General features: G+C 42.9%; 2 protein-coding genes across 3 annotated transcripts; both read right to left on the bottom strand.

The window, feature by feature from the left end:
- Nucleotides 1-12542: 12542 nt before the first annotated feature.
- On the bottom strand, nucleotides 12543-31361 carry Phyh (phytanoyl-CoA 2-hydroxylase). The gene is made up of 9 exons (XM_051205835.1): nucleotides 31266-31361; nucleotides 27855-27913; nucleotides 25856-25966; nucleotides 24052-24220; nucleotides 23231-23312; nucleotides 22412-22593; nucleotides 17446-17595; nucleotides 15216-15350; nucleotides 12543-12929 (listed from the first exon to the last, which is right to left on the bottom strand). Exons 1-9 carry the CDS (start codon nucleotides 31338-31340, stop codon nucleotides 12876-12878), a joined length of 1017 nt encoding a protein of 338 aa, XP_051061792.1. The 5' UTR covers nucleotides 31341-31361; the 3' UTR covers nucleotides 12543-12875.
- Nucleotides 31362-38384: 7023 nt separating this feature from the next.
- Sephs1 (selenophosphate synthetase 1) lies at nucleotides 38385-64018 on the bottom strand. Of its 2 annotated transcripts, none has more exons than XM_051205779.1 (9): nucleotides 63873-64018; nucleotides 61171-61444; nucleotides 57538-57641; nucleotides 55200-55307; nucleotides 53866-54020; nucleotides 51094-51184; nucleotides 48711-48810; nucleotides 42048-42260; nucleotides 38385-40301 (listed from the first exon to the last, which is right to left on the bottom strand). In XM_051205779.1, exons 2-9 carry the CDS (start codon nucleotides 61361-61363, stop codon nucleotides 40087-40089), a joined length of 1179 nt encoding a protein of 392 aa, XP_051061736.1. In that variant the 5' UTR covers nucleotides 61364-61444; nucleotides 63873-64018; the 3' UTR covers nucleotides 38385-40086. The 2 variants fall into 2 exon arrangements, with proteins under 2 accessions (XP_051061736.1, XP_051061737.1); XM_051205780.1 differs by lacking the exon at nucleotides 63873-64018 and adding an exon at nucleotides 63181-63398.
- Nucleotides 64019-65273: the final 1255 nt, after the last annotated feature.

Genomic DNA, 65273 nt, shown 5'->3' with positions numbered 1-65273 from the left:
GGCTTAGAGAGTAACCCCATGCTGCTCTCTTAGAGCCAGGCTGGGAGAAAATGGTCAGAGATTAGGAGTCCCTGAGCAAAGTACTAGAGCCCTCTAAGGAGAATTAAATGTGAACCTCACATTTCTAAGCTGTTGGCCTTAGATATGTATCAGCTATGCTGAGTTGGTTCAAGAAATGGTCCTTAAGAGCTGGAGAGATGACTCAGTGGTTAAGAGCATTGGCTGCTCTTCCAGAGGACCCAAGTTCAATTCCCAGCACCTGCATGGCAGCTCACAACTATCTGTAACTCAAGTTTCAGGATATCCGACTCTCTCTTTAAAAAGAAATAAAGAAAGAAAAGGAATGAAGGAAGAGAAAGAAAGAAAGAAAGAAGAAAAGGAAGGAAGGAAGGAAGGAAGGAAGGAAAGGGTCCCCAGCTGCTTCCTGTGATCTCCCAGTTCCCTCAGAACTTTCTATCCCAAACCATTGGCACCCAGCTTGCCACACTCTTCAGTCTTCATTCTCTCTGTGCCAGGACCGCCCACCAAGCAGGGTGCACAGTTGTCAGCCGTGTGTGTGTGTGTGTGTGTGTGTGTGTGTGTGTGTGAGAGAGAGAGAGAGAGAGAGAGAGAGAGAGAGAGAGAGAGAGAAACTTCTCTTTATGCCCAAGCAATGTCTACCTTTTAGTCTGTCCATAAACTCCTATGGTCTGGGACCAGGTGGGTACCTTCGAGTCCTCAGGTCTGGGGCAATGCTTTCCATTCTGATAGGGCTCCATGGAGTCTTTCTGAAGGAAGATGTACATCACATTCATCCCTAATATAGGAACTAGCTCAAACTAGTTATTTCATAAATATTTATTGAGTCAATCAAGGAAAACATCCTTGCATGAGAATGTGAAAATAAAACATCCAGCTGGGCCTGGTGGCACACCCCTTTAATCCCAGCACTCAGGGGGCACAGGCAGGCAGATCTCTGTGAGTTAAGATCAGCCTGGTCTACAAAGTGAGTTCCAGACAGCCAGGGCTGTTGCACAGGGCTGTCTTGAAAAACAAAAAAGGAAAAGAAAAATAAAAACACCCATGAGCTCATTTCTAACATGTGTCCTCTGTTCTCAAAGGGCTGTGGAAAGCTTGATATGACATTCAAGTTTCAAGCTTCACCTTCTCAGCCTTCACTTCCCTCTGGGTTCCTCATGCCACGCCTGGCTCTTTGTCTCTATACAGGGTGTGTGTGTGTGTGTGTGTGTGTGTGTGTGTGTGTGTGTGTGTGTGCGCGCGCGCGTGTGTGTGCGTGCACGTACATGTCTGTATAGACAGGTATGTGTAATGCCTGCAGAATTCAGAATAGGACATCAGATTCTTAGAACCAGTGTTACAGACATTCAGAGGTTTTGTTTGTTTTTTAGTTTTGTTGAACTTCAGTCCTCGAGGTTGAGCAGCAAGTGTTCTTAATAACGGAGCCATCTCCACAGCCCCCATTGTGACAAGCTGGATGGAATTTATGGGCCATATAATTCACCCATTTAAAGTGCACAACACAACAGTTTTCAGCCTATTCACAAAAGGGGCAACCTTCACCACAATCAACTTCACTTTGGTTCTTTAAAAGGAACCCCTATACCATTAGTGGACATTTCTCCATTTTCCTCAACCCAAAGGTAGCCTCTTGTTCATGCTCTGTGACTATAGATTTGCCCTGTCAAGACATTTCCACTGAATAGACTCATACAACATGTGATATTCTGTGCCTGGCTGTTTTCACTTGACAAAATGTTTTCCAGGTTTACTCATGGTGTGACATGAATTAGAACTTCATGTCTTTTCATTGATGACTAATACTGAATAGGGTAGGCTATGTTTATTCATTAGTTTAATACATTATCTCTACCATTTGCTCACTCTGAATAGTGCTACTGTGAATTTTGTGTATGGGTGTTTGTACTGGCACATGCTTTCATTTCTCTTGGGGGTGTCTGGATCCCAGGACAACTTTATGGTTAGTATTTTGAAGAACTCTCATCTCTAAAGTTTTCATTTATTCATCTGCCTTACTCATCTGTCCCTTTTGGTGCTTTGAGGTCTCTTTCAGGGGAATTTCCACCTGGCTCATGCCTAACATACCACCTGGCACAGCCTGGCTGCCTCATAAGTGTTTATTGAATCAGTCAGTGAAAATACCGTAGCCTAAGAGCATAAAATGGAACATTCATGTGTTTATCTCAATGGGCTGTTCATGAGAAGGAACTCATACAGGGGTCTGAGAGTTCTGCATCCATATGTCCCTGCGGATAAGGTTTTTCTCAAACAGCAGGAGTGGATTTTGGGGGTGGTACTTAAGAAGGACTGCACAAGGGGTCCATCAGGATGCCCTTAACATGCCCCAGTTTAGTCAAACTTTAAGCAATCTCTTTTTGCCTCAAGGCCCCCAATTTGCCTTTTGATGGAGCATTCACTTTAGAAAATAAAGTGAGTTCCAGGCCTCCCCATGGACAGCTGAAGGGCTCAGACCCTCACCCTGTATGCATGTATGATGCCCCTCAACCAAAGAATGGGTAGTGGAACCCGGATGTATTCTTGGTGCACAAAAGGACCTTTCGGACACATCCCCCATGGAGGGATACTCCCTTAACCTAGAGACAGGAGAGAAGTCCTAGTCCCTACTTCAAATAACTTGACAGATCTACATGACCCCACCTGGATGGCATTGCCCCACATGTGGAATTGGGGTGGGGGAATGGGAGGGGAGGGTGGTCAGGGTGCATGTGAGGGGGCAGAGAGGGTAAGAGGGAGGGAGAGGGAACTGGGATCGACATGTAAAATAAAAAATAAATAAAAAAAGAAAAGAAAAAGAAAATGTGGTACATTTATACAATGGTAAAAAAACAAGGACATCTTGAAATTTGCAGGCAAATGGATAGAACTAGAAAGAAAACATCCTGAGTGAGGTAACCCAGACCCAGAAAGTCTTGTCTGTTCTTTTGTTATTTTATTTTTGTTGTTGTTTTGTTTTATTTTTTGAGACAGGGTTTCTTTGTAGCTTTTGGAGCCTATGCTGAAACTCACTATGTTGACCAGGCTGGCCTCAAATTCAGAGATCCACCTGCCTCTGCTTCCTGAGCACTGGGATTAAAGGTGTGTGTCACCACACCCAGCCTCATTTTACTTCTTCCTCGATGGTCTAATTTTGACTTCCATTTAAAGTGGTGAAGTAGGTGTTGCATCTCAAGAGGAATTTGTAATACTTGGAACCAGGGAGTTTCCAGAATTGAGCTCTGTCTGGAAAGAGATGACCATCTTTCTTCCATTCTCCAGCTGTAGGAGCTATGGTAAGGAAGCATCTTGAATACATGTGGGAACACCTGATTATTAGACTCAAAATGTAATAAAGAGAGGTTGCAATTTTTTAAAAATCAGTTTATTTGAAGCCCTCCTGGAACTGACTGTGTTGATACATGATTCCAGTGTATAATCCATCATTTTAGGGAAGTCACAGAGGCAAGAGCCTGAAACAGCTAGTCACATCCACAGTCAAGCTTGAGAGGCTTAAACTACACATTTGTTTTCTCAGTTCTTGAGGTAAGAAGTCTGAGTTTGAAGTGTTGGCTGGTTCCTTGTGAGGTTTCTGTTGTGGTTTCAATGTGTGATCCCTGTAGGTCCCCAGCTAATGGTAATTTTGGGGGGGGGGCATTTGAGAAGTAGAGCCTCTGTCAGTCAGTGTTCTATTGCTGTGAAAAGACACCATGACCAAGTAGATCCAGATAGTTCCTCATTGAAATTGATTGTCTTCCAGGTGACTCTAGGTTGTGTCAATCAAACTAGGTTGACAATCAAACTAATCATCACTATAAGCACAGTTATTCAAATATCAAGATACTTCCATGCCTGGCATGATAGCACAGACCTGTGATTCCAGCCATTCATGGGAAGTAAAGATAGAAGGATCCTAAATTAGGGTCAACTTAACAAGACTCTGTCTCCTAGACTGATTTCCAAAATATATAAAGGACTTAAGAAGCTAGTTACCAAAACACCGAATAATCCAATTAAAAAGTGGAGTACAGAACTAAATAGAGAATTCTTAATAGAGGAATCTAAAATAGCTGAAATACATTTAAGAAAGTGCTCAACATCCTTAGCCAGCAGGGGAATGCAAACCAAAACAACTCTGAGATACCATCTTACTCCTGTCAGAATGGCTAAAATCAAAACCACCAAAGACAGTTTATGCAGGAAAGGATGTGGAGAAAGGGGAACACTCCTCCACTGATGGTGGGAGTGTAAACTCATACAGCAGCTTTGGATATCAGTATGGCGGTTCTGCAGGAAAATGGGAATCAGTCTACCACAAGATCCAGCAATTCCACTCTTAGGCATATACCCAAATGATGCGCATTCATACAACAAAGATATCTGTTCAATTATGTTCATAGCAGCATTATTTGTAATAGCCAGAACCTGAAAGCAACCTAAATGCCCCTCAACTGAGGAATGGATGGAGAAAATGTGGTACATTTACACAATGGAGTACTACTTAGCAGAAAAAACAATGGAATCATGAAATTCTCAGACAAATGGATGGAACTAGAAGAAACCATACTGAATGAGGTAACCCAGTCATAAAAGGACAAACATGGTATGTACTAACTCATATATGGATTTTAGACATAGAGCAAAGACTTACCAGCCTACAATCCACACCACCAGAAAAGCTAGGAAACAAGAAGGACCCTAAGAGAGACATACATGGTGCCCCAGAGAAGGAGAAAGGGACAAGATCTCCTGAGCACATTGGGAGCATGAGGGGAGGGGAGAGGGAGTTGGGAGAAAGAGAAGGGGAGTAGAGGAGGGCATGAGGGAGCAAGAAAATTGAGTCAGAGAAAGAATAGAGGAGAGCAAGAGAAGAGAAGAGATACCATAATAGAGGGAACCATTAGGTATAAAGAGGGAAATGTCCAGAGATCTACAAGGATGACTCCAACTAACAATCTAAGAAATAGTGGAGAGGCTAACTTATATGCCCTTCCCTGATAATGAGATTGATGACTACCTTATATGCCATCCTAGAGCCTTCATCCAGTAGCTGATGGAAGCAGAAGCAGACACCTGCAGATAAACACTGAGCTGAACTCTTGGAATCCAGTTGCAGAGAGGGAGGAGTGATGAGCAAAGCAGTCAAGACCAGGCTGGAGAAACCCACAGAGACTGCTGACCTGAACAAGCAGGAGCTCATGGACCAGTTTGATAGCTGGGAAACCAGCATAGGATGGGCCCAGACCTCCTGAACATGGATGTTAGTTAGGAGAACTGAGCAGTCTATGGGGCCTCTGGTAGTGGATCAGTATTTATTCCTAGTATAAGAATGGACTTTGGGAGCCCATTCCACAAAGAGGGATACTTTCTCAACCTATACACATTGGGGAGTGCCTAGGTCCTGCTCCAAATGATATGAGACTTTGAAGATTCCCCCATAGAAGGCCTCACCCTCCCTGGTAAGCAGATAGGGGATGGGATGGGGGTTGGGAGGAGGATTGGGAAGGAGGGGAGGGTAAGGGAACTGGGATTGACATGTAAAACAAGCTTGTTGCAAATTTAAATTTAAAAAAATATGACTTTGTCTCAAAGTATTTTTTTAAAAGGGCCGAGAAGATAGCCCTGCAGTGGCATATCCGTTAGCATGCATACAATCCTATGACCAATGCATACTACCTCTACCTTCAGTCCTTTTAGTTCATCAATAGCTACTTGCCTGAGCCCTGTCACAGTGCCCTCAACTGCTGTCTCTCAGGCCTCACTTCACTATAGCTCATCCTGAAGGGTGATGCTTGGCGCAGCCTTCCAGAAAACTGTTTGTGCCCATAGAGAGGCTTGACTTGAGATGATAAGCGTTTGTCCTATGCCCAGGAAATACTTTTAATTTTTCTCTGAATTCACAGAATCGTACTATTGCCCCTGAATTTGTCCTATATGTTTCCTATCACTTCTTGCTTCCCACCCTGAAATTCTATGCCCAGCCCCATCAATATCTCATATCTTTACAAAGGTTCACATGCAAGCAAATTGAAAGCATCTTTGTCTATTAAAATGTAAAATTGGAAACAAAATAAAGGACAAAGGGGCACGCTGTGGTATACCCACTTGAGAGAAAAACATGCATCTATTAGAAATGTTCGCTCTCTCTCTCCCTTCCTCCATTCCCCTCTCCCTCCCTCAGACACAGGCCTGCTTTCTGGTCTCACTATAGAATTTACAGAGACTAGACAGGAAAAGACTGTTGGCAGAGCCACAGAGCAGCGCACAAATCCGGTCTGTGGGTAAGAAACATCTGCCTAACTGACTAGCCCCTAGCCTTCCAGGAATCCATGAATATGTGGCTTATATTCTGAGCTTAGGCTGTACTTTAGCTAGATCCTGCAAGGAGGAAGCCTGGGCCTGGATGAGCCATGCCAAGTGAAGGAAAAAACACAGAACCCACTCTTCTCCTCCTGGGCATAGCTTTGAAGGCCAGCCTTGTGTAGAGGCTCTGTCTGGTGAAGTCATAGTGGACCCAGAGAACCAAGGAGATTGGAAAATGGTGACCCTGACCCCTGATGACTTCTTTTCTCTTACTAAAGGCAAAAGGGCATCTTACTTGGAGAGAGCATGCCTTGTAAATTCCCAGTTGTGTCCCAATCACTTTCTGCTTCTTTCTTCCCCAGCTTCCCCCAGCAAGCCAGGAGCCCCAAGGATTATCCTTATTGCTGCCTGGCCTGACAGGGGCTGCTTCTCTGCCCTGCCCATCACTCACCGCCCTTCTCCTTTCAGTGGCAAGAATTCCAGGGCTTTCACAATAATTAAGATAATTCTTCAGATTCCATGTCTCACAGTGTTCAAACATCTTGAAACCTTGGACAACCATTTCCTTGTTATACATAAGTGAAAACAAAAACAAAGCCAAGACAAAACAGATTCTGAAATGAAGGTCTTTAAAGTTTTTAGTATTTTATTTATTTATTATTTTGTATATGCACACATGCAAATTGCCAGAAGACAACTTTTGGAAATCTACTCTCTGATGCCACAATATGGATTGACATCCACAGTTTTGAGTTTAAATTATTATTAATACTTTCAGATATACCATAGGTTGCTGTGGAACAATCTGTTAGACTGAAATATGTATTATTCTCATTGGTTAATAAAGAGCTGACTGGCCTATAGCTGGACAAGAGAGATTGGGGCAGGAGAGCCAGACTAGGAGAATTCTGGGAATAAGAAGGGCAGAGCCAGAGGCTCATTAGCTAGACAGAAGAAGCAGGACGTGTATGAAATGAGGTAACAAGCCATGACCCAGGTGGTAGAACTTAGATAAGAAATATGGGTCAATTTAACTTGTAAGAGCCAGTTAATAATAAGCCTGAGCTATTGGCTGAGTATTTATAATTAAAATTGGGTTCCCATATCAGTTATTTGGGAACTGGCAGGTGGGAAAGAAAGTCTGCCTACAATAGGCATTAATATTTTAAGTAAAATAGCTACATTGTAAAACTAGTGGACTTCAAATACAGTAGTGAATTTAAAGCCACTACTAGCCATTTTTTTTAATGTACAAGAACAGGGTATTTTTTAGCAATTAGAAATTAGACATAGTTCTCCCTTAGTTCTTGAATTCTTACTGCAAGTATATTGCATAAAACTGCAAGAGCTAAGGTCCTAGGGTCTTTCGTTCAGCTTCTTCATATACACATTCAGCAGACATGCTTGGAGGACCTTACTTCCTTGATGAATGGGGCTCAGCATTTGCCACTCTCACAGAAGACCTGTGTTCAGTTCCTATCACTTATGTGGCACCTCATAACCACTTGTAGCTCCAGTTCCAGAGGATCCCATGCCTATTCTGACTTCCGTGGGCACTACACACACATGGTACATTCAAATATGCACAAAGATATTGAATAATTAATAAATAAATGAATAAATAAATCTTTTTGAAAGATTCATACATTTAAAGGGACTGTGTCATCTCTTTTTCCCTATTTTTAATTATGGCAAAAAGAACATAACATAAAATTTACCAGGATATTAGAGATCCAGTAAAGAGTAAAAACAACCTGTCTATCACTGCTGGGCATCTTCTTTTCCCACAGCGTCTCAATGTGTAGCCTTTACTGGCCTGAAACTTGCTATGCAAACCAGGTTGGCCTCCAACTGAGAAATCTGCCTGCCTCTGCCTCTACTCCTGCCCCTGGCCCTGGCCCTGCCCATGCCTCCCTTGTGCTGGGATTAAAGACATGTGCCGCCACATGCAGCTGAACATAGTTTCTTTACTTGGCATGACATGACAGGATTTTTGTTAACTCTCTCTGTGTGTTCTCCAACCTCATAGCCGTCCTGTCCTCTGCTCTCTGGGGTATCATACTCTGGCCATGCCCATGAATTCCCCTTCTCCAGATGCTTCAGTGAACAACCTTCTCTAGAAAAATCTTGAAGAGTTTTGATGGTTTTCCCAAAGCCCCCTCTTTTCAATGCCTCTTTCCACACCTCCATCTTCCTTTCCTAATACCCCTTCTTTTTTTTCCCCTTGCACACTTTTCCTTGTATTTCTACTCACTTCTATGGCCTGTCTCTCTGCATATGATTCTATGGGCTTGCCCCAACCCCTTCTCCAAAACAGTCAGCTCCCTGAGCACAAGCCAGGGATGCCAACAGTGCTAGAGGAGATTAATGTGGAGACGATGGGTAGAAGCTGCAGAAGGGGTGAGGGGGGCTGTGGCCGGGCAAAGCAGAGAGAACTGGGCTGGGAGTTGGTGTGTGGTGTCCACTCACAAATAAGGAAATGCATGAATGAGGGACTGTGAACAGCTCAAGTGTTAACTAGGTAAGTGAGTGAGGGCTTGTGCAAGGCAAGACTTCTGTGAGAGGAGGTATGAAAGGGAGCTTGTTCAGGAGATGGCTGGCACCAAGACTCTGAGTCTGGTCAGAGGCATGCCAAGAATGTACAAACATGTTTCTGGTCCCTTGACATTTGGACAGTCTAGGTCCATTTCCTCAGGCTGGCTTTGCACTTTATGAAATTCTCATTTCAAAACCTTTCGTTGTTTTTCTTCCCACTCACAGGGCTGAGCTCTCCACATCCTTTTCAAGGAACGAGAATTGAACAAGGTAAACGGTCCCAATGACAAACAGGTCACCATGTTATGCATGTGGCCCAGGTGTTCTTGAAAAATAAATTATGGCTTTTCTGTTTCGCAGTTTTAAAAAATGTTTTATTAGCACGTATCAATTATATACAGTAATATATTTCAATATGCTATTTACCTAGTGTAATTTTTTTTTTTTTTTTTTTGAGACAGGACTTGTCTGTATGGCCCCTGGCAGACCTGGAACTCGCTCTGTAGAGCAGGCTGGCCATCTTCCAAGGCCTGATAGAGAAACATGTTATCTAATAATCAGAGTGTACTGGGCACACACTGAAACAGAAGTTTCTCCCTTTAAGCTAGTCTCTCTGACATTTTAGATACAGTGATAAAGAAAGGAAAAAACACAGACATTTTAATATGGAACATTGGTGGGAGTCTTGGTTCTCCTTCTCCTAGCTGGTGACATATTCCTAGTGAGCTGATATCCATGACAGTCCAGAGGCCAACAGTTCTATGACAGCCCAGAGGCTAACAATTCCAGGAAGCCCAGAGACTCCTTCAAAGCTCCAAAGAGGTAATGCCACATCCTAAATTGTGTCTTCTAAAACTTCTCACTCCATGTCCCTAGAACTTTATTGCATTCTGAGGTAGAACTTTAAGCAGTTTGTAGTCCATGCATTACAGCACACATCTCTCACCAATTGGGAGACAGAGGCAGAGGGAATCTCTGCAAGTTGGAGGCCAACTTGATCTAAATAGCAAGTCTGGGCCAATAGTAATAATGACAACAACAAAGAGCTTATTAAGGTAAATAAACCCCCAACCTGATATGACTGTGTCCTCATAAAAAGAGGAAATGTTGACAGACGCACGGGCATTCATCACCAGGGAATGGAAAAATTAGAAGGTGTGGCTTTGTTGGAGTGGGTGTGGTCTTGTTTGACATGTGTCACTGTGGGGAGGGTGGGCTTTGAAGGTTTAAATGCACAAGCCAGACCCAGTGTCTTTCTTTCTCTTCCTATTGCCTGTGGATCCTTGGCTCCTCCTGCACCATGTCTGCCTGCACACCACCACGATTCCTGCCATGAGGATGATAATTGGCTAAAACCTCTGAACCTGTAAGCCAGCCCCAGTTAAATGTTTTTCTTTATAAGAGTTGCCATGGTCATGGTGGTGTCTCTTCACAGCATTATCTGGGGACCAAAGGTGCAAATAACGTGTACCTACAGGGATCCCGTCACAATGAAACCCCAACAGAAACCTCACAAGGAACCAGCCAACGGTGCAAGCTCAGACCTCCTGTCTCAGAACTGAGAAAACAAATGTGTAGTTTTAGCCTCTCGTGCTTGTGGACATTTGCTAGGTCAGGCACAAAAAACTGGTCCATGTGTGAGTCAGGAACTTGGCTCCTGGATACCGTTTTTCACCACACACAATAGTAAGAAATCCATTCCCTGTATCAAGATCTAAAACATGCATACATGCTTAAACACCAGGCCTTTATCTGTGCAGGGCTCTCTGGCCTTTTCTTTCCCATTTTTAAACTTTTATTCACAAAGTTATGGTCTACTCCAGACTGTGTTACCACAAGCTGGGTTCCAGAGGTTAACCTAATGCCAGGTGACCAGAGTGTGTCACTAGGAAACTAAGACAATATCTGAGAGGGAATTAGGCCAGGCATTGGTGGTGCATGCCTCTAGGGTATGAATTTTAAATGCTATGCCAACTTTAACCTAGATTAAAAATTGGCCACTTAGGGGTTCCACAGAGTTACACACACACACACACACACACACACACACACACACACACACACACACACGTAGATTGTTTTCGGGGCAAGGGAAGATGATGCCAGCCCAGCCTTCCCACAGCCGCTGGAGAAGTGGCTGTGCAGCCCTGGAAGCATCACCAGCACCATCATTGGTGCTTTCATTAGAATTGAATGGGCAAATGATAGCCTGCGGGCAAATCTGGCAGGCTGACTGTTTTTTGCAAATAGAGGCCTTGGTTCCCAACCACACTCCTTTAGCTTTGTTGTCTCTGGCCACCTACCTGTTCCAGTGGCAGAGCTGAGTCACTGAAGCAGGGGCACCTGGGCAGCAACGCTGAGAACACTGAAACTGTGGCTCTTGAGAGCCACAGACGTTTTACTAAGGCAGAAGGACCCACTGGGCTTCGAGTTTTGCTTCCATTTCTGAGGACTGGTCACTGTCCCTTTCTGCCTGTTCCCTCTTCACACCACACAGCATGTTCCAGGAAAGTGACCACCCTCAAGGAGAATGAATAAAAGTGACAATTCTGAGACCAAATGGCACTCTGGAGTCTCTAAGAACAGACAGAAACCTTTGGATCAGGCACTCTGTGGCCAGGTGTCTGCCACCCTCCAGTGGTGCTGCAGCTGGGGACTCACAGCATTGAGGTACACAACTGTCACTGCAGGATGTGACCACAGAGCACTAGGACTACACCCACACCCAGATCCTGAACCTAGATGCTTGTTTCTAAAACCACTGCCAGAAGCCAAGACTCCTTGAAGATGTGGCTGAATGCACAGTAGAGCCCAGAGCCCTAGCAGGAAGAGCTCATAGTGCCAGAAAGTAAGGCATACAGATAAATAAGAAACAGCAAATCTGGGGCTGGGAGATGGCTTACAAGTGTGAGGATTTCAAGTTCAAGGCCAGCCTGAGCTACCTAGTTCTAAGCCATCTGGGAAACTTAGCAAGGCCTGTCTAAATAAATAAAAATGAAGGGCTCAGGATGTAGCTCAGTGGTAGGGCATTCACCGACGCTGGGCTTGGAAGGGGGAAGGGTTGTCTTGACAAAGAAACTGGCAAGCACCCAGACAGCAAATTCAGGAAAACTGGTGCTTAGCATAGTATCAGGAAAGGAACTTGCTGTCTTCTCCTTACCAAAACCCTAACTAGGATTTTGAAAACTAAGGCACACACCTCCCAGCTGCCTCCAACTGGTATAGAAATGCTGATAGAAGCAAAAGGATCCCAAAAGCCCCTGTTCAAAAGAGGTTTTCAGCTGCCCTGCCCAACAGGAACTACAGACAAGACACTCTTGTCTTCACTGTTCTGCATCAAAGCCAATTACTGGCGATGACTAGTCCATTTTACAGAAGGTGTTGGGTTGAATCCTTGCAAGGAAGCATGTGTTGGAAAATGAGGTTCAGCCTTTACTGGACTCCCCGATGCTCTCCTTTTGTCCATCATTTGCTGTGAATGTTCACTATATGTTCTAGACTAGAACACAAGCCTCTCATGACATGAAACTGATAGGAGGTGGGTTCATGAGGGGAGGGATGTGAAACCTGGTTTAGACTGAACTTCCAAGAATTCATGTCTGCTTGGGTAAGTGCTTGTGGAATGAAAGAAATTGACTGGAAATGCTTAAATTATATGCCATAACCTTTATTAGTTACACCCAAGTTAGGTATTCTTAAAACAGCATTAGTTCACTCCACATAATTAACTCTGGGCAATTAAGTCCCCAGTACATGTGTCTTGATTTTGTAAACAGGTGATAGGAAAGATGACATCATTCCAATAAGGAAACATTTTCCTTAGAGGTCTTGCTTTACTTTCGTGTTTCCTTTGAAAGAATTATAATGAAGAGCTAATTCTTTTGTTTTGTTTATGGGGGGGAGGAGAGAAGATGGCATCTTGCTATGTAACCCAGGCTGTACTCGAACCCACGATGTTCCTTCTTAGTCTCTTTGGTGTTGGGATTACAGGCATTCATCGCCACACCCCACTCTTGAAGAGTATTTCAAAGGTTTATTTTTTCTCCTTTCACAAGTCGGCCTCGAAATGTCCAGATATCCTGAAATAATATCAAACAGTTTGAGGGACACTTCCCTTGGCCCACCCTCCATGAGAAAAAGGGTTCTGGCCTCTACTAATAACTAAATAGGAAAAAAATATTAATAGTTATATTTGTTAGTAAATAAAACACATTCTGGGACTCCAATCGCTCTACCTACCAGTATCTAAAATAGCGCTAACTATGCTATGCAGATAAGTTCCCAGCCACCAGCCCTAACTAATTTGACACAGGTGCTAATGGCAGATGATGCAAGTAGTTGCATACAAGACTTGGCCACAGTTAAAAACTGTTTACTGTCAAGCCTGGTGTTGGTGTTGCACGCCTTTAAACCCAACAGAGGCAGGTGGATCTCTGTGAGTTCAAGGACATCCTGGTCTACAGAGCAAGTTCCAGGACAGGCTCCAAAGCAATAAAGAGAAACTCAACAATAACAATAAAAACTAACAAACAAAAAACTGTTTACTATCTTTCTGCTAGTCCTTACTATTATCTGCCTGAGGTATGTTGAAAATTCTCCTCAAGTTATATTATAATATAATTAGTTATTGGTTGGTTTTTAAATTTTGTTCCCCCCCACACACACACACCTTTGTTTTCATTGTTGTTTTGTGGTCTTATTACTCTTATTTATTTGTGTGTGTGTGTGTGTGTGTGTGTGTGTGTGTGTGTGTGTGTGTAAGAGAGAGAGAGAGAGAGAGAGAGAGAGAGAGAGAGCTTGTGGGCATTCATACAAACTAGAGTACAGATGGAGGTCAGAAGACAACTTGTAGGAATTGGTTTTCTCTTTCTGCTATGTAGGTTAAGGAGTTGAACTCAGGTCCTCAGGCTTGGTGGCAAGCACCTTTACTTTCTCAGTCATCTTGATGGTGCCGTTTTTATGTTTGGGGTCCAAGTCAGTCTAGAACCCACCATGTAGCCCAGGCTGGCTCTGAACTTGCAACACTCTTCCCACCTTAGCCTCCCAAGTACTGCAATTATAGGAGCTGGCCACCCAGTCCCTTTTCATTTCTAGTAACACAATGTATATTTTCTGGTTTATTGTTTATCTTTTGAGCAAGCCATAGGTATGGTAGAAAGAATGAATTGTCCCACTCCAAAACCTAGATCAACCTCCAGCATATTTAAGAAATGGCATGAAGCTATTCTGATTGTTGTATTAAATTCAGTGAGGATGATAAGTGACACGAACAGGTGACAGGAAAGTGTTTTTGAGTCTTAGAAATAATTACATAGTAGGAGTTGGCATTATTCTTCTAAATAAACCTGACAAACTATAGCTTACCAAGTAATGAAAGCCAACAGCTGAGGCCTCATTTAGCATAATCTTGACCAACCTCAAGCCCGACTCAACTTGGATACTGCAAGTCCCTTGTATGATATGGGAAAGTATTTGAATAGAGTCCATATGCAACCTACCATATATACCATATCTCTCAATTACCCATACTACCTGACAGAATGTAAATGCCATGTAAGTTGATGTTTTATTGCTTAAGGAAGGAGTGGTAAGAATGTCTGTATATGTTCAGTACATATGCAGTCTTTTATTTTTTTTTTTTCTTTAAGACAGTGTTTCTCTGTAACTTTGGAGCCTGTCCAAATTCACTGTGTAGACCAGGCTGGCTTTGAACTGATAGAGATCTGCCTGCATCTGCCTCCCGAGTGCTGGGATCAAAGGCATGTGCCACCAACGCTCAACTCAAAGTGAGTGTGAATTATTGAGATTTAGTAATTATATAGAGTAATTATATAGAGAACCTTGGTAGGTTCAAGGTGGGATCAAGACATTCTACATGACTAGAGGCAGCATGGGAACATGGCATCTATGTGACCTATGGTACACTATCATTAACTCAGCATCCTTGAGCCCCAAGTCTGCATTTGTTGTTTTTTGTTTTGTTTTCCGGGACAGGGCTTCTCTGTGGTTTAGGAGGCTGTCCTGGAGCTAGCTCTTGTAGACCAGGCTGGTCTCGAACTCACAGAGATCCACCTGCCTCTGCCTCCTGAGTGCTGGGATTACAGGCGTGTGCCACTACTGCCTGGTCCCAAGCCTGCATTTGTAATGACAAAGAAAATAAACCCAGCTTTCAAGAGTGAATGTGCCCACCCACTGGGATTGACTGATGAGCATCATCACTGACTATCCATAGCTAACACCCTACAATGTCATTCTTGGTGGGTCCAGCAATAACGGAAGCCAACATCAAACAGAAGCCTGTATGCTTTCAAATTAAATCTGAAGAAAAAGAACCCCAGAGTTTCCTTTGTGGTTCATGCATGTACCTCCAAGGTAATGTTGGTTTCCATTCCAAAGCGTCTGTTTACTATGTCTTTAACTTCACTCTGGATGTTTTCTTGACTGGTGCCATTCACACTGATGTAGTGGCATTCAGAACTGGCATAGTGGCAGGAAATTGCCTGTGCAGAAAGCATAGATTGATACTGGAGACAAGCACCCTGTCAATCCGAGTATGCCCCAAAACCAAGTAGAGTCCTCCAGGAAGGAAGTACTTCACTTGGGATTTGATTTCTCAGCTGGAAGGATGGCCTATAGTATCCTAAACCAGTCTTCTCACACATAGCTTAGGCCTTCCGTCCACAGTTGAAGGATAACTGAGAAATTACAAAAGATTTTTAAAAGTTTTAAAGTGTGTATGTCTGCATGGAGGTCAGGGAACAAGTAGTTTTGAGGGTTGGTTTTCTCCTTCTACCTTGTGACTTCCAGGGACTGAACTTTACCCATGAGGCTTGGGAGCAAGCACCTTGCCTTTATTTGCTGAACCATCTCACTGGCCCACAAAAGATTTTTTTTTTTAAATTAGCTGTGATACTTGTTTTTTTTAAAGGGTATACTTAGGAATTCCAGTCCTTTAAGAGATCTTCAATATTGTTAGGCATTTAAAATTTCCCATGTACTAACATCCATAAAGTGGATGGTGTTCCATTGTTGTTTCTCATCTTTTTTTCTTTTGGGGTAGGGGTCACTATGTAGCTGAGGCTGGCCTGGAACTTGCTGTGTTGTATAAATTGTCCCTCAGTTCTCAGAACATGTGATCCCCTGTATCAGCCTCCTGAGTGCTGCAATGACAAGTGTGTATCACCCCGGACTTGATCATCATCTCAGCCAACTTTGTTACCCAGTTGAATTTGAGATGGGTCATTATTTCAATGGAAATAGATACGGACACTGAAAATACCTCCAGAAAAATCTCAAATCAACAGGGCCATCAAAAGTCAGTCCCATGAACCCACCTTGTTTCCTTCTGATGGAAGGTTGAAACTCTATGCTTCTCCCCATTCTAGAAAAATTTGTAAACAAATACAAGCTTGCAAAGCATCATTAGAATTCCTCCTCTTTGTCATTAGTTCACATCCAGCAGAAGACTTTCTGCTTTGCTCAGAATACTGATTTCCACAGTCTCAAATCCATTACCTATATCACCTGTGTGCTAGATGGAGCCACATCAGAGACCAAGACAAAGGGGAAAATGTGCTTTCCCAGATGCATTTTATTATGAATCAATGGCAAATATTTTTCTAGAATATTCAAGACACTAGGAAAATATAGAAAAGGTCAAATTCAGTATATCAAAATTTATAATTTGTATTGCAATGCCTACACTTCACACTTGCACAACTCTGAGGGTCATTCCAGTCTCTTATTTTAAAATTTGGCATAATAAGAAGCATGGCTGTTTAATTTTGATACATTAAATTATGATTTAGCTTGACTGCTGAATTTTTGGCAGCCTCTTAAATTTTGTCCTGAGCATGTCAGTACCTCCACCTCCCAGCCTCTGGAGCCAAGCTCCAGAGAACCTCGTGGGAATATAAGTGAGTGCAAAATACATTTGGTGCCTTATCTTTGGGCTTAAAGAGCCAGGAGGATGAGTGGGAACATGCCGTAGCCAGAAAAGCAACACTTAGTCCCAAAGAAGCCCTGATGTTTGGTATGGGCCATTATGTTCCCATGGGGAAGTTCACGCTCACAGGACTGTCGTCAAATCACCTGGACTTGTCCAAGTGAGAAGTTGTGGCATTTGTGAGGAACTTTAACACAGGCCACAAAGTATCAAGTTGTAAACACTCTGAAGCTAAGGAGTGAAAAATTGTGTGCCTGCTGAGTCTGATTCTGAGTGTGCCATTCAGAAATCAATATTGTTTTGCATCAGTACTAATTTTCTCAGTAATAAAGATGTAATAAGCATCCCTCCTGTGCTTAGAATAAGCAAGACAAATTCCAGATGACATGAGGTTAGTAATTCAGTCATTGTTTTTATCCTCAGCAGCAGCTATGTGCTGAAAAGGCCACTTTTGTTCAGAAATAATTCCATGAATGGTTATGGTTCTGTGGCCACAGGGTTAAGGGCCTAGCAGAGTGAATGTATACACATATCCTGGTAAATAAACTGGCCCTTAGTGAAAAGCCCTGCATTCTTTGCTATCTTAACATATCTTGAGATTTTTGTTGTGGTCTACTCTTCTTTGGGGATGTAGCAATCTGCATGCATACCTTGCGGAATCCTTGAGTTCTGTTCCGACCGGACCCATGAATGAGCAGAGGATGAAAGAAAACAGTGTCTCCCTTCTTCATCACCAGGTGCACCCTGTTTTTGTCCTTCTTGTAGTCTTGGATGCCGTGGTACATTTTGTTAATCCCTCCCTAGAACACATAGGAGAAGACACATTCGTATTCATATTCAAGGTGCCACCATGGCCAAGACTTCATCATCAGTCTATCAGGGGAAGCAAGAGTCCTTGAACTTCCTCCAAGACAACAGTGTGGCTAAATTAGACTCTCAATGTGGTTTGTTTGTTTGTTAATATACTGAATTACCTTTTTTTTTTTTTTTTTTTTTTTTTTTTTTACTAGTCCTACGGTGGGTAGGTGAGATGGCTCTCTGGTTAAAAGTACTTGCCACAAGAGCATGACACCCAGACACCGAGACACCCAGAACTCACAGAAGGAGAGGATCTACTCCTGAAAGTTGTCCTCTGACTGCCACACATGCACAACTACAGCAAACTGGTTACAACTGATTTAGACTGACCAGCTTTGCCTTTGGTGGTTAACTGGAGTGTGTTAATTCGACAACTTTTAGAAGAATGTCCAAGTAGGGAGACTCAGCTGAAGAATTGTCCTGATTGTCTTAATTGATACAGGAAAACCTGCCCAGAGTAGGGGAGCAGGAGATACAAAGGGGGTGGCCAAAAGACTGGCTGCATTCTGGTGCTTTATCTTCCCTTTCCCTGTTGCTGTTGCTGCCACCTCCGCCGCCACTGCCACCACCGCCACAGCCACCAATGCTCCTTTGCTGACTTTAGAACCAGTGTTTCCAGGCTTCTATCATGGATGGAGGACCAATGACTCTCCAGAAAACGTCTAGGTTTTTGACATCAGACTGAGACTGCAGGGACATTCAGTCTGGTCAGCCACTGACAGAGACAGCCACTGTGGAACCATTTTGACTGCCGAAGCACTCAGCCTTGAAGGACAACTGTTGCGGCCATTTCAATGTTCTGCTACAGAACCCTGGCTAATGTAACGGGCAAACAAACACATTCATCCAACCTGAATCAGTAGTGTTCTTTCCTAGCGTGTCATTCTCCTTATCCAGATTTTCCTGCACATCATCCTCTTTCTACTTGTCAGGAGGATCCTGGGGAAGCTAAGTCTTCTCAAATCGGGGAGGGAAGTGCAACACACTCCTGTCACGCCCAGAGTAAACCAAGAATAGTAAAATAGAACAAGTGGCCAGGGGTGATGGGAAATCCTTATAATCCCAGCACTTGGGAGGTGGAAGCTCAATGGTCAAGGTCAGCCTAAGGTATTGCTCCTTGGCTACTGTCTACCATTTTTCCCTTTTGTATGTTTTATTTCTTTTTTCTTTTGTTCTTTGCCTGTTTCACATTTGAAGTCACTGGCATGCCCACTCTGTGTCTTCTTTTTGTGTGTGACTCACTGAGTTTAATTGGAGTCCCTTGCATAAGCCTCTACCTCAAAATATTTGGACTAAAAATTCCTAACTTGTTTTTGAGACAATTTCTTCCTCTAGTTTGGAACTCACCATGTAGGCAAGGATGGCCAGTAAGTCCTAGGATTCAGCCTGTCTCTACCTCAGCAGAGATTTCAAGCATGCCCACCATGCTCAGCTGGTTGTTGTTGTTGGTTTGTTTTAAATAAGTTTTGAGGAAATCATGCTTATAAGGCAAGCATTTTATTGACTGGGCTTTCTTCCCAGCATCCTACTCTTGCTAAGACTATCCCAAATTTCCCATGGGCTAGTGTTGCAATTTGAACCCAGGGCCCCTTTCTCCCAGCAAGATGGGTGTGTAACCTGACCTAAGCTGGTCTGGAAATGCTGCTGCTCGGAAATCCCCCAGATCATTCCCTATTGTTAAGTCAGTCAGAGCCTAGCCGTATGCCTTGTACCACTGCTATAGAATATTATTTTAAGTAGGCCAAGATGTGTTACATTTGTTTATGCTACAGAATATTATGTTAACTAGGCAAAGGTGTGTTACTTTTGTTTATGCTGCATTTGTTTAATTATGAAAATTATGAGTTGCATTTGTTTTACCTTGCCTGCCTAAGGCACCTGATTGGTTTAATAAAGAGCTGAACAGCCAGGCTGTGGTGGCACATGCCTTTAATCCCAGCACTCGGGAGGCAGAGGCAGGTAGATCTCAGTGAGTTGGAGGCCAGCCTGGTCTACAAAGCAAGTTCCAGGACAGCCAGGACTGTTACACATAGAAACCCTGTCTTGAAAACAAACAAACAAACAAACAAACCAGAGCTGAATGACCAATAGCTAGGCAGGAGAAAGAATATGTGGGGCTGGCAGGCAAAGAGACAAAGTAGGAGAAGAAATCTAGAAGAGAAGAAAAAGAACAAGAGGAACAAGAAAGGAGAGACTAAGGGACATAGCCAGGGCAAGAAGCCAGGCAGATGCCAGCCAGCCATAGAGCAGCAGTGAAAGCAAGATGTGCAGAAGTGAGAAAGGTAACAAGCCCTGAAGCAAAATGTAGATAGAGAAACGTGTTAAATTAAAAGAGCTGGCCAGAAATGAGCTAAGCTAGGCCTGCAAGCGTTCAAAACTAGTAAGTCTCTATGTCATGATTTGGGAGCTGGTTGGCTTCCCAAAAGAAAAAAGCCTGGCACTGACCAACCCGTACCTAACCTTAAAAGAAAAGAATACATACCTTCATACATACATGCATATAGTTACTGTGTGAGGAGGGGATGGTCATGTCACAGCACATGTGTGGAAGTCACAGGACAACTTATGGGATTTATTTCTCTCCTTCCACCAAGTGGAGGCCAGGGATCAATCAGGCTTGACAGCCAGTACCTTCACCTACTTAGCCATCTCTCTGCCCCTCTCTACCTATTCCTAAACTGATGAATTTCAGGTGTACCATCATGAACAGACTGAAAGACTTTCACATAATAACCATATGTCACATAGTAGTATTTTAAGATTTCTAACACCCTGGGATAGATTGATGGCTTAATGGGTTAAGATAGTTGCTGCCAAGAATGACCTCTAGGATCTATAAAGTGGAAGAAAACAAACTCATGTAAGGTACCCTCTGGCCTCCTCATGTGTGCTATGGTGCACACACACACACCCCAAAAATAAAAACCAGGAACTGACTTCCTAAGACAAGCTCTCTAAGCAGGATTCTCCATTTCCTTAACAAGCTCAGTTCCCTGTTGTTTCCATAGGTACAATATCTACTTGATTCTCATCTTAGAATTCAGGGTCTTCTGGCCTTAGATTTGAAACACTGAGAATGTGCCCCCTGGTTCTCTGCCTCTCATTTCCCAAATCTTCAGTGCATCTTGTACCATACCCCCAAATAACTATTCCTGAAGAACCGGTTTGATCCCCTCTTTTAGAAATGTGAAAGCCTTTGATAATTCCCCACAGCAAGAGCTGAATGGGTAAGAAGACAGGGCACAGCCAAGCAGTAAAATGAAGCTTGGTAAAGCAAAGAACTGAACTATCAAGACAGACACCACACCAGCGAGTCTCAAGTACACTAAGCAAAAGAAACCACACTACAGTGAATGCAACAGAATTGTATTTATGCAACATTTAAAAAGGCAGGCAAATCTGTAAAAATGGTTAACAGCTCTGATCGTTTTTGATAACAGGTGGAAAGGGGTTTTTCTTCTTTTCCTTCTTTTTTATTTATTTATTTATTTTCCTTTGAGACAGACTTTTGTGATATTGCCTAGACCATCCTGGAACTTCCCATCCTCCTGCCTCAGCCTCCTAAATGCAAGGATTACAGGCATGTGTCATCACACCAAGCCGGAGGGATTTTGAGTCTCTCAAGTATGGTGACCAATGTATGTACATGCCAAAGATGATCACATTCTATACTAAAAATGTGGATAATTATATGACAATTATATTCTAGACAGAGTATAATAAACTTTCTTTAGATGAAAGCTATGCCAGCTACCTACAAAAGGGAAAGTCTACACACCCCAAGCAAAATAAAGCCAGCATGAAACTTCTCGAATCTGGTCCTTCCAGGCTGCTCTCCCTCTGCTAATCTTTTCATTGTCCCTGGAGCCCCCAAACCCATCTGCACCCAGCTTCTCTTGCTCCTTAGCATGCCTGTGCTTGCCCTTGACCTCCATGCATTATTTCTAGAAAGAATTTCTATCATGTCCTTCAGTGTTCAATTCAGTCACCATTCCTAATGCTGCAACCCTTTAATACAATTCCTCATGATGTTTCAATCCCCAACTATAAAATTATTTTCATTGTTATTTCATAACTGTAATTTTGCTACTGTTATGAATTGTAATGTAAATATGTGTTTTCCAGTGTAAAAGGGTATTTGACCACCCAAGGGGTCATGCGTGACCCACTCTAGTGTCTCTGCAATTGTAGATGGCAGTCTGCCCCTCTTCTTCATCCTCAGATCCATCATCAATTGGGGAGTAAGACAAAATTGTCATTCATCACATGTGTCTGGGGCTTAAATGTTTATGATTGGCCTTTGTGACAGAACTTACACAGCACAGACCCAAGGCACCCACATTGGCTTGGCTTTCAAACATGTGTTGAAAGGTTAAATATTTTACCAACATCCTCAAACCTTTGATTCTTGCTAAGAAAGGAAGTACAGACTCCGTCCTAGGTTCCTTGTGTACACTGATATACACTGAAAACAGCAAAGGGGTTCTGGAAAGACTCGGCTACTGGGCTGAGGAGATGGCTGTTCCAGCATGAGATCCTGAGCTTGGTCCTCAGAACACATGTTTAAAAGGAAAGACAAGGCTGGGTGTGGCACTGTTCACTTTAATCCCAGTCTAGCCTATGCTCAGAGACATGCATAAAAAAAAAAAAAAAAAAAAAAAAAAAAGACAGAAAGTGCCTGAGAAACACAGCCAAGGCTGCCCTCTGGCCAGCACGTGCATGTGCATACACATACCACACACACATATGCAGACCTACCTCCCAGTTGGGGTAACCATGTGGCTTCAGAGTGCCTTTGTGGGTGCCTGGGAGCACAACCAGACAACCGTTGTTTCTGTCAATGTGCTCCATGGCGGTCCAAGCACACACAATGCGATCGCTGGGGCGGAAGGGGAAATAGTGCAGATCCTGATGCAAGGGGTGCCGGGAGGTCTTCTTGCCTGCAACAGAGCTCATTGTCAAAACAAAACACAAAACACGCTGAAGTCTTAGGGTTTTTGTCATCTGCCTGAAAACCTGGAACACTGACCTATCTACCAGAACCAAATAAATGACCAGGCCTTGGTGGTGCACACCTTTAATCCTAGCACACAGGAGGATCAGCATGCAGGTGGATCTCTGTGAGTTCAAGGCCAGCCTGGTCTACAAATTGAGTTCCAGGGTGGCCAGGGCTATACAGAGAAGCCCTGTCTAGAAGAGGAAGAAGAAGAAGAAGAAGAAGAAGAAGAAGAAGAAGAAGAAGAAGAAGAAGAAGAAGAAGAAGAAGAAGAAGAAGAAGAAGAAAAGCTTAGACACTTTGAATAGGAGGAGTTTATAATATACAAACTATTGCTTGTTGAGCTGTACAGCCTGTCGTGTGACTATTTAGCAATACCCTCTACAGTCCCTATCTGAAATCACTATTACTCTTCAGTGTTGTATAATATAAACTGTTTTAAGAGTTATATATAAAAGTTTGTACATTCCCTCTTCTAAAGTTCGATAGCTACACAATGACCTGGGTTTGAACATCAGCTTCACATACTTAATCTAGCAATAGTTTTCTCCTGTGTTCCCTAGTGAAGAAGAGTTCTTTACCAGAATCTGAAGGTTTGTTTATCAGCATTGTGTGCATGGCCATGATATTGGGTCCAGTGAAACACTCCACATATTTCAGAATCTAAGAAAAAAGCAGTTAAAAATAACTTCATAGGAAGTCAGAAGCACAGGCAATAACACAGCATACAATGATCTACAGAAGAGCCAAGATGGCGGAGCAGGCTGAGGCAGGAAGGTCCTAAGTTTCAGAGTCAGTTTTAGACAGAGTAAGACTCCAGTGTAAAATAAAGAAAAACAAAATTGCAGGGCGGGCAGCTCAGGCAGGCGTCTATCAGCATTGTGTACATGGCCATATATTGGGACCAGTTAAAGACTCCAGATATTTCAGAACCTAAAAGAGGGGAACAACTTGACTAGGATATACAAGGCCTTGCACTGGGTCAGCAACACACACACACACACACACACACACCAGCAACAAAAATCAAAACAACAACAACAAAAACAAACAAAAAACCTAATCTTGTACCTCTACTGACAAGTCATTACAATAAATAAATAGATTTGTAAATAATAACTTTTCAACTTGATATTCTAGTTATCCAGTCTTAGACGAGGCCTCTTGTTGTTCATGACAAACACAATACACTCACAGTCCACAGGAAAGTCAGTCATGACACCATGGACAGTGGGGTGAGAACCTCTGGGTCCCATTATCAGTAGCAGTGGCCTCTACCCATTAGAAGACATTAGCCTGCCCCATTATGTCAATGTTTCCGGATGCTGTCAATAGCCAGTGTGGGGCAGAGTCACCATCTCGAAGACTGGCCATTAGGTGGGAAGACAGGTCAGGCTCTCACCTGGGGGAGGGTGCAGTATCTAAAGAGCTCCTGGTCTTCTTGGAAATCCTGGATCTTCGAAACCACTTTCTCACTTAGTGTATAATCCTGTTTTGCAATGGCCACATCTCTCATTACTATTATCCCTGGTGGGTTGACCTCCTTTCTGCAGATTCTTTGAAACTCAGCTCTAGAAATGAGATTTACAAAGAATGTCATTATGAGGGCTACGAGTGCCTGGCTGGCCCTGCCCTGTTGGATATTGCCGATTCTGGGACAGCTTCTCTGTTCTAGTAGATTAATATTTATGGGAAGGAGATCAAAGCCAGCAGTCCTACCGTCTACCTGGAACCATTATCTCAAAATACCTCACTCACAGCAGACCAGTATGGAAACTGCATGGGTGTCTGTGTTTAATTCTCCTCCCCCTAGTGCTGGAGTTACAGGTATATGCTGTCTCGTGTGCATGTGTGTGTTTAAGCTGGACAGGATGGCCCTTGAGTGCTCCTCCCCCAGTTCTAGAGTTACAGGTATATACAGTCACATGTGCCTGTGTGTATGTGTGTTTTGCATGTGTGTGTGTGTGTATATTCATGCCTCTATATGTGTGTGCCTGTGTGTGTGTGTGTGTGCGTGCGCACACACACACACGTGTGTTTAGGCTACCCTGGCTGGCCATTGAGTGTTCATCCCCACAGTGCTGTCATTCCTGAATTTTCAGAACTCAGGTCTCTTTGCTCACACAGCAAACATTTTACCTACTGAGCCTTAACCTGAGAAGTGTTTCTTGACACGGTGGCATTGAGGTTGAGTGTTCCTTACCTAAAATGCTTGGGAACAGAAGTGTTCTGGATTTCAGATTTTTAAGAAATACTTGGGACATTTACATATGCATAATGTGATACCCTGGAGATGGGACTTGTGTTTCCATCACAACTCATATACTCAGGCCTAAAGGCACTTTATGTACTATTTTAGTGTGTCTGTTCTTTGGCTTCAACCATTCACATGAGGTTGCACGTGGGATCTTCTAACTATTGCATCATGCAGCATGTCATCACCCAGGAGCTTCTAGATTTGGCTATGAAATCTATTTGGTGTTACAGGTTGACAATCCCTGATGCAATTTAAAAAAAAAAAAATGCTAAAAAGCAAACACCATGTATCAAACCCTTGTCCTAGTGTCCTTATCTGTTTTACCTGGTTTTGTTCCAATAACAACACTAAGACACCAGCAGGATCAAACTTCCCAATTTCTTAAAATACCAAGGAATATGCGGATTGCACGGAAGGTATCATGTTAGGAGTAGAACTAAGTAAGACTCAAGGCAGAGAATCTGGCTCTGGAACTCATACTTCTAAAGACTCAAACAAATCACATCATTAAAAAATACCTGCACATGTCTGGGGGATGGCCAGCAAGGAAAGCACCTGATGCACAAATACCAGTTTGATCCTCCAGAAACCACGTACAGGTGGGTGTGACAGTGTGAATGAAGGTGGGTGTGGCAGTGGGAAGGTGGGTATGGCAGTGTGGAAGGTGGGTGTGGCAGTGCGAATGAAGGTGGGTGTGGCATTGTTTCTGTGAGATGTGCAGTGGCAGGAGAATGGCAGGAAGCTCACAGGCCAATGAATATGTAGATGCAAACAGAAAGGCCACCTTATCTCAAACACCTTGTTTGGAAGGAGAGAATGGACAGCAAGGTGGTCCTCTGACCTCCACCCGCATGTGTTGGTGCTCACACTCATCAATTCCCAGACACACATCTGTCACACAGACACACAATGGGTATTTTTTGTAAAATCATAAATATCAGTATTATACCGAAAACGTTGAATGTCATCATCAGACACCAGATTTTTAATGACAAGAAATCCATTTTCTTCATAAAATTTTCTCTGTTCCAGGCTTAGGACATTATTATCCAAAGTATACCTAAAAAAAAAAAAAAAGAGAGAGAGAGAGAAAGAAAAAGGAAAAAAACAAAAAAAACTCCAGGTAAGTACCCATTCTAAATTACAAGCTAATATATACCAAGAACCTGAAATGCATTCATAGGGTAAGGGGGAGACAGGGTTTCACTATGTAGCTCTGACTGTCCTGGAACTTGCTAGGTAGATCAAGCTGGCCTTGAACTCACAGAGACCATCTGCTTCTGTCTCCTGAGTGCTGGGACTAAAGGTGTATTCCACCACATCTGACCTACATTCATACTTTTTAATTCAACATTTCTATTATATGGCTTTATTGAAGTAATCTAGAAAAGTTTAAAGACTGTTAATCCAAAACATTACATATGGGCACCAAGAAATGTGTATTACTGGAAAAATATTAGTCAAAGAATTATAACCATGCAACCGATATTAAAAAATAAATGGCAGAATACTGTGAACATAACAGAACATAACTGTGTCATAACAGAATATGATTGAAGTCACACAAAACAAAAACGAGAGACAGAGGAATCGGGAGAGAAAAGAAGGTGAGTGGGCATGGAGATGTCACTCAGTGACAGAGCAGTTGCAAAGAAATTTTGTTTTAAAACAATGGTTACCTTTCTGTAATAATACAAAATTCTGAATTTTAAATTTTTTCTGCAGTGTATAAGAATTGTCTTTCAAATGAAGAATCAATACAATAAAGTATATGTGTATACATATTATATATATATATTTCTGAAGACAGGGTCTCGCTTTGTAGCACAGACTTGTTTTGTACTTGGAATCCTCCTGCCCTGACTTTGCAAAGTCTGAGATTCCAGGCATGTACCACCAGACTCAGGTTATACACGTTAAACTATCTAGTCAGTACAGTCTCAGAAGCAAGCAAAGTAAACAGCTCACATAAGCAGATCACAAGCTTACAAACTCAGATCAAACAACCCAAGCCTTAAGGTTGGCAATTATGAAGGTTGGGCTTCCCTTTTTAAAACAAGGCAATACACATGCCAGGTTCTGGCCTATAGTAGTCTCAGGTGCTCAGGAGGCTGAGGCAGGAGGATCTTAAGCTCAAGACCTACCTGGTGAGACTTTGCTTCACAAAAATAAATAAGTCACACACACACACACACACACACACACACACACACACACACACTGATAGCCAATATGTCAATAAAACCAAAAATAGAAGCTAAATTAAATGTGACATACCGTGCTTAGATTTTTTTTCAGGGGTTAGATGATGTATTTTCTATTTTCCCCTTCCTTTTGGATTTTAGAATATGCAAAGAAAATATAGGTTAAATTCTCCAAAGCTCACCCAAGTTGTACCATTTAGAATGTTTTCTGGAACAGTGAGTTCTAATGAGGCAGGGTGCTGCATGATATAGAGTGGACATTCTATCCATGCTGCCATTAGAAAGACTTTTACACATTGTCCCAGTTAAGTTACTATTGCTGAGCTGACACGTCATGACCAAAAGCAATTTGGGGAGGGAAGGGTTTATTTAGTTTACACTTCCACCCACATCACTGCTCATTATGGAAGGAATTCAGGGTAGAAACTCCAGCAAGAAGGCAAAAACCTGGAGCCAGGAGCAGAGACCAAAGAAGGAGGCTGCTTACTGGCTTGCTCATCATGACTTACTCAGCCTTTCTTATAGAAACCATGACCATCAGCCCAGGGGTAGCACCGCCCACAATGGACTAGGTCCTCCCCCATCAATCACTAATTAAGAAATAGCTACAGGCTTGCTTACAGCCCAATTTGTGGAGGCATTACTCAACTGAGATTCTAGGATGACTGTCTTGTGTCAAGTTGTCATAAAATTAAACAGAGGGTATACATACTATAGTTACAGCTTGAAATAAGATTGACTTACTGGAATTGTTGAGGATGGCAACTGGCAGAGGAAGCTGGCCCTAAGATGGGGTTAGCTACCTAGGTAAGAATTAAGGAAAACAAAGGAGCCAAGCTTTGTGTCTAACACTGGCCTCCAGCCTTGTTTCTAGGAAAAGGTGCATTTGCATGGCCCTGGACAGGAAACACTTCTGGTACTTAAGTTGTCTCCTCTTGTTGTCGCACAGTCTGAAGTGTGGGACCTGAAGAGAAGAAGTTGTGCGGTTCAGGGAGTCTGTCCAGCTTGGTCACTGTCACATCAGCCAGGGGATTACCCCTTCCCTCCACCTGTACCTTCAGTTGGAGCCATTCCCAAGATTGCCGTCCACTAACTGCTGAGTAAATAAACCCCCACAGGTCACACTGTAGAAGCGAGGAGCTGTTAAAGGCTAGGCTCACAACCAAAACTATAAGAAGTGAAGATAGCCGGGCGTTGGTGGTGCTCAACTTTAGTCCCAGCACTTGGGAGGCAGAGCAGCAGAACTGTGAGTTCAAGACTAGCCTGGTCTACAGAGCTAGTTCCAGGACAGGCTCCAAAACAATACAGAGAAACCCTGTCTCAAAAAACCGGAAAAAAAAAAAAAAATAGTGAAGAGAAGACCTAAGTAAGCCCAGGCATAGGTCCTTGCCAATTGTGACTTTGTTCTAAATTGTTAAGAGTTTGGCAGTCATTAGGGCCCAAAAATCATGAGCTAAAAAGTCAAGCAAATTTTTAAATATCAAACAGGCTAGAGATTCGTTTGTAAGATCTTATTCCACTCTGTAACTAGATCAGTGACAGCGTTTTCCATGCTTTTTTTTTGCTTAAATGACTGCTCTGAGAATGTCACTTCTACCCAGCCAGGAGGGTGCACATCTTTAATCCCAGCACCTGGGAAGCAGAGGCAGGTGGATTTTTTATGTGTTTGAGACCAGCCTGGTCTACATGGTGAGTTTCAGGCCACTCAGGGTACATAGGGAGACCCTGTATCAAACCAACCGACCAACCCCACAGTGTCACTTCACACAAACATCTTTATCATTTATTTTTGTTCATTCATGTATTCAAGATCTCATTGAATAACTAAGAGTGAGCCTGGAAGTTGACTTATAGTTAGCTGGCTTCAGCATCCTGTCTTAACCTCCATACTGGGATTCTGGGTATACATTGCCATGCCTGGATTGCGTTTTTGTTTGTTTGTTTTGTTTTTTGCTTTAGATCTTTTTAAGATAGAATATTATGTTACTGGTGCTTGCCTTGAATTTTATGTGTAGCCAGTTATGATCTTGAACTTCTGACCCCTCCTGCCTCCATCTACCACCTAAGTGGTGAAATTGTAGACATGTGCTACCATACTTGTCTTTTGTTTTTCTTGCTTCCTTTCTTTTCCTTTTCTTCTTTCCTTTTTTGAAGGAGTACCTCACTATGTAGTCCTGGCTGACTGGATAAACTAGGCTGACCTTGAATTCACAGATTGACTGCCTCTCCCAGGATTAAAAACAGTTGCAGCTGGTCTTATAGCTCTTTCCTTTTAAAATTATTTTTATTTTATGTGCATTGGTGTTTTGCCTGCATGCATGTCTATGTGAGGGTGTCAGGTCTCCTAGAGCTGAACTTACAAACAGTTGTGAGCCACCATTTTGGTACTGGGAATTAAACCCAGGTCCTCTGGAAGAGCAGTCAGTGCTCTTAACCACTGAACCATCTCTCTAGCCTAGTCTCTTGGCCCCTCTCTACTGTTTCTACAATTTGGCTGTTGTATAATAATGCTGAAATGTATGATGAAAGGCTACGTGAAAAGTGGATGCAGAAAGCTGTGACTATATAGTTTAATCTCAATTATGTAAATACAAAAGATTTGCCTTTCTCTAATCTACATTTCTTAGAAGCAAATTAAGGTTGGGAAGAAACTGCCACAATTTCCAAAAGTCTATGTAAGTAACATTTATTACGGTTCTTGGCCAGCACTGTCCAATATCCAATAACAGTTGCTGGCTATTTAAATTGAAAAAGCCAAGCTTGGTGGATCATACCTTTAATCCCAGGATTTGAGAGGCAGAGGCATGTGGGTCTCTGTGAATTCTAAGACAACCTAGTCTATATAGCAAAGTCCAGCCAGCCAGAGTTAGTCTAGTAAGATCCTGTCCCCAAAACAAACAACCCAAAAGAGTATCAAGAGACTGCATCAGTTTCAGTCCAAATATATCTAGTACCAGTATGTCTGAAGTTCTCAAAATGTAGTATACATCCAATCGCTGAAAAGAAGTAGCCTGTGGCACTCCACCTCCACAGGTCTAACAACTCCTTCCATTCAATGCCCTTGCTCAGGATGTCTAGTCTCTCCCCATCATTTCTCAATCTAAAATGGGGTTACACAGTCATCATCTGACATTACCGCCTGTCTCTATCAACCTGCAGGTAAGAGTTTAAATTTGCCTGGCACACTGCTGCTTGTAAACCCAGCCACCCAGCAGTCAGAGCAATAGGGAAGGTCAAATAAACAGCTCTTATGACCAGCCTCAGAGATGCCAAGTACCAAAGGAAAGACATCAGAATGATGTAATCTGGTTGCCTATGGGAACATCGCAGGCAGTTAATTTTAGCAATTTCCAGGGCGAGAACCCTGGACTGAGTAGCCAACAGTTTGCTTTTGAGATATTGTCTCTCACTTTTACCCATGGGCTAGTCTGACTGCTCACCAAGTCTCAAAATGATCCTCAGGTCTGCTCCTCCACTTCACAAGTATCTACCACCAGGCCCGGGTTTTTTAAAATGGGTTTTGGGGATGAAATTGGCTCCTCAACTCAGTTATTAATGCTGGCTGCTAGAACTTCATCGACTGAACTCCTGGAGACTTGCAGCATCAGGAGAGCACAGTAGCACACAGCTCTGTGGGAAGGGGGCAGGTAGAGTCCTGTATCCCGCCCCTTCTCTTTTTGACTACAGGCGCCCCCTCCTTACACTTAATCAGCTCTGAACCTCTGTCAGCAGTGCAACTGTCCTTGACATTTCTAGGTGTAGGAAAATACAGGGCAGGAAAATGCCAAGGCAGCTGAAAATGGCGAAATGTTCTTTGTAATGACGTAGCCTCCTCTTGCTTTACACCTCTCGCTTTACATAAAGCAAGAAAACACGGTGTTAAGCGGGCTCAGAATGGCACAGGGACGCGCACCAGCCACCCAGGCCCGGCAGAGTCACACGCCCACCGGGACAAGGGTCCTCTGGGGATGTGGGGGGCGGGGGAGATCACCGAACTTGGGGATGCAGCCTCCTCCTCGAATCCCAGGGAGAAGGAACCGGGAAGAGCCGGCGCGCAGTGGCTTTCTTGAGCCCTTGGAGGTGGAGATGAGCCCTTGGAGGTGGAGATGCTCTTTTCAGCCTGACACCCCCGGATCCCCGCAGCTCAAAGGATACAATCGCTGGGGCCGAGGGTCTGCTGAGGTGTCCCAGCACGATCTGCAGCCGAACGCCAGCGCGCTGAAGGTCCATGGTGAGGCCAGAAGAAGAAGCTCCAGGGCCTGGGCCTCACTTAACTCGTTGCAGGGCTCCGCCCCCTAGAGGAGGGTGGAGAGAGTGCCTAGGACTGGACACAACTCCACCTCTCACCTCCCTCCTCCCATGAACCCCTCCTGCAAGGGGAGGGTGCTGAGGTCAATCAAGGGAGCAATGTGGGAGTAAACAGTCCGGGTGTCTGAGGCTTTGTTCTAATCTGCAAGACTGTGTGACACTGAAACACGAGGTCCTAGTGATTGGACCAGGTCTCCTGCAGACCCTGAACAGTTCCGGATCTGAGCCACACTTTTAACTTCGCAGTTTTAATCTATGAGCAACCAATCTGTAAGACCCTCAGAATGATGAGTCTATCAGTTTCGGTGGGTACCCCCAAGAACTCAATGTCCAGTCCAGTTGCTGCAACACCCAAGAGGCTTTAATAAACAGGAAACATTTGCGCAAACAGCTCCCTCAGCTCACTAGCTAGAGAGAAGCCCCCTCCCCCGGCACAGGTGTTTTTAAAGGCAAACCCACAAGCTTAGGGAGGGGGTGGGACCCTCTGTCCATTGAGTAAGTGACCCTTTGAGGCCGATGGTCTCGCTATTAGGGTCAACAGACCTTAGGGCCTCAGGGTATGCTAATTAATCTTGTCTGGGCAAACCAGAGGACCCTATTCACCACCTGCTGACTCACAAGAAAGGAGGGGTAGTGTGAATTCTTGGTATCTTGTTATCTCAGGGCCTTGTGAGGGGAAGTTAGCAAATTCCAAGGAACAGATATTGATCTGGGTTAGCTTTCCAGGTTAGTCTGTCCTTCATTTCAAGTGGGGGGTTTCTTTTACTTTACTTTTTTTGTCTTTCAAATCTATGTGACTATTCCTCCCACGAAGAACCAATAAAAATTAAAATCATCTGTACTATTCAAAAGAGACATTTAACTTAGTGTGAATTCATCTTAAAATATTAAAAAGTTTGGCTGTTAATTTTTAGGAGTGTATGGAATAAGTAACTCCCAGAAATCCGATTCACTCAGTCTAGTATAATTTATTATCCTTGTTACATTTTATTTATGTGTGTGTTCCCATCATTGTTTGTGGAGATCAGAGAACAATCATGGGGAAGTTGATTCTCCCCTTCCACCATGCGAGTTACGGGGACCAATCTCCAATGGTCGGGCTTGTTCAGCAAGCTCCTTTAACTGCTGTGCAATATAATACGTAAAATTTCTTACATAGCATAGCTAAAAGTTTTTCCTAAAATGTCTTTGAAATTTCTCCACTACACATAATTTCAATCTGTCTCTCAGCCTGGCTTTTTTAGTACGGAGTTACTTCTAGATTGCTTCTTCATATATGTTTTTGTTTCTTAAATGCTCCCATGATATAATTTGGTGACAGTGCCATCCATAGTTCAGGAGAGACAGTAGCTAGATAGCTACTTCCTGTTTTCAGACGGCAGAGGTTGGTTCATTAGCCTGTCCTTTGGCCTTGACCTTTGAGACAAGACTCCTGTTAGCTGAAGCTCCCAGGGCCGGCTGATTCCTTTGCTAGCTCCTAACTTCATCCCTTCAGCCTAAGCAACCTGTTGGGAAACTGACCGCGTCCTGAGAGACAAGTTAAAGTGGCCCACAGAACTGTCTTTTCACTTGGGAAACAGAGGTCTTCTTACTGCCCTCACCTGGTGTAAAGTGGGAACTGCAAGAAGAAGGGAAAAAAAAAAAAAAAAAAAAAAAAAAAAAACTGCAATTAGTGTGAATTCGGTCACCCTTAGCTGACTATAGTTCTGAGGATGGGTGATTTCCCTAACCAACAGCAAAGCAAAACAGAGAAATGACCAGCTCAGGGTGCATGATTGCAGTTTGTGAGGCAGTATATCCTCATGGCTCTATGTGTAATGTTCCCTACAGCTTAGAACATGCTAAGCAAGCACACTAGCGGTATCTCCGGTCCCACATCTGTAGAGGCTGAAGTGTCTCACTATATTGCCCAAGCTGGCCTAGGACTTCTGCACTGAAGTGATCCCCCTGCCTCATTCTCCAGAGATGACAACAAGCATTCATCCCAAGACCAGGCTTACACTTGCATTAAATACATTTTTTAGGTTTATCTATTTGATGTATGAGAATTTTACCTGCATGTATGTATGTGCACCACACACCCGGTGCAGGCAGAGGTTGGAAGAATATGTTAGATCCCTAGAACTGGAGTTATGGACGTTTGTGAGCCACCATATGGGTGCTGGGTACTGAGGCCTGGGCCTCTGTAAGAGCAACCAGTCATCTTAACCGCTCGATGAGCCATCATTCTACCTCCTCAGTGGTTCTCAACCTGTCAGTTGTAACCTTTGGAGGGCTCAAATGACCCTTTCACAGAGGTCACCTAAGAACATTGGAAAATACAGATATTTACACTACAATTCATAACAAGCAAAATGGCAGTTATGAAGTAGCAACAAAAATAATTTTGTGGTTGGGGTCACCAAAACATGAGGAACTGTATTAAAGGGTCACAGCATTAGGAAGGTTGAGACTACTGCTATAATCCCACATTGCTGTTTTGAAAACAATTTTTATACTTGTGTTTAGACAAATGGCTAAGCAGTGACCAAGGCAACTTTTATTTACTACTTACCTACCTACCTACCTACCTACCTACCTACCTACCTACCTATCTATCTATCTATCTTGGTTTTTCAAGACAAGTTTTCTCTGTGTAACAGCCCTGGCCACCCTTGAACTCACTTTGTAGACCAGGCTGGCCTCGAACCCACAGAGATCCACCTGCCTCTGCCTCCTACACACCACCACCACCCAGCCAAAGGCAACTTTTAAAATACAACTTACAAAATTGTCTCAGAAAAGTCTCCCCCAGATGTCTAAGTTAAAGAGAATGACTTTATGTAACTATATTTAAGCAGCTCTGGGAGTGAAGCACTTGCCTAGCGTGCACAAGTCCTGGGTTCGGTCCCCAGCAGGAAGAAACTTGGTGTGCTGTATGGTCAGAACTGCTTAGAAAGAGGCAGAGCAATGATCCATGTTAGTAGTGAGCATTCAAGCTAGTGGCAGAAAAGAATGTGTGATGGACGTAATAATAAAATCTGAATGGGAGAGAGAATGTGTATAAGAGGCAGGGAGCTAAAATCAGAGGGCCTGCTGTAATTCTGGCAAGGATTTTTGTTTCGTTGGCTTGAATCAATTACATATTACTTTTTTTTTTTTTTTTTTTTTTTGTGATCCCAGGGGTCAATCAAACCCAGGGCCTCATGCATACTAGGCAAACACTGTACTCTTAAGCTACCCACTCCAACCCCTGTTAAACTTCTAAGGTGCCTGTAAATGTAAGAAATAAGGGCCTGACAGCATCACTAGGAAAAAAAAACTCTTACCTTCATGGCTCGCCAAGTGTATTTTCTTCTTGGAGTTAGCCATATGAACTTGCACTGTCCATTATATAAATGCATAGATACCTGGAGGTGCAGACGCACACTTGTAATTTCAACACTCTACAGAGTGAGTTCCAGGACTACACAGAGAAACCCTGCCTTGAAAAACAAGCAAACAAAAACAAAATCTAGGTAAACAGAAAACCAAGAAGGAAGGAAAATAATAACATTCAACCCTGTGAAGTCAATGCAGAAGGCCAGCCTCCACCACAGTGGAAACTCATCTCAAAATAAATAGACAGAAAAGAAAGGCAGGATTCTGTCCAGGAATAGACACATTATCTTATGTTGAAAACACTAGGTCTTTACCAAGAATTCTAATGGGCATATTCTTTGTAGCTTGGTTATACAGGAATCATCTCTTATGGCAGTCCCTAGCAAACAAGTTTATTTAATTACACTCTATAAACTCAAGTGTGTGTCTCTCCAAGCATGAGCTGGTTGAGAATAGACTCTGATGGACGTAACTGTGCAGTCTAAATAGCAGATGGATAGGTTTAGAAAGTGTGAGTGCCCATGTCACCCTAACCAGCAGTAAGCCTGACACCAGCCACGGTGTCATGTTGTTGTCTGGGTCTTGGTTCCAGTTATATAAGAGTCCCAGGAATTCGACTTCCAGATACAAGTCTGGACTTGAAATCCTTCTGCTGCATAAAACTGCAGGAAAGTGTAGCATACGCAGCAAGTTCCACAGCTGAAATACCAACATGGTGGTGGTTGTGGCTTGAATGTGAAGTGTCCCCAGCTCATGTGTTTGAACACCTGGTCTCATCTCCAGCTGCTTAGACTCCAGCAGCTGGGAGCTGCAGAGGGCTTGGCCAACAAACATGTTCAATGAATACTTTGCCTAAATGTCAGCTAAGAACTACTTCTTAAAAAAAAAAAAAATCTTCAAAAAATTTAAAATTGTATTATTATTTTTAATGGTGTGTATGTCCAGTCTAAAAGGATTAAGACAATAGCAAGGAATGGTCAGATCAAATCAGACCAAACTTCCGCAAGAGAAACATTAAACCCAATAACTCCATGTTCCAGTACTGGAGCAGTCATGATGGGGACTTGAGCAGCCCCAACCCTACAGCCTTGCTGGTAGCAGCTCACATGGTCCTTCCCAGGTTGGCTCTACTCCCTGCCTTCAGCTTTCCTTGGTTTTCCACTGAAGCTTTAGTTTCCATCTCACCGCTTCATACATCACACTTGGGAGCTGCAGAAGAGGAAGGACAATGAATTTTACAACTTTCTAAACTGCCCAGTAAACTGTATTATCCTGACATTTTAGAAATAGGCATTCCTGATTTTTTTTTTTTTAATTTCTGACTGTACTACAAAAACTAGTATTTAGTAAGCAGAAACATGAAGGTTCAAACTATTGTAGTTTTATTTCTCAAAGTGGACCCAAACCCAGGAATATATCCTAGACATCAAATTTTATATAATTTTGCTTTAAAACTATGCAAAATGTGCCTGGATGATAAACATTACATCTTATATATTTCCATGTACATGTATTTTTATTCCTGAAGCTACATCAGTCTTTTCCATAATCACATTATAGGAACCACGGTGAATTTTAATTTTTTTCTTTTAGTAAAGTTTGGTTTTTGCTAGTACTGTGGACTAAATCTGGGGCCTCATGCATGCTGGGCAAGTACTCTACCAATGATCTACATACCCAAGCTCCCATTGCCCCCATGCTGGAGAGCAGAGCAGGGCCTTATTGGTTGCCCAGACTGACTTTGAACTTGTGGTCCTCTTGTGTCAGCCTCCTGAGTATTACAACACAGGATTACAATCCTGTGTTATCAGACCCAGTTCCATGGAGTTTGATGGGCTTCATTACAAGCCTTTCTCCAACATTAAACTTCCTTTAAAGGCAGCATGACACATAGTGTTGACATTTGAGGACTATCAAGTATAGGACACCTTACAGAGTCAAGACCTATGTACCCATATTCACTGAGCAAACCACACTCTCACATATATCGAGCTTTGGCTTCCAGGGCTTCTTGACCACACCTAGACACCCATCTTAAGTGCTGCCCATCTTAGTTGACTCAGGACTGGTTTAATCCACCCACTCCTACTCTCATTTAAGACAGGATTTAAACAGAGGCCAGCAGTGCTTATGCTCTACTTTTGACAGGATTCTGGATTTTCATTGTGGTCCCTGATGTTCCATGACTGTGATTCTTATGTGGATTCCTAATGAGAAGGGACACATGAATATCGAGAGCAGGGATTGCTGTGATTGCCTGATCAGATGCAGGAATGAGCAGCTCAAGGGGGGTTTGCGCACAAGCACATTCATCATCGTGTCTCTCAAACACCCATGACTGTGCTATCACCTCTAAACTAAGACAGTATAGCTATTGTTTCTGTCTCCATAGGGTAAGAGAAAGGTTTAGAACTCTAACACTTAAAATATTTTAGAATGTATTTATTGTTAAGTGTGTGAGTACACATGCCACGGTATGCATGTGGAGGTGTTTTCCTTCCAGCGGGTTCTGGGGATGAGACTCATGCCATCAGGCTTGTAAGAAGCATCTTGTAGCTCAAGACAAGACACTTTTAAAGGCAATGCTGAATTCAGACTTCAAGTGTATTGTTCATACACCTATATATTCAGAACAATCAAAATCCTTCTATTTAATTCATTGTAAGTCATGCAGAAGTTGTAAGACTTCTTCAAAATAATGAACCAAAAGAACAAGTACACTGTTTTTTTTTTCTCAGAAACAATTAGCTTCAAATCAGCTTGTGAAAAGAACCAGCTAAACTTAGATACTCCTTTGCAAAAGTTCTTCTAGTTATATGGGAATTGACTCTAGTAGGGTCCAGCTTCTTCACAGTTATAATCAGTTAATCCTATTCATTCTACTCAACTATTTGGGGTGCAACTCCATTATAGAATTTTGTACAGATCTCCAAAATAACACTGTACATTGTGGAGTTTGAGACTGAGACCAGAAACTGGACAATAGTGACTGTTGGATAAATTTAAGCGTTCTACATAGATTTTGCCAAACTCAAGAACTGAACCCAGTGACAGACACAAGTCAAGGAACTTTACAAACACACACACACACATACCACACTTGATGGGTCACAGGTCAGGCATAAGAAATAAAACGGAACAACTAAGACTAAAAAGATCACTGACAGCCCCCACTTTCTACACCCCCCCCATTCCTTTTGTCAGTGGTTCTCAAGCTTTAATGTACAAAACCCTAAAGGGTTCACCCTGAAGACATTACCTGGCTCCACAGCCAGAAATACTATGTGTCTGGGGGAAAGGGCAGAAATGTCTCTTGCCAGATACCCAGGTGACACCAACACATGGGTTTCTGAACACTCTTGAAAGCACTGGTCAAGACCAAGGTCTTTTCCTGGGTCCTGAACCCATGGCCCTCTTAAGTCCCTGGCATTTTCTTTTTTTCTTTTTTTTTTTTTTTTTTGAGTCTTCACAATTTGCTCACGTTATCTAACTTCCTCTCAACAAGTTTGTCACCAAGAAAAGGACCAGCTTGGAAACAAACCAGGAATAGAAGCTCTGATTTCACCTATTTAAGAAAAACAAAATAGAAGCAAGCCCAACAGTATATTTTCTGCACTCAGGATTCCAACATGTTTTATTTTGCAGACCACTGGCGTGTACTTTGGAGGACCAACATCATAGAGATTCCTATAAAGTGTCCAGTTAGTGTCCTTCTGACAGCTTCCTCTGCTCGGGGCCAGTCTTGGTGGCTTCAGTTCCAACTCTAGGTGGACACAGGAGGTTCTGTGGTTCCTGAAGGACACAACCACACTGCAGCCTCTTCCTTTCAGGGAATTCCATTTGCCCAGTGGCGGGTTCCTGGTTTTCTGTGTTGAGAAGTGAGGATGGGCAAGTTTAAAAAGTGCAGCTTTGGGGCCTGTTAGCAGGAAGCGTTGTGAGAGAGACCTGAGGAAGTGATGCTTTTCCTCTACTGAAGACAGGCGCTCGAGGAACCAGTGCCCTTGTGCTTAACAATCGGAACCCCCAGCTGCCTCAGAGGTTAAAAGATAAGGAAGCCCCTGTTTTCAAGAAACACAGATAACACCTTTGTAGTTTGCCTATTTGTTCTAGAACTACAAAATTTAATTCAAGAAAATATAGGTCCCATGAAAGACTTAAACGTTTATAAAACTAAAATCTAGTTTTCCCCAATAAATTGTACTTTAGGCAAAACCCTCCCAAATGCTTCTAAAGTAATACTAAAAAGGGCATCTGATTATACAAGAGCAATTAAAAAAATTAAATATTTATTTGAATAACAACTTTTATGTTTGAGCTGCAATGTTGGCAATGCAGGTTTTTAACACAGATCACAAAATGCGTGCACAGAAAAGTATGGGCGCGGAGACAAAATGATGCTAAGAATTAAGCTAAAGAGCTGCTGATTATAAACAAGAGGCCTGAAATCACTATACAAAATATAAAATGTATTAAACGCTACCATCCACAGAACAGTCTTTATTATTGATTATATTTAAAAATTATTTGCGAAGTAAATTAGATATTGAATTATAAATGAGTATTATACATGAACCCCCTATCGGAAGGCAATTCCTTGTCACACTATAGAACATCTAATTACATTGCAAAAAGTATCCTTTTTCCTATTGGTGAAGAACCGTTAATGGTATTACTGCAAACATCAGGAAAGTGTTTAAAAAAAAAAAGTTGGTTTTTATTTTTTTTTTACTCCAAGTGCTTTCCATGCAGAGTAAAGCACCTGCCTTACTGATCTGAGTGAGCTACTGGAGAATGTCCTGGGTCAAAGAAACGCCCTCGAGTTGTTAGACTCAGCTTTATAAATCAAAGACTCGAAGGAATCATGCAACCCTGTGACTACTGGGAGCCATCATGTCACTTACAAATTCTGTCTTTCTAGAATGCCAAATGGGACATTTAAATGGAAAATGAGAAGACACAGACTGCCAGGTGACACTGCTCTCAGTAATGTCTGGGGTGGGAAGCACCTTTAGAAAGCCTATGCGGCAAGAGATACGCGTCTAAAGATTCAAAATGAATCAACAGTATTGGATAACAATATTCTCAACTCAGAAGCTGCCTCAAGGTTGGGTGCATCTTCAGTTAATGTAACAGGAAAAGAAGGCCATGGATTTCATTTTATTAATTGCATCCACTCACAAACTGACCTAGGGTCACCAGATGTGTAGACACAATGAGATTTTTGTTGTTCTTAGAGTCTTTAATTGAAGTGATGATAAAGGAAATAGATCTATTTAAAAACAAAATCCAATAGCTATTTCTGTCTAGATTAGGAGGTGGCACCAGGTGTGGGATTGACGTTTTGTGTGGCTACTTGAGGTGCAACTTCGATAATCCGAGGTTTGTCGATGATTCTGGCTGTGCGGTTGCCCTTCTCTACAATCCCAATAATCCATGCTTGGTGGCCTTCACCGTATTTGGGGGACTTTATCTCTGCACAGAACCGAGCTGCTTGCTCACGTGGTAAACAGATTAGTAGGCCTCCTGGCAAAGAAAGAGGAGAGGTTACTATGTGTGGCGCCGGGTGAAGAGGGCTTTGAGCCTCCACCGAAGCTGACTTACACTGAGAGGCCGCTCCATGCCAGACAAGGCAGGCCATCTGTCAGTAAACTACTACATTAGCACACTAACAAACCCAGCTAACTTCAAACTGAAAATGACCTACCTAATAATGGGACAGCAACCTTCTCCTCCACTATGGAAACACAAGCAGAAGAGAAAGGCGTACAGGGCCAGAATCACACAGGCAGTGACCTTCTCCTCCACACTAGGACACAAACAAGAGAAAGGCCCCTTCACTGTGCTTCCCTGCATGGACGCCTCATTTGAGTATGAGGCTGTGACATGTTTTTCAACTTAAGACTAATCAGAAAGTCTTTCCTTGAAGGTATCTAGATGCTAGTCTTAACTCTTTAACTTTCTACAGAACACAAAAATACCAATTTTCCTTCCTGGCAGCCAGGCAGGAAAGTTTGAGTTTCTAACTGACCAGGCAAACTTTCAGAAAACAAAGGATCAGAACTAGGTGACTGTGATCACTAACTCATGTAATACTCACTTGGCACCCACTAGGTGGTAGAAATTGCTCCTGCCAGAGAGCAGCTAAAGCAGTTCTAACTATTCCTAGAAACATTTTGTTTTGAACAGCAAGCTGAGGATGCCAAAACCTGGTAGAGGGCTCCAGCCCTGGTCTAATACCAGAATCATTTAGGGACCCAGGCCCATTCTGACCAGTTTCCTAGGAGTTGGACCTAGGAATGCATGTAAAAACAGTTATAGAGAAAAAGAAATGAAAATGAGAAAAATGGAAGATGAAAAAAACAGGAAATAAAGAAAACTCTGAAGCAAACAAGGCATCAAGGGAAAAGGAGAAAGAGAAACATGGGGCAAAAGGGAAGTAACACCCTGACACATACTACATATACTCTGAAACATATACTACAACACGCCCTGAAGCACAGTACATATACTATACCACACTTTGTAAAAGACCACTATTATATTTAATTATGCCTCTGCTCATGAGTGAGGGTGTCTATAGAGACCAGAGACATTAGCTCCCCCAGACCTGGAATGACAGGCAGTTGTGAGCTGCCAGATGTGAGTGCTGGAAACTCCCCTCTGCAAGAGCAATACATGCTGCTAACTTCTGGGCCAACTCTCCAGCCCCACCCATACTATTCCACTCTTAAAACAACTTTATATATTTAAAACTGGATCTCAGTACATAGTCTGGGCAGGTCTCAAACTTGAAGTCATCCTCCTGCCTCTGCCCCCTGAGCAATAGGATTTACAAGCATGTGCAAGACACACTTGGCTCTTTTTGTTGAGATGGGCACAGCTCTGCTATGTTGTACAAGTTAACAACCTCAGACTGTAACCACACTGACTCTGCTGTTCAAGTAAAGGGGAATACCGTGATGTTCTGCTAAAACACCAAATTTAAGTGGTTTTTAAGGGAGGGGTGGGGAGTTATCTATGGTTGTTAGAGTTAAGGGTTAAGTTTCCAGTGAATCAGATATGACCTATCTTTCTTGAGCTTTCATCTTCCACAGCACTGTATCAAAAAGGAGACACAGCTTCAGTCAAATCAAAACAGCATCTCAGTCACAATGGAGGGCACTACAAAGCTACAGGGAGGCATGGCTGTCATGCCTGACCTCATACAAAGTGGGGAGTCACTGGTGCTCAAAGCTTTCTTAGCTTTATCAGGGAACAGGATCCTTGTACCTGATGTCTCCGGGCAGGTTCCATGCATAAGGCCGAACATGTTTCCACAGGCTTTGCTCACAGCTGCCATCTTGGCCAGCACAGGAAGGTTGTGAATCACAAATGACACCTCGTTCCTCTGTTGCTTAGCCAGGTTCTGTGCATGGCCCAGAATCCCGAAGCCTGTGATGTCAGTGGCTGCATGAGCATTGAATGTGTGCATAAGGCCTGCAGCTGAGAGAGACAGAGTGACTTGAGAAAAACTCACCTTTCCCAACTCAAAATCTCTATAGGGAGAGATGGCACAAAGCAGGGTTATAAAGTCAACAGAGACCAGGGTCAAAGGCTGGAAGATGGGTTCTTCTGGAAGCTTAAGCCACTCAGCCATGTGGAACCTAGAACAGTTTCATCAAGGCTAACTTCGTAGTAAATGAAAAATCTGTAGAGAGGAAACCTGCCAAAACAAATCCACAAACTACTAACATGTTTAAAGAGTTTTTTTTTTTTTTTTTTTTTAATTTTTACGTATTAAAGCTTTGGGATATGGTCAATATGTGATCCAGACTTGCCTCACACTCCTAATCCTTCTGCATCACCTCCCAAGTGTTGGAATTACAGACATGTGCCATACCAGGCCTGCAGGTTTTCTTATTTGTAACAGCATTAGAGAAAAAGAATTAACTGAACTATTTAAACAAAAGCTGAGCAAAACGTCATTCAGGGCTCCCACATGGCCTACGGAAACACTTTGCATTTGTGCATTCAATGAGTCAAGCTTGTATTTTTACTATCAACTGGGACCCATGATTTATGTGAGGGCTCACCGTGTGCTTATAAATGCATAACAAAATACATCATGAAAAGTGGCCTCACTGCCCTGGCCTTGTGGGCCTTTTACTAACCCTCCTTTCCTTCTCAGCCCTGGCAGCCACTCATCTCTATAATATCTCCATGGTTTGCCTTTTAAGGAGGGACATGGTCTTTTCAGACTGGTTCCTTTCATTTAGCAACATGCAGCAAGCAGGCTCTTTCATTGACTGGCAGTTCCCCACCTTTAAAAACTGTTCAATAATATCTCACCATATGGACATGCCATTTTATCTGTTCATGCACTGATCAATTATCTGGGCTGTTTCTAAGCACAGCAGTGAAGGGCAAAGGCACTATACTATAAACAATGTGTGCAGATTTCTGTGTGACAATTCTTCTGGGATAAACAGCCAGGATCACCACTGTTAGATCATATGGTTAGCAATAACTTTAGTTCTGTAACAAGTTAGCCCAACTCTGCTGGAAAGTGGATGTGCATTTTGCATTCCCACCAGCAATGAATAAGAGTTCCTGTTGCTTTCCATTCTTGTTAGCATTTGGTGTTGTCCATGCCTGCAGTCTGACATTCTGACAGGTATAAGGAATATCTCCCTGTCTAAATGTATGAATATCTCAGGACATATAACCCTGAGAAACTCTGGATATCTTATTGCCAGTACATCTTCTCTGGTGAGATGTCAGTTCAGATCTTTTAATTTTGTTGTCTTATATTTGAGCTTTAAGAATTTGTCATGAATTTTGGCCACCAGACGATTATCAGCAATGTATTTTGGAAAGATTTTCTCCTACTCCATGCCTTGCCCTTTTGTCTTGTGTGTGTGCACATGTATGTGGAGATCAGAAGCAACTTCAGGTATTATTCCTCAGGTGCCATTCATCTTGCTTTTTGATTTTTAAAAATATTTTATTATTATTTTATGTGGATTGGTGTTTAGGCTGCATTTGTGTGCCTGATGCCCATGGAGGCCTGAGGAAGGCATCCAATGCTCTGGAACTGGAGTTATAGATGGTTTTGAGCTGCCATATGGATGCTGGGAAACAAACGCAGGTCTTCCATTAGAAAGCCAGTACTCTTAGTCATAGAACCATCTCTCTAGGCCTTCATTTTGCTTTTTAGATACTGAGACCAAAGGCTTATTGGTTGTGATAGTTGGCTGGGAGCAAAACCCAGGGACCCACCTACCTCTGCCTGCCAGCACTGGGACTTCAAGGTTATACCACCATAGCCAGTTTCTTATATGAGTTCAGGGATTGAACTCAAGTATTCATGACTATGAGCATGTACTTTCTCAGTTGAACTACCCAAGTGCCTTTAATCACTTTAGCTGGTGTGTACAGAACAGTTTTTATCTTAATTACATTCAATATCCATCTTCTTCTTTCAGATAGTATAAAACTTCTGTTTATCTAACTATTGAATCTACACTGCCTTCTCCAGGCCTACCACCTAAATCTTCTTTGCATTATGCTCTTGGAGGTCTATAGTTCTTAAGTATATTTAGATCTATAGCTACTTTGAGGAACTTTTTATGAAAGTGCATATGGATGTCCAGCACTGTCTGCTAAAAAGCCCACCATGTCCCCTCTGTTGGTCTGGCTTTGCTCTTCTGCCAAATGTCAGTGTGATTGCAGCTGTACTGCTCTATTTTCTTAGTATGTAAAAACTATGAGTAGTTTCATTTTAAAATGGACTGTTCAAAAGTCTTTCTAGTAGAGCATAATTTGGTCATTCAAAAGGCCGTGTACCAGTGTATAAAATGACATGGATAAATAATCAGTGACACTAAAGGAGTAAGAGCAGCCACTAAGTACATGTGCACTTGTTTAAGGTAACAACAGTAAGCTGAAGGAAATATTTAAGCCAGGGAAGAATATCTAAAAATGCAAACTAAAGCTGTTTTGGGATGGACAGCTATGTATAATTTTCTTCTGTACTTTTTTTTTTGTTTGTTTTATTTTGCTAAAGTTTTTAAAAAAGTATAAAATTGACTTAAAAATAAACACAAAGTTTCTGGGTAACCAGCAATGACATAATTTGTAATGGCTGTTTTTCATAGTTTTACAGTATTCATTTAGCCTTATTCAGTTAGAACAATTTTTTAAAATATATTTCATGCTCTAAACACATGAGACACATAAGGAAAATATAACATGTTCTACAACTATCTTTATATTTCTATTTCAATACTAATACATTTTAAAGCATTTTGATACATAACATGAAATCATGTACAACTACTATGTACCAAAATTTAGTTTAATTAGATCTTTTAAGTAACATGCAATTCCAATTCCCAAGTGCTATTCAAGTAGTGCTTTAGTAGGTGCTATGTGGGGGGAACTCAGTATCAACCACATATCAGAACCATCACCTTTACATGGTAAACTCTGTCATATGTGAAGAGCTAAATCAATTATTTTGTGGAATTGTAATAACATTTCCTAAAACAATTTTCATTAATAAGAGATTATAGCAGGACAACAATAGGTAGAAACCCCCCAAAGCAAAATCATAAAGATCTTAAAACAGTAAGCACGTAGAAACAAGAGGCTTTAACTTAGGCATTGGTATTTCTCTAGTGATCTGCACTGATTTTAAAAAACTTTTCTAGAGAGGGGAAAGAATATGATAAAAACATATTATATTATTAAGCCAGGAGATGGTGGCACATGCCTATAATCCCAACATTCAGGAGGCAGAGGCAGGAGGATCTCTGTGATTTCAAAGTTGGCCTGGTTTCTGGTTTACAGAGCAAGTTCCAGGACAGCCAGGGCTACATAGAGAAACCCTGACTCAAAAAAAAAAAAAGTGTGTGTGTATACTAGACTATATACAAAATTTATAGATATTGTACTGAAAATTCAATCAAACAACAAAACCAAAATGACTTCTCTATTGGAGGCATATAATCCCATCTACTCCTCCAACCCCCATTCTGGATTCCTGGGACAGGGCCTTACTTACCACTTTGCCCAGGTTGGCAATAAACTTTTTAACCAAACAGGCCTTGACCTATGATCCTCTTCCCTCAGCCTCCTGAGTAGTTGTCTTGGGAAACTCTATTTGTGGAAGATTTGGGCATTCTTGTTATAAATTGAGTTAAATCTGTGTCTAGATTATTTGGGTTTTGCATACGATGTCGACTTGTCCCAGCACCATTTGTTGAAGAGCCCATCTTGCCTGTGCTGACTTAACATTGCTCTGCTGCCACACACAGCTGATTTCTACATAGCAAATACTGTCAGAAGACATTATCAGGTGGAGGGATGTTCAGTGGGTAAAGCACTTGGCGTGCAAACACCAACATTAGACCTTCGGAGCAGCTGCATTTCTAGCATCCCTCAGGTGAGATGGGAGGCAGGGACAGGGGACTTTCTCAGCAGTAAACAAGCCATCTATATCAAACAAGGTGGAAGGTGAGGACCAACTGAGATTGGCCTCTGACTTTCAGGAAAGTCACATGGCAGCCATATTCACACAGGTATACAGTGGTGGTGGTGGTGGTGGGGGGCAGTGCACAAAAAACTGAAAACAAACTTTCTAGAAATAATGTTTAAGGTTTTAAAAAGACCCATGAGAAGTGACCCCTGCATAATTATAGAACATTTAACTGGTGTGAATACCAATAAAACAGTATAAGATGATTAAAGTAGGTGCTAGAGAGACAGCTCTGCACCTAAGAGTGCTTACGGCTCTTCAGAGAAATCCATGTTTGGTTCCTAGTACCCAACACAAGAAATTCACAGCCTCTTGTAACTCCAACTCTAGGGAATCTAGATGCCCTCTTCTGACCTTCAAGGGCACCTGCACAAATGTATTCATACATACAAAGACATACTGAAGCCTGGTGGTGGCGAACACCTTTAATCCCAGCACTTGGGAGGCAGAGCTCTGTGAGTTTGAGACCAGCCTGATCTACAAAAGCTAGTTCCAGGACAGGCTCCAAAGCTACACAGGAAAACCCTGTCTTGAAAAACCACCAAAAAAAAAAACAAAACAAAACAAAACAAAAAAAAACAAACAAAAAAAAAACCAAAAACAAAACCAACAAACAAACAAACAAAAAATCAACTAAAAAACACAAACAAACAAAAGGCATACTAAAACAAAAAAATATATGTATATATACTTAAACAGTGTCAAGAATTGGCTTGGTATACTGGCTTGTCTTATGTCAACTTAGCACAAGCTGGAAGGATCCTAGTTAAGAAAACACCTCCATTAAGATCAGGCTGTATTAGGTAGGTGATTCCGAGCACTGCATGAAATCAGGTGATTCATACTGTTATTTCAGCTCTCAGGAAACAGAGACAGGAGGACTAAAAATTCAAGATCAATGGAGGCCAGCCCAGGCTACACAAGACTATCTCAAAAAACAAAACAAAAATAAAAGGTCATGGGGAAATGAGTGATTTATCTTACCCTTAACATTTAATTGATTTGAAGTTTAAAAGAAAAGGCGCCTCCCCTTTAAGTTAAATCTTTGGAGACACATTGTTAAAAGAATCTGAGGAAAGTGGGGGAATAGTGGTTCATGCCTTTAATCTCAGCACTGAGGAGATGGAGGCAGGCTGATCTCTAGTGATACCTGATGATACTTTGTCTCAAAAAAAAAAAAAAAAAAAAAAACACAGCTGGTAATCCATTGTGTCTTTGGGATGCTATGGTTCCCCAGTAATGGCTGACTCTCCTTATCACAGAAAAACAGCTAAGCTCTCATAGCTATTCTCACAACTGCAATGTAACAAATGATTTCCTTAGATTCATGGTTGTAATTTGATCATGTGTGCGCAACAGTGTATACTGTAGACATGAGATAGAGTGAAGACACTATGTCAGAATCATGGAAATTTGATCAAGAGGAGATCTGCTGTGGATATGCCACATAATGCTCTGGCTATCATATACAAACGCAGATCCATTTTCAAAGGGGCTCATGATGAGTAGTTGGGACATATTTGTGTTACCTGACAAGTAGGTCTAAATGCAAACACCTGAAATAGAGGAAAGTTCTGATAACCAGTAACCAAACAAATGTCACTCCATGGTACATCTAAATTTAGTTTTCAAATGCCTTGTTTTATAATAAACAACTAGCTTTAAAATATTCTTTCTTTTACATATTTTGAAGCTTAGAGGCAAAATCTGCTCAGCCAGGGTAATTTTACTACACCCCAAATAAGTTTTGTCTATGGCCAAAAAAGCTATTTTACTACAATGAAAACAATAGCTAGGGCCAGGGAGAAAGCTCTGTAAAGTATGAAACCTGTGTCTGGTGCCATATGCTAGGGAGATGGAAACAGATGGATACCTAGGGCTTCCTGGACAGTCAGCCTAGCCTATAGAAATTAAACACACCATGAACTCAAAGAGATCCATTTGCCTCTGCATACTCAGTGCTGGGATTAAAGGTGTGAGCCACCAACACCCGGCTACATGTAGACATTATAATGAGAAATTAACTAATAGAAGTCACATTTAACACTTTCTACTGAGAACATGCCACGTACAGGTTCTCCTAGACTTACAACGGGGTTCAATCAATCAATATTATTTTCACATTAAAAAGTTGAAAGGTATGAGGGAGCTGTCATAAATGAAATTGTAAATTAAACACCATCTGCCTATAGATTCCCAGTAGTAATCTATGGAACCAAAAGAAGATGATGGTGTTTAGTCACCAGCCATGTTCTTCCCCAGCCTGGGCTTCTTCACTTTCTGTATGACTGAAGAGGTGGGAAAAAAGACCACTGTGAGTTAAGACTGGATGTAGTCAACTAAACCTCAAGTATCTGTTACTTGGTTCCTAGAACATCTGTTAACCCTTGAACAGAATGGCTTTCACCCCATACCTGTCCTGTTGAGCCGTGCCATGTTCATCATCGCTTCTTGGTATGCCAACTCTACATCTTCTTGGGTGACCACTAGCTTAATTTTATTCCATTTTTCAGGCTAGCCATAGAAACACAGTTGAGAGAGACAAAGAGAAAATGTAATTCATCTTTACTTCTAAATTTTTTTACTTATAAAATGAACATTTTTCTTAGTTATCTTCTGGGACTGAGGTATGTCTAATATGTGTGCATATTGCTAGTGACCAAACCAAGGGCCTCACGCATGCTCAGCATATCCTGTACCACTACTAAGCCACACCCTAATCAGTGGGAATTTTATTTACCTAGTGTGTAAAGACATAAAAGGTCTAACTGTGCTCTTCTGTGATTAGTATTTTCCAGTGGAACCACCACCAAGTTATTGTCTGTTTAACATGCTAGATATCTAACTCTATGCACCTCATTCTTATTTAGCCAAGTATAAATCCCTTTATTAACATTGTTTCCAAGGGCTGAGGATGTAGCTCAGGCCAAGTACTTGACTAGCATTCACAAAACCTTGAGCACTGTAAGAAGAACAGAATTTTCCCATGTGCTTGGCTCTCTTTCCCATCTCCTCTATTGGGTAAATGACTTCCATTTTTTGTTATATTATTTTTTATGTTTTAACTTTAACTGATTCCTGCACTAAAGCTGTCTTGATACAAATAGATGTGAATTTTCAACCTTCCATGCTAAGGACAGCCTTGGGTAAGCAAATAAGGTATCATCAAAGGGACAAAAAGGCCTTACTTAGCACGATGTATGTTCATGGCACAAAGATAGCACAGACCACTAATTGCTCTGATTCATGCATTCACTTAACTGTCTTGAACACTATAAACAATACCCGAGGTGCTGGGGTCAGGACTACAGTTGCAGAGTGTGCCTAGTACACGTGAGTCTGAATTTGCTAGACATCAGGAGTAACTTCCATCTACCCCATTACTCCCGTCTCACACAGAAGTAATATCCACTTTGATATCTGTGCCTATCATTCCTTGCCTGTCAAAAACCAGTATCCTCAGACTATAGATTCTAAAGCTATATAACAATTGCCTCTAACATATATACATACATATATAACACACACACATATACGTAAAACTTTATGTTGTTACATAGTATTTTGGAACTTGCTTTTTAAAATTCTTAGTAATCACCAGAAATAAATAAGTAGTAAAGCAATGGTGTGTGAGCAGAAGTGGACAGACCAGAAGGCCCTGCCTCCCTCATTCTTGACATGTCCATGTCTGTCCTACTTCTACCCATCTGCAAGACTGCAGGCTAAGCAGCCATGCTGGACAGCACTTCTGTGGCCTATCTTCACAGCAACTTCCCAGGCTGGTTTACATTACTGGCTAAGGAGGGAAAATAAATGAATAATGTCACCACCTTTGACATTAAAATTTTTTTTGAGATTATTTTCAAGACAGGGTTTCTCTCTGAAGCCTTGGCTGTACTGGAACTTGCACTGTAGACCAGCCTGGCCTCAGCCTTCTGAGTGCTGGGATTAAAGGTGTGTCACTACCATCTGAAAAGATTAAATTTTTTAAAAATATTTTATGTATATGGGCGTTTTGCCTTTATTTAAGTCTCTGCACTACATGTATGTAAAACTCAGACCAGAAGAGGGTACCGGGTCCCCCGGAACTGTTGTTAGTCACCAAGTGGGTGCAGAGAAGAGAATCCAGGTCCTCTGAAAGGGCAGCCAGTGCTCTCAATTGCTGAGCTCCAAGATTTCATAGTGGCTATATCAAGCCAAGATAAATGGCTGATAAATGACGGAAGTTTTTATCACTCTTTCCCACCTACTTCTCAAGACTGGTAGTTTGAGATGGTAGTTATAGAAATTAAACACGCTATGATACATGAAGGTACAACAAAAATCTTAAGTCACTGGAGCTGTCATGGCAAAAAAAAAAAAACCCAAAACAGATGACAGCTCTGTGGGATAATGCTTAGGGGAAATATCCCTCTCTTTGTTCTCCACGAGAATCACACATCTAAATGTTCTAAGTTACTAGTCAATTTAAAGGCAACACTAGCATGCCACAACAACCACAAGCCTCATGACTAGCATGCCAACAACTAACCCTATTTATATAATTTTGAATGTCATTTCCCAGAATCTTTGTCCACATAATCTGATGCCTCAGGCAGGGCCTTACCTCCTTTAAACATTAGATAGATTAAAATTTTCATTTATAAGAATATGGATGATTCATCTAAGGGGTAAAATTTAAAGTTTGCATTTCCCAAACCTCCCTCCACCTTAAACAAAAACAAGCAAACAAACCATTTCTCTGAAAGTTCACCTCCACCCCCAGCCCAGTCCACTCCTAAACAGCTCTTTACTTACAATATCTAGCCACTGGTGCACAGCGACTGCAACTTGCGTCCCTAAGGGTTTTGTCAACACCAGCACATCCCCTGGTACTGCATTATCTGGCCTAAAGAAAAAGAAAAAAGAGCATGTTCTAGTCAAACTCACCAAGAAAACTATAATGCATTATGAAAGCAAAAAGGGAAATTTTGCTAAAAAAAGTTTTTGTACTTTTTGGAGGTGTGTATGTATGTGTACGAATGCACATGTGTATGAGTTAGGTAGAAGCCAGAAGTCAATATTGGGGTGTTATCTCCAGTCATTTACCACATTATTTTTTTGAAATGAGGTCTGTCATTGAAAGCAGGACTCACCAATTGGGCTAGACTGGCTGGCTAGTGAGCCCCAGGGACCTGTCTGTGTGTCTGCTTCCCCAGTGCTGGGAATACAGTGAACTCTGCTAACACCCAGCTTTTATGTGGTTCTGGAGACAGAACTTGGGCCTTCATATGCTGTCTGTTAGGTCTCCACGTTAAGACACAACACAGGATGCTTCACGGGAAAGTCTTCAGCTATTGGAGTCAAAAGAGCTTCCACTAATCAAAACCCAGGAAATGTGAACAATGTGCTCAACTTCACTCTTATGAGTAAGATTCAAACCACCAGGCAGAAAGAAGCTGGGCACAGTACTATCCACATTCATCTGAGGTACTTGGGAGACTATGACAGGAAGATCAAAAGCTGCTTTACACAGTAGTCCTAAATAACTCAGAGAAAGAGAGTGAGGGCTAGAGCTCAATAGCAGAGCCATTTCCTTCCACAAACAAGGTCTGGGGTTCAACCTCCCAGTAGTCAAACACCAAACAAAATAAATACCATCAAGTGAAATAGCAAAGACTATGTCTGTTAATCCACTGTCAACCAGAATGCAGAGAATCTGACTTGTCTGCTGCTGTGGAGTGGAAACTTTATGAACGACAGGCTCTCAGCATTACTGGCACACTCCACCTGACCTAGGGATTCCTAGACCTTGTCCTAGCGACTACTCTAAGGTTAGTCTTGGAGTGTTAGTTACAGCATCAAAATAACGAAACATAACCAAACTGCCAATAGCAAATACACAAAACTAGTAAGAGAGTGCCTATGATGGGGACCTCTCGAGCTCTCAGCACAGATAGAGCCACTCTGCTGAAGGTTCTTTTTATATCTTTTAAACTCTGACCCAAGTTAGCATACACAACTACTGAAGGAAGGGTCAGAAAGATGGCTCAGTAGGTAGTAACCACTGACTCTCAGGATCTGGGCTCAATTGTAGGACTCATGTCATAGGACAGAATCAACTTCTCCAAGTTATCCCCCATCTCTCCATAAATAAATAAAACAAAACAAATAAGTGAGATTTCTACTAACTTCAAAAAATAGGACAGGGTGCCTTTTCTTATATTTTTTTGGATGTGAGCCTAGCCTTTAACAGCTGAGCCACATCTCCAGTCTGAAGGTGCCCTTTCTTAATGTTACACAGAAAGTGACAATCTGTGCAGAAAGCTATCTGCTCTCCCCACCCCCAAGGAAAGCTATTAAGACAAGATGCCTAACATTACCAGTCATCAAGGAAACACAAATCAAAATCACAGTGGGACGCCATGACATCATAGACAACTTCTAGAGGGCATGTGGAGAACTTGTATCTGTGCATACACAAAATAAAACAAACTGCACTTGAAGAGCATTCATAGTAACAGGAGAAAACAACTCAAAATTCCACCAACCAATGACAATAATTGTGGTATATCTAAACAAAAGCTTATTAGGCCATAAAAGAGCACTATGGAGTCAGATGGTGGTGGTGTACCTTTAATACCAGTACTTGGGGAGCATAGGTAGGCGGATCTCTGTGAGTTCAAAGCCAGCCTGGTCTACAAAGAAAGTTTTAGGATAGCCAAGGATACACAGAGAAACACTGTCTAGAAAACAAAACAAACAAAATAAAAAAATGTCCTACTGAGCATGGTTCTGTTTATATAAAGTGCTCAGAATAGGCAAATCCTTACAGGCAAAAAGTAGCTTATTTTCTGGTCTCTAGTACATTTGGGGAGGAGGGAACTGGAAATGTCTGCTAATACAGGCAGGCTTGCAGAGAGGGATGCAAACATTCTGAGTACTGGAGAGGGTGACGGTTGCTTAAGCCTGTACTCACAAAACCAACGAATGAACTGTGTACACTTACAATGGTAACATGGAGGTAGGGCTCAGTGGAGGACTTCCTTAGCAGACACAAAGCTGTGTTCAATCCCAAGTACAATAAGTAAAACAAAACCAGAAAAGCTGTCAAGGCAGCACTTACCTGAAATTCCTGTACTGAGGAGGCTGAGGCAGGAGGATCATGAGTTTGAGATCAGTATGTGATACAGAATGACAGCTTGTCTCAAAAAACCCAAACCAAAAAATAGACAAATAAATTGCATAGTATGGACTTCTGTTCAGTGAAATTTACAAGGTCTAATATTGCTCAAAAATAGTATCCAAGTTCCCATATATGCTACAAAATCTATGAATATAAAAAGACAATATATTAATACACTAAGTGAGACCAACCAAGATGTACATGAAGGACCAGCAAGTGGAGGAACTTCCACTCAGGGTGATGAAAGTGTGGTAAGGGACCTTGGTGATTCTATACTCTGAATAGGCCAAAACTCACTGAACTGCACATTTTAAATGGGTGAGTTGTGCAGCAAGGGATACATCTTATTTTTAGAGAGCATGAGAGAAAAACAGATTCTGACACGAAAACAAAAGCCAACTTACATGATAAATTCATTGGGCTGGCAGACAGTTGTGGCGACTCCTCCCAGAACAATCCAGGGGTTTAATACTGTTTGGCCGCCCGTTACAGAGGTTCCTGCTTCCTCTGCCGCATCTTTAAAACCCTGTATAATTAGCGGTATCACTTTATCCCTTTCCTAGGGTTTAAAAGGACACAGATGAAAAGTCATGCAATTCTGTTCAAAACCCAGAAAGGATGGTTCTGCATTTGTAGTTATAAAAAGATAAAAACCTCCAAAGAGCCAAAAGCTGACAGGCAGGGTAGGGTACAATAAAGCAGGGGGTGTTTTTCTAGCTTTAAGCATGTTATCAAACACTGGAAGGTATTATGGGTTACAAAGTGAATGAAGTCCAGATAAGAGCAGGGAGTACTATAATGAATTGCCTACAGGGCTGGCCTAGAGACTGATAACTATTAGCAGTGAGCTCTCTGCTAGTTCTGAAGAACACCAGACAAGCTAACTACACTACACAGCCCTGCTTTCAAAGAGGCTAATGTCTGGTAAGGAATGGGAAGACTTGCTAAGAGGTGTGAAGTAAGACATCCTCAGCAAAGCCCTCACTAAGACCACAAGCCTACTGGTCAGAGCACACCATTAAAAAAAAAAGAGAGAGAGAACAACAACAACAAAAGACTTCAGGAAAGTGGGTTATCAACAAATCATGACAAACTGATGGGGGGTGGTTATGGAAAGAGAATGGAAATAAAAACACATCTTGTTGAAATAACCTAAATAATGGGAATAAAGAGATGGCTCAATGGTAAAGAGCATGGCTTTTCTTGCAGAGGACCTGAGTTTGATTCCCAGCACCCACACGACAGCTCACAACTATCTAACTCTAGTTCCAAACATACACATGGTATACTTACATACATACTGGCAAATACTCATGTACATAAAATAAAAATAAGTAACAATAACCTAAACAGGAACCCATCCCTGGTTCAAAGAACAGGTAAGAAGGACAGGCTACCAGTCAGTAACAGAAACACGAGCACGTGAAAGCATGGGGGCCTTGGCCTGCAACAGAGACTGCCTGCTACCTAAGTGTCCACGGTTCTGAGCTAGCAAGGCAATGCCTGATCCACAGGCCTGGTACTAAGGCACTATTAGTGTATAGCCAAGCTTTAAACCCCCCTCCCCCCAAAAATTATCTTTCTGTCAAGGGAGGTAGAAAAGAAGAGAAAGAGGCTAGGTCTCTTATTTTAATTTACAGATAAATGCCCCAAAGTGGAGAGCTGTAATACACGAGGCCATGTTTATTAATACAAAATGAAGTCAAACCAAATACCAGTGGGTGAACCTCTGACTTACCCTGTCAGTCATTTTATTACTGACTCCAAGGAGCATCAGCATATTGTCACATTCTGTGACGCCCATTGCATAGAGGTCACTGAGGACATTAGCACATGCTATCCTGCCCTAGGAAGAGAGCAGAGATGTGAGAAAGCATAGCCAGGGATTTCCCATCTGTAGAAACAAAGATGCAGCTTATGGAGCAGTGGCCTCCAAGAACTCGGGACTTTCCAGGAAGGGCAGCTCCCAGGACTCTCAGCTGCACCTTCATTTAAACTGCCCAGTTACCCACTCACCCAGCTCCTCACTGAGCAGAACAAAGAATTCACATTCCTCTCTATACTAAGTTTCAGAGTTCTGGCAGAAGATAGGAGTGGGGGTTGGGGTGTTGGGAAGAGAAGCAATTAGCATGGATGGATGGTGTGTTTGGGAGAGACCAGGGAGCAGGGGCTTAATACAGTCACCTAAAGGTGAACTTGGGAACTCGCACTCAGCAGACCAAAGGGAAGGGTTGCCTTGGCTGGTTATAAGACTAAGAGATGGGTTTTATGTTATTGGATTGAGAAACTTTTGCAGCTTCTTTTTCAAACTGTAAGAAATAAACAGAAAAATCATCTTGTTTGAAAAACAAAATAGGCTAAATAAGAAACACACAGACCTAAAGTCAAACTGAAAAAAGCATTTCCCAGTAAATGCTATTGCTTTATAAGGAATTTAAACAATATCCAGTAGAAATATGATAATAAAGATTCTATTGCTCTGGAAGACTTTAAATATTAAGTTGCCATTGTCTAATTTTTTTTTTTAAAGACATTAAAAGCTTCCTTCTGACAGAAGGACAAGGAACATGAAAGTGGCATATCTTCCACAGTGGCTGTTTCTGTTCTTATGAATTCCACACACATTTGCAGCCTTCTGCAGACCCACTATCAACATTAGCAAGCCCTGTCAACAAGGAACCTAGAGGTGGCATCATGGGCCATGGGCAGACGGATACTGGCTGTTCTCACATGCTTTTAAGAGATGCTAGGAAAGGATGGGTTCTGGGCAGCTTTGCCACTTGCAAGAAGGGACACGTGGTTGTGCTGCTTTAAGGGAATGCACTTCCTAACAACCTGTCTACTCATACTGTCCCCAAGAGGGAAATGTCCCTATCCCATGGCCTGAAGTTCCTACAGGTAAAGCTTGATTCCAGTGTCCTCACCACCCACGAAGGACAACTGGCAATTCTGAACAAGTGAGATAGTCCCATTTCTTCAGTGGCTTCTCCTGGTTGGTAGAAGTGGGGTTAAAGACTAGGCAGATTAAAAGGCTGCTGGCTGTAAGCATGTAATGTATGACTGATAAATGTGTCTGCCCAGTAGCTAGACTTTGTATGTGTGCACATGTTGATATCCGGTGTCTTCTTCAGTCACTTTCCACCTTATTTTTTAAAACAAGGTCTCTTACTGAACCTGGATCTCAACAATTTGGCTAGCCCAGCTGGCCAGCAAGACCCAGGAGCCCTCCTATCTGTTTCTTGGCATAAGGATTAGAGGTGTGTGCTGCCACACTCAGCTTTTACTTAGGTGATGGGGTCTTCACACTTACAAGGAAGTACTTTTCCCACTGAGCCATCTCTCCCTGCCTAGCAGCTAGAACTTTAATTCAATGGTCTGCTAGATTATAGAGTGGTATATAATATAGTGGTGAGTGGGCATACAAGTGGCTGGGTAGGTAGTAGCCAATTTACTCTAACATTTACAAGAATAAAAGTTTAAGAAATCTATTTCTTTGGTGGCACATACCTTTAATTCCAGCACTCAGGAGGCAGAGGTAGGCAGATCTCTGAGTCTGAGGTTCTACATAGAGTTCTAGGACAGACAGGGCTACAGAGAAATGTTGGTGTGTGTGTGTGTTGGGGGAAGATAAGGTCCAGCTGTGATGAGATTCCCAAATTCCTTTATTTGTTTGGGGAAACATTTAGAATCAGTATTATTACAAAGTATAACAACATTTCTAGCCAGAAACACAGGGTAATAAACTTTGCAAATGTCAGAGACAGGTACAAGGAAAGAATGCAGAGAACACCATTGATCACCAGCACTCTCTCAAAACAACAGCTACTATTACGCATCTTTAGGTACAAAACCAGCAGAGATCTCCCTGTTCTACCTGATTCACGCAGTGTGTCAAGTTTGAGAGGAGACACATCAGCCTTTGTGATTGAAGGAGTCAGGGGAGGGTAATATAATTTCAGCAAAAGCAGAAAAACAAAACAAATATAAAATCCAAACCCAAAGGCACATATAGAACCCAGCCAAAACCAAAACTGTAAAATACTTCCAATTACAAAAATACACAAGGCCAAACTTACCATCATGTAAGGGTCATCAACGATAGGATAAATGTAATCTGTGGTTTGAACCAAGGAAAGACCACCATGCCTCAAAGGAATGACGCAAGTATCCATCCCAATGCCTGGGAAGACAGATGTTGCCAGTAACCAAAAATAAAAGGAGAAAAGAAAAGCATTTTATCTTGTATGAGCAACATTTTGCTAAAAGATTTCTACAATAAAAAGCAAACTCCACACTCCAACCAAACTATGTGTGTGCCATCAAGAATAACAACTAAATCAAATACAAAATATAATCAGCATAGGATAGGAAATATGAATAAAATTGTGAAGTCACCAAGATGTAATAAGGCACAAAATCTGAACCTTACTGAAGCCCTGAACATTTTCTTTATTATTTTATATTCCTGAATTATGTGACTGATGCCATTTTTTCTTTTTCTTTTGAGACAGTCTCTCCATGTGACCCTGAATAAACTAGATTCACTATGTAGACCAGGCTGGCTCAACCTCACAGAGATCAGACTGCCTCTCTTGTCTCTGTGCTGGGAATAAACGCATGTGCCACCATAACCGGCTCACACAGAACTTTTTTGAACATAACAATACAAATGTAACTGTTGCTATTTTATCAATAGCTATTGTGAGATACCAACTACCTAGATGTTATTATACTAGGTATTACTCTATTTTCCCAACAGTATTTATACTATATACTTCAAGGTGCCATCCCTCAGCAAGTGGCCCTGGAGTACTTTAAAAAAGCTAGCTGAGCAAGCCAGAACACAGTATGCCTCCCCCTTGGCTTCCCCTGAGGAGAGACTGCAACCTGAAAGCCAAGCACCCTCTCCTCCTCAGATTTTGGTCATGGTGTTTATCACAGCAACAGCAAAGCGAACTAGGACAAACAGTAGGCAGTTTAGGCTTCTGCTCCACTGTTATGTCACCAAAGCAGCCAGAGAGTATGTTCACACATGAGTGAGGCTGCATTCCAGTGTGGTTTTATTCATAAATACATGATAGGTCAGATTTGTCCTGGGGCCACACTGTGTGAAGCACTAATATAAATAGAGACCTTGGCGAGCTGGGTGAGGGACCAAAATCACTGCATGGAGTTTAGACTAGACAAGCTAAGAGAAGCCAAGTGCAGGAGGAGGACACTGTCCTGAAACTCCAGTATGCAGCTGACAAGGAGAGCTCAAGGTGCTATCCTGGACTGTGTACTGTAATTAGGTTGATAATACATTACTGTACATCATACAGGTTCATGCCATACATGCCAAAAGAGAAGGAGATGAACCTCTACAGGGAGGATGCAGGAATATTACCAACAGAACTTCATCACAAAAAGGAGCCAGGAAGGTATCTATAGGAGGCTGGGGCTATAGCTCAGGAGGAGAGTAGGCCTGTCTAGCATTCACAGAGCTCCGGGTTTGATTTGATCACACACACACACACACACACACACACACACACACACACTCTGTGTAGGGGGGGGGGGGGGGGCACCGGGGACACACACACACACACACACACACACAGAAATTGTAAGAAAGAAGGGATAATCTGAGTCTCAAAAAACTAGAGATTCAAATTGAGAGCCAGGGATAGTCCAATAGTCTAGGTAGATATAAGACAGAGTAAGGTGGTTCTGGGTGAGGTTAAATGCAAGACTGAGCAGCTCAGGTCAAGTTATGGGAATTCTAGATCTTCTCAAAAACTGAAATCCTCTATCAAGAAAAGAACACACTTATCATACTATAGTACCAATAACACACGCTTGATAGCTATTTCTTCAGATCTTAACATTCCTTTACTCAGTGTGCAGCTAGTTTTATGTCAACATTACACAAACTAAAGTCATCTGAGGAGGAGACCTCAATTAAGAAAATGCCTGCACTGCCTGGGCACACTTTTAATCCCAGCACTCAGGAGGCAGAGGCAGGCTGATCTCAGTGAGTTTGAGCCAGCCTAGTCTACAGAGTGAGTTCCAGGACAGGCTCTAAAGCTACAGAGAGACCCTGTCTGGAAAACAAAAACAAAAAAGAAAATACCTCCACTATGCATGCAGGAGAGCCAGCCCTGGCCCTTGCCTAAGGGAGGGCATGCCCAGTGGAGGCCCAGGCTGACCAACTCACCTACATCCAGGACTTTGAGTTGGCCCATGCCAACATCTACCCAATATATGGCCTGCCAAAGTGCGTGAAGGGCTGCAGAACCACAGCCACAGGATCTCCAGGACTGGAGCACAACAGGATATCTGAGAGAAGTTTTGGTGAGCACGCAGTATTGATAGAGTAGCCTTGAACCAGACCAACAATTCATTGCAATAAACACTTGTAAGTAAAGCTGTTTGCGCAAAAGGGTATACTGTGTGACACACCACAGCTCCCAAGACCCCTATGACAACAAAATATACGAAGGAGAGGTGGGAAAAGACAGGAGTGATTTTTTTGTTTGTTTTCTTTTGGGGTGCTACAAAGGCAGAACAGACATGGAAGGGCTGGAAAATGGATGGAACGGGATGCATGATGTGAATTCTCAAAGTAATAAAAAAAAAATTATGATAAAAGAAGCAAAGAAAATACCTCCATAAGACCCAGCTGTAGGACATTTTCTAAATTAGTGAATCCCAGGGCTGGTGGTCCTGGGTTCTTTAAGAAAGCTGGCTGAGCAAGTCAAGTTAAACAAGCCAGTAAACAGCACTCACTGGCCTGCATCAGCGCCTGCCTGTTTTACATTATGCACATAGTAAAATACACCCAAAGAACTGTATTTCAGAGCCTAGAATTTATGTGAGCTCTGTGTTTGAGAAAGGGAAACCACTAATGACACAAAGAATTTACAAAAGAAAACATTGCCCTCAGCTCCATTTGGCACTCTGGGGTCAATTTCAAATTCATGTTGTCTTCTCTCCTTTGTATGTATGTGTGAGGATGATGTGTATGGGTACAGATACATATGTGTACATGCATGTGCAGGCTAGAGCACAGCCTTACATGGCAGTTCTCAGACTTGTTCACCCTTTTTCAGACAAAGTCACTGGTCTGAGAATCAGCAAGTAGGCTACACTGGCTGGCCAGCAAGCCTCAGGAACACATCTGCCTTTCTTCCCTGCCGTGGGACTACCAGTGCACACCAATACACCCCCCCACACACACACACAGTCTATCTTTTCCTTTTAAAGATATGGGTGGGGAGGATCAAACTCACTGAGGCCTTCAAACTTTACCAACTGAGCTATTTCCCCAGTGTTCTCTCCTGAGTCTGCAGCAGTTTTGTGTGGCTCACCCTCAAGTTTGCAATCCAAACATCCTGCAAAGGACCCCTAGTCACCACCCTTCATTAGGGCAATGAAGAGAACATGGTGTCATAGAGGCCAGTTGGGAGAAAAGACAGGAGTTTCTGCTCAGCCTCAACTAACCAAAAAATGAAAGTAAAAAAAATGCCTTACTGTAGTATAATGATGTCACACATATACTCTATAATTTACACCCTGCCAACTGCATGCTCTAATGCTTTACAATTCTTCCTTTAAATAAGTGACTTTAGCAGTTCCTCTGGCAGAACAAAGCAACACAGAGAAAAATCTACTTGCTGACTGTTGACCACATTCTGGGTGGAAGAGTATCCAAGAGATGGTATACATACCAAGCCGTGGCATAACAGCTCCCAGAAACTGCTCATCTTCTTGGAAGTGATTCTCTTGTAAAGACTCCAGCAATTTCTGCAGGACATCTTGGGGCACTTTACAGCCGGTGCCTTTCAGTTCAGTAAACCTGGTTAGGCGGAAGCTCTTGTCCAATTCATAACTTTCCGGGTTAAAGGACTCCCGAGTAGACATGGTTCTGGGGCCACAATCTTCACAGTTCAGCCCCTCCCCTCCCTCTCTCTTGATCCACTGGGTTTTCTAGTTGTGATCCACCTAGGTACCACCAAAACACAGAAAGTCACTGTTAAAAGACTCTCAACAGTATTTGTTAAGAATCCAGGGAGTGAATACACATTAGGTAAAGGTGCAAGGGCTGTCTAGACCACAGGGAAGTACTTTGTTAGTTCTTCTAAGTACGGGGCTAAGAGAACTGGTATTCACTATTTATCAGCCTGAAAGCTCTGTTTTAGAAAGCAGAGATATTAGCTAGTGACTTTCCTGGAAAACCTCCAGCTGTCTTTTGCTCTCTCACAGAATAATAAAACAGCCATCAGAAACTGCAGAAAGCAGGACACAAATACATCCCATGGATTTTTTTTTTTTTAATTGAGACAGAGTCCCTTTATAGTTCTGACAGTTCTGGAATTCACTATGTAGACCAGACTAGCCCTGTCTTTGCCTCTCAAGTACTGGAATTAAAGGTGTCCACCACTATGCCTGGCAAAATTTTTCAACATACTAAATCCTAATTTTAAAAACTAGTTTCCCCTCTCAACCAGACAACACAGTACTAAACTAATGGGAGAAGTCACTGAAGGACACTACTTAAAAAAACAAAAGCAAAACAACAAAAACCCCAAACACTTCCAATGGCTGTAAAACACAGTAAAGTCTGTGAGGGTGCTTGCAAAGTTCTCTGATGTTTTTAGCATTCCTAGAAAGCAAACATCCCGCCCAACAAACCAGCACACACCATTGACAAAACACTGCCGTTCATTCATTACTAACTAGCTCATTACAAAATGAAACAGTATCACACGAAATTACTAGTGCTCTGGGTTCTGTGTGCAGCTCACGGCATTTCTGGCACAAGCTCTTCTGTTTGCAGCCTTCCATCCAAATCAGAATTCAGTAAGTGCTCAAAGTTTACAAACTTTCCAGCTGATGCTTTATTGGGCATAGGATTACATACACCCCAAGTTTTAGGGTCGGTTCTCCCATAAAATTTATGATTGAGAACATAATTCCCAATCACAGAGTTTTCCACCCCCAGGAAGCATATCATTCATTTAAAATAAATTTCACAAAGCCCAAATTTGGGCAGTTATCCAAACCGTCGTTACAAACATGACATGAGCGATGATTTCAGCGGGAAACTACAGACAGACCTCACACATCATTCAAAGAAACCAAAGAGCAGTGCGAACCAAGCAAGTTACCGAGATGGGAATTTTTATGCTAGTTGGAGATTACAATGGCGAATTACAATTCAACTTCGAAGAACGGTTTGGAACAGCAAACTCCCTCGTCAAGAAACCAAACCAAACCAAACCTTTGCATTTAACCCTACCTCATCTATACCAGGTACAAAACTGGAAAAATGCACTTCATAAGGCATCTGTTTTCCTACCCCCAACCCTATCCCATGCCCTCAAGCCAAAGAAAGGAAAGAGATTCTGTACAGTCCCTTTCTTTCACACGTTGTCTTTCGCTACATTTTTTGGTTAGGAAAGTTTAAAAACACCTACATCTAGAAAACTCAGTTCTAAAGCTCAAGTCGAAGGAGACGTTAAGTCCCAGGGGCTTAGCCTCAAAGAAAACTATTTGAGCTATTTGGGGAAGATGAGACAGGGGTGTGCTTTGGGGAGCGGAGAGTAAGTCCGACCTGGAAGCCACATGTTTACACCTTTAAAACAATGACATGAATATTTAAAGCCTGCGTTTAACCCCTTCGCTTCCGCGTGCGGGGCGGACTCCGGCTACGGGGTGCAATGGGGCAGCAGACCTACCTCACCGCCAGTCCCCAGGCCCCGCGCGTGCACACAGGCCGGGGGGCCGCGGCGTGCGCGCCGAGGCCCCGCGCCCTCCATGGGGCCGGACGCGGAGGATGCCACTCAGGGGACACCTTAAATCTCAGGCTGCCGCCTTTAAAGGCTCGGAGGGCGCGGGCCGCGTTCTTTGTACGGTGCCGCGCGGCGGGCAGGGCCATGCCACGCCACAGGGCCGGCGCCGCCGCCGTCGCCGCGGTGACCGTCACCGGCAGGGACACGAGGGCCGAGTGGGGGCGGGGAGGCCCGAGGCGCAGCTCCAGGACACCGGCGGCTACGGCGCTGCGAACGCGCGCGCGCGCGGGCTCCCGTTCGCGCCGCCACACAAAAATGTCGGCGGGCGAAAAGATTAACCCCTGCGTGGCCGCCGCCGCCCTCCCCCTCCGCTCCTCCCTCCACTCCCGGCCCCGCGTGCCGCGGCGGCGACGGCGGAGGAGGCAGCGGCGCGGGCGGCGCTTCTTTTTTAAAGCGGCCCCACCAAAGCCTGGGCTCGGCCCCTCTCCAGGCAGGGCGCGCGAAGGGCCCCGATGCACGGCTCCCCGGCCGTCCCGGGCGGCCCGGAGGGGGATTTGCAACGGCCGCGCCGGGCCTGCGGCCCGATATTCCCCTTTAAGCCTGCTGTCTCGCCCCCCCTCGCCAGGCCCGCCGCTTACCGGCTCGCTTTGCGCCCTCCGCCTCCTCCCGAAAACGGGCCGCGGCGCTCCCACAATGCACCGGGCGCGCCGGGCTCCCTTAAGCGTCGCCTGAATAAAAATGCTGCTCCCGGTGGCGGCGGCACGGCCCCGCGCTTGGACGCCGCGTGGAGCTCGGCCTAGGCTGGGCGCGGCCCTCCAGGAACCGGGCCGCCGCGCTCCCGCCCGCCGGGCGCGCGAGGGTCCCTTTAAGAGCGGCCACCTCCCTTTAAGAGGCGGCGGGCCGGTGACCGGAGAGTCTTCGTGTTGCTTGGTGGCGGTGGCGGCGGTGGTGGTGGCTGCGTGCGGCCCGGGAAGGGGGCGGGGGCGCTGTGCAGAGGCCCGAGCGCGGCAATGATTGGTCTCGGGGGAGGGGTGGGGGGTTGCAAACCCGAGGAACGGTGGCATCCGTTGCAAGATGCAAAGGGGGTGGGGGGGTAGGTTGATTTCAAAAGTTGCGAGTTGCTTTGGTAGCAACCTTGAGTGATGGGGCACCTACTTTCGCACCCCATAGATCCGCGGGAATGGACCTGAGGTTTTTTTTTTTTTTTCCTTTCTTTCTTTTTTTTGCACAACCTGGCTGGGTGCGACTCCCGCAACACCCAAGGGACGCTGTACCTGCTCCCGGATCTCTGCTGCTTCGAGACAGTGACCGTGGGAACAATTTGCAGAAAAGTGCAGGAGCCAAGGACAAACGTCTTAGCTCCAGTGAGACATTTGAAAATCAACCCCACGCTTCATTCTTAGGGACTCTCCTCTTTTCCTCATTCTATTGTTTAAGCCCGGCTCCGCAGTTCAAGGGAGTCCCAGAGGAATGTGCAAATGCCCTGTAAAGTTTTTTTGAATATTTGATGCGCATATGGGGGAGGGGAGATTATGTTGCCCAGTTGCTTCATTTGTTCTTCCCAGGTCCTAGTAAACATGGCAGACTAATCCGGTGTGCTCGAATTGACTTTACTGATGCGGTTGCATTTCATGAAGTAACTTCAAATATCCGATTTTGTAATGCATTGTGGATGCAAAGTATCTCATTTGAAGGACTTCCCTGGAAAGCTGAGTTGCGCGAACTTGGTTTATGATAGGTGATCGTTTTCCAAATAATTTGGAAACAGAATTGTTGGGGATAACCGAACTGAGATTTTATGGCTCTTTTAGGTTTGCAAGCTACACCGATGTCCTTTTCTTTCCTGAAATTGCCATTTGCCAGTTTCTTAGGACTGAAATCCAGGATGCGAAGTGTGGCCACGTCTTTGTGTCTTCTCCCAGATCCACTTGGGAGAATATAGTAGCACCTAGGTTCCTTAGCGTTAAACTTGTGAACAAACATGGTGTTTCTTGTGAATATCAGGAGAGAGGGCACAAACTCAACCACCAGGTACCACT

The sequence above is a fragment of the Phodopus roborovskii genome, unplaced genomic scaffold (assembly GCF_943737965.1).
Source record: "Phodopus roborovskii unplaced genomic scaffold, PHOROB, whole genome shotgun sequence".
In the NCBI taxonomy this organism is placed as follows: domain Eukaryota; kingdom Metazoa; phylum Chordata; class Mammalia; order Rodentia; family Cricetidae; genus Phodopus; species Phodopus roborovskii.
Note: the sequence above shows the minus strand (reverse complement) of the source record. Positions and strands in the feature narration are given on the sequence as shown.

Bases quoted from the DNA above. Each gene is read 5' to 3' on its own strand.
- Phyh (XM_051205835.1), bottom strand. From the start codon at position 31,340: ATGGACCTTCAGCGCGCTGGCGTTCGGCTGCAGATCGTGCTGGGACAC. The intron at 22,594-23,230 runs GTAAAGAACTCT...GCTCTGTTGCAG, and splicing joins AAACAAACCTTCAGATTCTG to GCAAGAAGACCTCCCGGCAC. The intron at 12,930-15,215 runs GTACATGCATGA...ATATTATTTCAG, and splicing joins AAACCAACATTACCTTGGAG to GATATCTGGACATTTCGAGG.
- Sephs1 (XM_051205779.1), bottom strand. From the start codon at position 61,363: ATGTCTACTCGGGAGTCCTTTAACCCGGAAAGTTATGAATTGGACAAG. The intron at 48,811-51,093 runs GTAAGTAAAGAG...TTCTATGGCTAG, and splicing joins TGCACCAGTGGCTAGATATT to CCTGAAAAATGGAATAAAAT. The intron at 42,261-48,710 runs GTATGGGGTGAA...TGTCTCTCTCAG, and splicing joins GGCACGGCTCAACAGGACAG to CTGCAGGCCTTATGCACACA.